The following is a 72,089-nucleotide window of genomic DNA, read 5'->3' on the forward strand; positions in this document are numbered from 1 at the left end:
TGGCGGTTCTGACTGACTCTGTTGGTCAAATAAGAAATCATTCAAAACATTAAAATAGTTTAATATAGACATAATACTGGAGCAGAAAAGACTTCAGACCCCAATTCTTCAGTGGGTAATTGTGACTACTTCTCTAATTTCCTCCAAATCCTCAGAGGCATAGCTATGTTCTATCTGCTAAATCTTAGAAAATATAAAGTGAAACAAATTGACTATATATAGTAGCTGAAATCTAAATTATATTAGTTTTGAATGGGGTGTCCTGTTTATATCTCCACTAAAACTGTAATCATTAGGAATGAGGAATTTCTCATCCCTGGTCAGGGAGTCATGTGTTCTGGGTTCTGTTAATAATAAGCTTTTTTTTTTTTTAAGTTTTTTTTTTTTTTGATGTGGACCATTTTTAAATTCTTTATTGAATTTGTTACAATATTGCTTCTGTTTTATGTTTTGGTTTTAAAACAAGCTTTAAGACGTTGAACATTCTACTTGGGACTTCAAAATCTAATCTGTCAAAAAAGGATTAATTCAGAACCTTAGATCTCTAAGTTTCTTTCTTAATTAAACACTGTTTATTTGCTCCAACAGAACCATTAATTCATTGAATATTTACTGAGCATCTACTATATACCAAGTACTCTTCTAGAGTCTAGGGATACAACAGTGAATAAAAGAGATACTTCTATTTTAAAGAAGCATAAATTATATTTGGGAAAAACTATCCTATTTAGTTTTTATAGTTATCAATGATATTCATTTTAAAAAACACTGCATTAGGCTCCATTTGTGTAAATGAAAGTTGTTTTCCATTTTTATTTGCAAATCATCTACAATTTTTATCATCGTAACTATGATAATAAAAATTTGAGATACAGCAATATGCTGAGGTCTCAAAACCTCAGCATAGTCTGTATCCTCTTCTTCTCCCTGCCCTACATATGAAATTGATACCGCCTTCTAAATTATGTCATCCTAACACTGAAGTGTTTCTTTATCCTGAAATCGGTTACAGCATTTCAGTCTTGTGCCATCACCGTTTATAACTTCAAACCTTCCTTTTCCTTCTTGCTATTTTTGACCTTTACAAATCTAACATCCCAGTTGGTCTCCTTGGCAGTTCATTGCACACACTATAACCTGAAGAACATTCTTAATGCTTAACCCTAATTATGTTGTTTTCTAATGTAGAAAGCATTAAGCTTTCTTAATTTCCTTCAAGATACAGTTCAAAATTCTTAGGTTGGTGAAGAAAATTCATCCTGCCTGGAAGTCACTGTGCTATTAACATTTCACATTATCTCTGCTGGAAGGCTGGAGTTTGGCTTTATGAATAAAAGAAAGAACAAAATTATATATTTATTTGCTGAATCATATGTAGGAATTTGTGTAGAAGTGTTATTTCTTTTGGGGAGTATTCTAGGGACGTGGTTCTAAAATTTTGTCATAATGCCTTTAGATTTTTTAAAAGTTATTGAGAGCTTTGGATTATGTTATTTATATCTAACGGTATTTAAAGTATTAGAAATTAAAACCTAGATATATTGAAAATATTGTTATTAATTCTCTTAAAAATAACAATAAATTCATTACATATTAATGTAAATAACATTTTTTAATGAAATTAACTATATTTTCCCAAACCAGAAAGTAAAAAGAAGAATGAAATTGTTTTACTTTTTTTTTCAGAGCTCTAAAATGTTTGGCTTAATAAGCTAAATTGTCATGTCCGTTTCTGCATTCAATCTGTTGTGATATGTTGTTTTGGTGGAAGATTATTAAGAAAATAATAATCTATTATATATATGATAGATTATATATATAATTGGAAAAGGTAGGAGTATTCTAAGCTTTTTCAGATAATCAAGAATATTCCTTTTTAATACCACATTAAAGCTCAATTATTAGTAGGTTCTTATAGGTTAATGATAATATGGAATCTGAAACCATACCAATAACCTTTTTGTGTAAAAGTGAGAGTTTCACAGACAAAGAATATCAATATTACTATGAAAATAATTTTTACCTGATGAACTGCCTGAAAGAGCCTTGAGAACCACTATATAGGAAATAAGAAATAAACTGATGTATCTGTCAGATTGACTGAGACTATAGTTTTCAATTTCAGAAAAAGTCCTAGTTCCTCCACTTACATGCTACATGACCTAGAGCAGATTATGATGCCTCTCTAGGCAGGACTTTCACCCTCTAAAATAGGAATGATAATAATGATATTAATTTTAAAATATTTTATGATATTTAAATGATGAGGTCATGCATATAAAATATGTGGCAAAGTCGTTGGTCAATTGTAAATTCTCAATCTATTATTGTTTTAAGAAATAAAAAAATCAGTAAACTATTGAAAATTAAACAAGAATGTAGGTTAAACAATCTTATGTATTTGATCTATATTTTGGAAGAAGTTTCAGCCTTCTTGGCTAAGAACTCTGAGCTCCAGGGCATCTTTGGGATAAATAAAGCTTCCAGAGCATCCATATGGCCCAGAGTAGGACTGAATTATCACAATAAAAAAGGCTCAGTGAAACAGAAGTCTTAGGATGCCTGCAAAGATTTTGCCTCAAGTAGTAACAAAACAAAGCAAAATATGTTTATGCAGTTATAAGAGGAACTAACCAAGAGAATGAAAAAAAAATTCAACCAAACCAATCACAATGGAACTGAGTTGGACAGTGTTTGCCTTGTTTGAGAAAAACATTTTTCTATCCTTTCATTACCACATGCAGTGTATAGTCCCATGTGATTAACAAAATCATCTTGAAACACTGGCATGCCTTGGCTACAGATGAAAAATTAAATGGCAAATTTAAATTCCCGCCCCTCATCTCATTTAAGAGAGAATGTTGTTGCACTTGGATTCGGGTCTGTCTAATCAGGCGGCACATTTCCTATCACGTCTAACACCTGGCTGACTCCCGTGTGCCAACTGTGCCCAGTGCAATGATATGTCTGGAAGTAATTACTTCTATCACCCACGTAAGGGCAGGGGATATGAGACTCATCACATGCTTACCTTTTACACAAACTTCATTTTTCATTTTAAATGTCTGTGTGAGTTGGCCCATGTAGACTCAGCTGAGTCCCTAAAAGAGAAATTTTCCCCCAAATTGCAACTGGAATGAGAAGTATCAGATAAGGAAAGTACCCACACCAGTTACTCAGTCTTTCCTACAAAGCACATATACACATATAATTTTGATACTGACATTTTTTTCTAAGTGAACGAAGACTGTCAACAGCTAAATTCATGCTATAATGGTTTGCCATATTCCTATGTTTTGAAATGACATTGTTCTCAGGATAAAATGTCCTGTGAACAAGAAGCCACCCATGACATTGGTTGATGCTTCTTATTAGATTTGATCTAATTTTGTTGTATGTGTGAATTCTCTCTCTTTCTCTAGTATATACATTATAGAAAGATAATATAGATAAATTGATATAGATATGATATTTTTAATCTAATTGTACAAACTTAAATCCTCCACAGTGACATTATAATCTTCAAATACTTTTCCTTCTGCTAAACTTTGTGCTACAGACATCGATTAAATCATCTTCTCTTTCAGGACCCTTGGGTATTTAGATTATGATATCTTTGGAGTCTTGTTCTGGCATTCAATCAATGCATGCAAGAGAATATGTTGTATCATATTTAGCAGACTAAGCTCTCTGAGGAAAGGATTAGCGAATAGTTACTGAGTACATTTTAAAAGCAGATTTTCTCTGTAATATCTATGTCTATTCTTGGAACATATAACCAGATATGTTCAAAATACAGATGCAAAAAGGAGAGATATCCTAAATAAAGTATATTCATCTGATCTGCATATTTTGAAAGACCCAATTCTTCCCTGCTTTCACATTTTATTTTTATATTTTAATTGGAGCTTTGCATAATTTAAAAGTGAGATGGATAATCAATACAAAGATCAATTCAGCATGAAGTCTATGCATGAGATCACTAAGGTTTTCTTGGCTAAATGCTGTAAAAACTTGTTCAGTGTCTCCAATTAACATAATGTATTAAAATATATTGTAATAATAATATGTAAGTATAAATACATGATATAGAAGGAAAATCAGAGGAAGAATACCACAATCTTACGTGAAACTAAAAAGTGATAATTTTACATAGTAATATTCAATTATATGTATACTGATAAATTGGAATTCCAGTAAAGAAAATACCAGTCCCTTGTAGCCTCCTACCACATCCCCTTTCTCATCTGGTGTTCTCTGAATCCTTCAGCTACAGAGCCACTCATCCAAAAGCACTCTCACCTTAATTCATTTTTAAAGAGAGAAAGTGGTCTCCTGTTTGAGGCAGACATATAATAGGGGCATTCTGCTGTTAACCACATAGGGGGAGGCCATTTTGACATTAGCTAACATCTTCTCTGACCATCAGAATTCTTATATTCACTGACAGGAGAAGGAATTCCGTGACAACAAATGGCATCAGCTGACTTTCATCTCAGGACTCATATTTCAGGAGATTTGAGTAGTGTGACTGCATTCCAATTTGAAGTAGATGCCCCTTCTTTCACACAGAAAAAAATATAAATGATGAACTTTCATTTTCTGTTTATAAAATCATGGCATAGAAGGCGAATTTGCTTACCAATATTCTAATATTGTTGAACTTGCATACAAAATACAAGTTCAATGTATCAAAAATATTATAATAATAAAAATTAAAACATAAAGTAATGAAACTGAAAACAGACCAATAGAGAAAATAAACACATGAAAAGTTGGTTCTTTGAAAATATTTACAATAAATTAAAAACCTTAAAATTATAAGCCGTGGGCTTCCCTGGTGGCACAGTGGTTAGGAATCTGCCTGCCAATGCAGGGGACATGGGTTCGAGCCCTGGTCCAGAAGATCCCGCATGCCATGGAGCAACTAAGCCCATGAGCCACCACTACTGAGCCTGTGTTATAGAGCCTGCAAGCCACAAGTACTGAGCCCGTGTGCCACAACTACTGAGCCCACGTGCCTAGAGCCCATGCTCCACAACAAGAGAAGCCACCACAATGAGAAGCCCCTACACTGCAACGAAGAGTAGCCCCTGCTCACTGCCACTAGAGAAAGCCTGCGCACAGCAACAAAGACCCAATGCAGCCAAATATATATATATATATACACACATATATATATATATATGTGTATATATATATATATATATATATATATATATAAGCCATGCTAAGAAAAAACACAAAAAGATACAAATCACCAATATCAGAAATAAATGAGTGGTCATCTCCACTGATTCCATGAATATTAAACGGGTAAAAAGTAATATTATGAACAACTCGACGCCCACAGATTTGATAACCTAAATTAAATGGACCAACTCCTTGAAAGACACAACCAAAACTCACACAAAGATATCTGAACAGTTCTCCACCTTTTAAAGAAATTGAATCAATTATTAACAGTCTTCCAAACCTACCAAAGCACCAGCCCCAAATGGGCTCACTGGTGAATTCTACCAAACATTTAAGGAAGAAATTGTATCAATTCTCTATGGTCTCTTTTGGAAGACAGAATCAGAAGGAAAACTTCCTAACTCATTTTGAGGCCAGCATTACTCTGTTATCAACATGAGAAAGAGACGTTACAAGAAGAAAACACTACAGGCCAATAACTCTCATAAATGTAGATGCAAAAATCCTTAAAAGTGTTAACAAATTAAATCCAGCAATGTCTAAAAGTAATTATACACCACAATCTTGTGGGATTTTTCCCACATATGCAAGTCTTGTTCGACATTTAAAAATAAATTCATGTAATCCACTAAATAAACAGGCAAAAGAAGAAAAAGCACCTGATCCTATCACTAGATGCAGAAAAAGCATTTGACAAAATCCAGCACCCATTCATGAGAAAAACTGTCAGTAACCTAGGAATAGAGGGGAACTTTCTCAACTTGATAAAGAATATCTACAAAATGCTTAAAGCTAGCATCTTAATTAACAGTAAAAACTAAATGCTTTCCTGCTAAGATCAGGAATAAAACAAGTATAATTCCCTACACCATTTCAACAGTGGAAGCCCTAAGATCAGGAATAAAACAAGTATAATCCCCTACACCATTTCAACAGTGGAAGTCCTAGATAATACAATAAGACAAGAAAAGGAAGTAAATGGAACACAGATTGGGAAGTAAGTAATAAAATGGTTTTTATTTACAGATGACATCATTTCTCTGTAGAAGATCCTAAAGAATCAGCATTCAAAAACTTCATGAAACTAACAAGTGATTATAGCAAGTTTTCAGGATACAAGACTAATTTACAAAAGACAATTGCTTTCTTATATACCAGCAATAAACAATTAGAATTTGAAATTAAAATCACAGTACAATTTAAATTAGCAACAAAATATGAAATACTTAGGTATAAATCTAAGAAAATATTTATAAGTTCTATATGAGGAAAACTATGAAATTCTGATAAAAGAAATTTTAAAAGAGCAAAATAAATAGAGAGGTATTCTGTACAGATGGGTAGGAAGACTCAATATTGTCAAGGTATCAGTTCTTCCCAACTTTATCTATAGTTTCAGTGCATTCTTAATAAAAGTTCCAATAAGATTTTTATGGATATCAACAGTTTCTGCAGTTCATATGGAAAGGCAAACAACTCAGAACAGCCAACACGATATTGAAGGGCAAAACAAAGTCAGAAGACTGACATCATCCAACTTCAAGACTTACTATACAGCAACAGTAAACAAGAGTATAGCATTAATGAAAGAATAGACAAATAGATCAATGGAACAGAATAGAAAGCCCAGAAATAAACCCACCCAAATACAGTTAACTGAGCATTAACAAAGGAGCAAAGGCCATTTGATGGAGAAGGGCAATCTTTTCAACAAATGGTACTGAAACAACTGGACTTCCATCTTCCAAAAAAGCAATCTAGACACAGATTTTACACATTTCACAAAAGTTAACTGAAAATGGATCATAGACCTAAATGTGCAACATAAAACTATAAAACTCTTAGAAGACAACATAGAAGAAATCTAGGTGACTTTGAGGTGATTAGCTTTTGGATAAAACACCAAAAGCAAAATTTATGAAAGAAAAAATTGTAAATTGGACTTCATAAATATTGAAAACTTTTACTCTGTGAAACAGAATGAAAGCACAACTTACAGACTGGGAGAAAATCTTTGCCAAATACATATCTGATAAAGGACTGGTATCCAAAATATACAAAGAACTCTTAAACTCAGCAATAAGAACACACACAATCCAATTAATAAATGGACAAAAGACCTGAACATATAACTCACCAAAACATATACAGATGGCAAACAAGTATAAGAAAAGGTGCCTGATATCATATGCCATTGAGCTGCAAATTAAAACACCAAATATATACCACTATACACCTATTAGATTGGCTAAAACACTGACATCAGCAAATGCTGGTAAGGGTTTGGAGCAATAGGAACTTGTGTTCATTGCTAGTGGAAAAAGTCACTTTGGATGGCAGTTTGGCAGTTTCTTACAAAGCTAAACATACTCTTACTATATGATCCAGGAATTATGCTCCTTGGTACTTACCCAAATGAGTTGAAGTGTATGTTCACACAAGAAGCTGCATATTAGTGTCTATACAAGCTTTATTCAGAATTGCCAAAACTTGGAAGTAACCAATATATCCTTCAATACATGACTGGTTAGACAAACAATGGTACATCCATACAATGGAATATTATTCGGCGATAAAAAGAAGAAATGAGGGAGACGCAAGAGGGAAGAGATATGGGAACATATGTATATGTATAACTGATTCACTTTGTTATAAAGCAGAAACTAACACACCATTGTAAAGCAATTATACTCCAATAAAGATGTTAAAAAAAAAAAAGGAAGAAATGAGCTATCAAGCTATGAAAAACATGCAGGAACCTTAAATACATATTTCTAAGTGAAAGAAGCCATTCTGAGAAGGCCATATACCATATATTCCAACTGTATGATATTCTAAAAAATGCAAAACTATGCAGACAGAAAAAAAGTAACTGGTTATTTGTGGTTTGGGTGGAGGGAGGGATGAATAAGTGGAGCAAAGGGGATTTTTAGGACAGTGAAATTACTCTGTCTAAATTACTCTGTCACATTTAGGGTGGTACTGTATGGTGAATACATGTCACTACACATTTGTCAAAACCCACAGAATGTACAACACAAATTGAATCCAAATCTACACTATAGACTTTAGTTAATAATAATGTGTAAATATTGCCTCATCAATGGTAACAAAGTGTACCACACTAATGCAAGATATTAATGATAGGGGAAACTGTGTGTGGGGTGGGAGGGTTTGGAAGTATCTATGAATTCACTGTACTTTCTGATCAATTTTTCTATAAACCTAAAATGGCTCTAAAAAATAGTCTATTTATGAAAGTGTAGTAGCTTAGATGTCACATTACTTAAGAAGTTAAAGGATTATACCTCAACAAATACTTAATTATACATTCCAGAGCTCTTTATAACAGAATATGAGATCCTGAGGAAAACAGTATTTTTTCATATAACATCTTTACATGAAAAGAGTAAGCTTAACTGTAAATCAAACTACTGCCAAAAAAGTAAAGGCTTGATATTTACTATTGTCAATACAGAAGAAAAGGGCACAGTTTTACAAAATACACATCATAATATTTTTAAATTATTACTATTCTTTATGGTGAAACACTTTCTCAGAAGAATATGTTTAGTTTGATAATCTAAAAAATTAGAAAAATGGAATTAAAAACATCACATACAGAGTATAGAAAAGGATTTAAAAACACATTTAGTCTCATAAAGTAAGACAGACATTTATACCTCTAAATCTTTCACGCAAATGCAGGGCTCTATTTTAAAGAAGCATCAGGTAAAATGGTATAGATTCAAGTATAACACATTTTCCCACAAATTACTGAGTTTCTTTTCTACCTATTATCGGCCAAGAGAGGTGCCATTTACTTAGAATTTAATTTATGCATCTCTAATGCTAAGTAATTTAATATGATTTTTTTTATCTCATTAGCACAAAAATGCTGAAATATGAGTTTAGTTGTTTCCTTTAAGGAGATGAAAAAGTTCAATGAATTTGTGCGTCTGAGATTTGAATTTAATTTATTTGACTTCAAGAGGCTGTATTAACCATTATTCCCTGCCTCTTCAGTAATTTACTTATTTAACTAATAATGACTAACCTTAGATGATTTATGTATAAGAAATTACATTTTTTGGAACTTGCCATGGATTAATATTTTTTGTACAAACCTCAGTCGGTGAAGCTACAAATCCAAATCAGGTTAAGAGATTCGAGCAACAACCACTATTTTAAAATAAAGATAACAGGATTTACAAGAAACTTGGTTTTCATATCATTAATCTTATGAAGGATATAAAATTGGGTCTGTAATTTGACCATACACAAAAATCAACTGTAGGTTGATTAAGGAGTTGAATATTGCATTTTTAAATATGTCAACTTTTAGAGGAATATAAAGCAAATATATCTATTTTTTTGTACTTAGGGTAATAGCCTAGTTATCTATTGTTATACAATAAACTAAAATGTAGTGATTTAAAACAGCAATTTATTATTACCTCTCACAGCTGGGTAACTCTCACTTGAGGTCTCTCATGTGGCTATAGTGGATGGAAAGATAGTGAATGGGTTGAAGGTTTCTGAAGGCTTGGTTTGGCTGGATACCTAAGATGGTTCACTGATCTGGACAGCAGCTACTCTGACTTTGGTCCCAGAGCCTAGAGGCTGGGATCTTAAAGGACGTATCCCAAGTGGGAACATTTAAGAGACTCATTCTGTGTCCCAGTCAGAGAAATCCCAGATTGTCAGTTTTGCTTAGAAAGTCACTAAAGTCAGCCTACATTAAAGGGCAGGGGAATTATATTCCACCTCTTGGTATGAAAAGGATGAGATCACATTACAAGACTGTTATGTGGAATGATACTTCTTGGTGTGCTAATCTTTGGAAAATGCAGTATGCCAAAGATAGAGAAGAAGTATTTAGGTAAAATAAATGTACTAACCATAAAATAATACATACAGCCCCATTAAAATGAAAAATTTATGTTCATTATAGTACAATCAGTTTGGAAAATAATTTGTTATTATCTTGAAAATTTGAACTTTCCAACATACCTACCCTACAACTCAGCAATTCTTTTCTCAGGTATATACATTCAAAAGATACTTGCACATTAATAACTAGGAGATGTGTCCAAGAAGGAGCCTTGTTCATAATGGAAAAAACCTTGGGAAAAACTAAATGCCAGCTATTAAAAATGGATAAGTAATTTGTGATATATTCTTTCACACAATAAAATGCTATAGTAGTGGAATGGAAGAATATTCACATTATTATAGTATTGAAAGAAATGAAGTTAGTCCCAGAAGACTACATAGTATAATCTCAATTTTATAAAGTCCAAAAACAAGCAAAACTAAGGAACATATTACTAAAAACTTGAATAGTAATATTTTAACATAAAAATTTTAAAATAAAAATCAGTGTAAAAATGTCAATGATAAATAAAATATCAAAAATTTAAATACAAACAAAAGCAAATTATGCAGTACCATGTCTAGCCATATTGAAGCTTGAGGAAAAGGAAAATCTTTAAATTGGTAAATTAGATAGTAAATTGGTAAATCCCACCACTGCCTTTTCAAACATAATTCAGTCATGTCAAGCAAATTTTAAATTGTGCATTAACTTTTGACACAGCAAACTTGCTCCTAGGAGTCTGTTATAAAGAAATGTTTGCATATGTACACAAAGGTAGATGTACACTGCCAGTCTTTGCAGTAAGTATTCTTCAATATGGAAGAAAATAAATCATGATACATAAAACCAATAAATTATGATATATAAAATAATATCCAAAGATTAAATAATAAAGTCCAAAATATGAATTACATTGTCCTACTTATTTTTATTTATGCTTATACAGAAAAATTAACTAGGAAGATCTACTTCTAACTTTTAACAGTTGTTACCCTTGGAATAAAGATTGACAAAGAGTGGGAGAGAGAGCTATTAGTGACGAATGTTATTAGAAATTTTTACAAGGGGAAAATATTACTTGATAATTAAAAAGAATAACCCTAAATTAGTATTATTAGAAATAATGTAATAGAAATTGCAAAAATGATTGCAGTTAGGGATACTGAATTAGAAATAGTATTTTTCTTTTGCTGATTACTCGAGATCAAATGACATTTCATGAAAACCGTATTATTTACTAAATCCATGTTTTACCAGGTTCAGTTCTATAGGAGAAAAATTGAAGATGGCTTTTGGCTAGTTGAAACTTTTAAAAGTGAACCAAAACTATTCTTGAGTGTTTGGATGTATTTAATAACTTTGACAGAGGTCTAAATTCTGGCCCAGGAGGTGGGTCCCTTCACTCTCCACCAGTATTTGCATGTCAATGCTGTTAATGAGATTAAATATAAGCATGGGAAGCCCCCACTTTTCCTATTTAAAAATATCAAGCTTTTAGCACATTATAATTTTTCCTCCTAAATTATTTCGGCCAAGGAAGTCAGAGTCCTAAATCGGAGGAGGGAAAAATCTCAGTGATTTGAAGTATTTTCATAATATTGTTTGCTTTAGATGAATACATTTATAATTTCAATTATTCCTTAAGGCTAATAATAATAATAACAATCTCATAAATTCATATTCCAGTTAAAATTCTAGGCGTTGAATTGATACACTTTTAGTAAGATAGAGGAAAATATATATAAAGACATAAGCGGGAGAAAATAACATGAGAATCTCATAATAAGACAGAAATCATTTTATTCACTCAAATTTCTTTTAGGAAAGGAGCATATTTAAGCAAGTGTTGTGGAAAAGGAGATCCCAGTCTAAACGTGTGGTAGAAAGTGGGACCCCAGTTGTTTTACATATACGGGGAGAAGGAAACGTTTGTTTCTAAAGCAAGTCAGGGAGAAAAATAGTAGGAAGGGAAACGGAGATTGAATCAGTGCGATGAGAAAGACCATAAGCTATATGATACAATCATATGCAAAGTCACTTTTCTTGGTGCTCAAAGAGCACCAAGAAAGAAAGATATAAGTGATTTCATAGAATTACAGAATTTAAAAGATTGTGTAATGTCAGTTCACATCAAGTTAAACTAGCTCTCCAAAGGCCAGGGGATTCCCAGTCAGTACTTGAGTTATTATGCTATTAAAACTGTTTATCTACTATACATATATATAATTTTCCAACTTCCTAGCACTGGAAAATTCCAAAGTTATATGTCCATATATAATTAAAATAACTACATGATTCCTGACCATCCCCAAATATACTTAGTACACAAATATAGGTGTTAGCTGAAGTCTACAAAGTCACATGGTAAGAAATGAACCCAGATTAAATTGAGGTGATTAGAAAGAGAATGTAGTGAATGTCTATGATACGATTTGCTCTTTCCTGAGGTGTTGGTATCTTCCTCTCTGAACCTTGACTATTTCATCTGGATAATAGAATTCTATTCAAAGGACCAACACCATGCCCTGCAGTCTGGGATAAAACTGAAATGAATGAGTTATCTTCAGGGTTCAGCACAAGTTAGCAAGTTTAGGCAATGTGCTAGAAACATTTAAGTTGTCTCAGATGGTCACAAAGTTTCCTGGAACCAAGTTGATTACTCTTAGCCTCCTCCAAAGCCTCTTACAATGTGTCCAGGTCATATTTTATGCCACATACTAGGCATTCATGTGCTATGCAAAACAGTAATAACAAAAGTTTATACTAGTTTGAATTACTACTTTGCCATGCACCCTCTATGTGACCGTGTACATATTACTTTACTTTTCTAAGTCTCAGTTTCCTCATCTGCAAAACAGAGAAAGATTACCTATCTTACAGGGATGTCGTAATAATTAAATGCAGTAATTTTATAAAACTGTTTTACATAGTGCCTAACACAATAAGCATTAACTATTATGTGTTTGGCCAAGTTATGGCTGGTATATGCAGCCTATGAAGCCATCCTTTCCTATTTCTCTATATCAGAGGCAGTCTAATATTTTAGAAGTATCATACTAAAAATACATTTTATGTCATAAAACTTTATTTATGTGTTCACCTATCATATTTATCTTTCTATTTATCATCATTGTCTTCACCATCATATTTTATAATATTCTCTGTGTTTTTAATTTTCTACTGTTTATCCATCCACCTATTTACCATTTACTTATTTAACTCATATAACTCAAATTTTAACCTGTACATACTCATTCTACCCTTTCCAGATTCCTAAAAGGTGACCCTGGCTGTTCTCAGGCTCATACTTCCATGTCCATACAGCTTCATGCCGACATACGTAGAAATAAGGAAAGGAGGCCAGAGAACAAATAAAAAAGTTTAGTTTGGAAATATTTTCCTTGATCTTATTTACTGTATTTGGAGTGAAGTTTGTGTTGATCACATTTACTTCAACAGCAAAGAATGTTTTGTTTCTTTTTACTCCATTGTTACACTTGAATAGAAAAGGGGAAAGACTGTACCTCTTTATTTTTTCCATACCATAAAGCTTGAATAAAGTCTAAGCACTCATAAGTGTAGATCTGGGGTTGGCCAGCTGTTCCCTGCATGTGGATAGTTGTAATGACTCCCTGGGTTCCCTCAACCTAAAACACACTTAAAAAAAATGCTGTCATATGAACATGGCACCTGCCCTATCACATGTCTCCAGCCATCTGGAATGCCACTTAACCAAGTCCTTGACTCAATATTTTACTTACTCCAGTTTTGCTGCAAGAGCTTAAAAATAAACTCTCAAAAAAAAAAGACTTTCCTTAAGAGTAGTATATATTTTCATTTTTGTAAACTATGGGATGTCATCAAAGATGTCATGACCCATAAAAATGTATAAAATAACATTTATATCTTAATAATACTGAGTATATAAATAATACTTGTGATGTTTTCATAAAGAGAGTACTTTATATTTTTCAAGGTATTCTAGCCTCTGAAATATATTTTCATTATCTCTGCATAACTTTTCTTTAATTTCATGAAACATCCTTAAGGTAAACTTTTTGACTTATCAAGAAAATATCAGGAGAGGGGGAAGACGGCGGAAGAGTAAGATGCAGAGATCACCTTCCTCCCTACAAATACATCAGAAATACATCTACACGTGGAACAACTCCTACAGAACACCTACTGAACGCTGGCAGAAGACCTCAGACCTCCCAAAAGGCAAGAAAGTCCCCACGTACCTGGGTAGCGCAAAAGAAAAAAGAATAAACAGAGACAAAAGAATAGGGACGGGACCTGCACCAGTGGGAGGGAGCTGTGAAGGAGGAGAGGTTTCCACACACTAGGAAGTCACTTCGCAGGAGGAACCTGCGGGTGCCGGAGGGGGAAGCTTCGGAGCCGCGGAGGAGAGCACAGCAACAGGGGTGCAGAGGGCAAAGCGGGGAGATTCCAGCACAGAGGATCGGTGCCGAGCGGCACTCACCAGCCCGAGAGGCTTGTCTGCTCACCCGCCGGGGCGGGTGGGGCTGGAAGCTGAGGCTCAGGCTTCCGTCAGAGCGCAGGGAGAGGACTGGGGTTGGCGGCGTGAACACGGCCTGCAGGGAGTTAGTGCACCACGGCTAGCCGGGAGGGAGTCCAGGGAAAACTCTGGACCTGCCAAAGAGCCTTTTTCTTCCCTCTTTGTTTCCTGGCACGCGAGGAGAGGGGATTAAGAGCGCTGCTTAAAGGAGCTCAAGAAACGGGAGCAAGCCTCGACTAACAGCGCGGACCAGAGAGACGGGCATGAGACGCTAAGGCTGCTGCTGCCGCCACCAAGAAGCCTGTGTGTGAGCACAGGTCACTATCCACACCTCCCTTCCAGGGAGCCTGTGCAGCCCGCCACTGCCAGGGTCCCTGGATCCAGGGACAACTTCCCCGAGAGAACACATGGCGCGCCTCCAGCTGGTGCAACATCGCGCTGGCCTCTGCCGCCACAGGCTCGCCCCGCACTCCTTACCCCTCCCTCCCCCCAGACTGAGTGAGCCAGAGCCCCCGAGTCAGTGGCTCCTTTAACCCCGTCCTGTCTGAGCGAAGAACAGACGCCCTCCGGCAACCTATACGCAGAGGCGGGGCCAAATCCAAAGCTGAACTCCGGGAGCTGTGCGAACGAAGAAGAGAAAGGGAAATCTCTCCCAGCAGCCTCAGGAGCAGCGGATTAAATCTCCACAATCAACTTGATGTACCCTGCATCTGTGGAATACCTGAATAGATAACGAATCATCCCAATTTGAGGAGGTGGACTTTGAGAGCAAGATTTATTATTTTATCCCCTTTCCTCTTTTTGTGAGTGTATGCTTCTGTGTGAGATTTTGTCTGTATAGCTTTGCTTTCACCATTTGTCCTAGGGTTCTATCTGTCGCTTTTTTTTTTTTAACTTTTTAAAATAATTTTTTTCTTAATAATTATTTTTTATTTTAATAAGTTTATTTTATTTTATCTTACTTTATTTTATCCTCTTTCTTTCTACTTTTTCTCCATTTTATTCTGAGCCGTGTGGATGAAAGGCTCTTGGTGCTGCAGCCAGGAGTCAGTGCTGTGCCTCTGTGGTGGGAGAGCAAACTACAGGACACTGGTCCACAAGAGAGCTCCCAGCTCCACGTAATATCAAACGGCAAAAAACTCCCAGAGATCTCCATCTCAACATCAACACCCAGCTTCACTCAACGACCAGCAAGCAACACTGCTGGACACCCTATGCCAAACAACTAGCAAGACAGGAACACAACCCCACCCATTAGCAGAGAGGCTGCCTAAAATCATAGTAAGTCCACAGACACCCCAAAACACACCACCAGACATGGACCTGCCCACCAGAAAGAAAAGATCCAGCCTCATCCACCAGAACACAGGCACTAGTCCCCTCCACCAGGAAGCCAACACAACCCACTGAAGCAACTTTAGCCACTGGGGACAGACACCAAAAACAATGGGAACTACGAACCTGCAGCCTGCAAAAAGGAGACCCCAAACACAGTAAGATAAGCAAAATGAGAAGACAGAAAAACACACAGCAGATGAAGGAGCAAGATAAAAACCCACCAGACCTAACAAATGAAGAGGAAATAGGCAGTCTACCTGAAAAAGAATTCAGAATAATGATAGTAAAGATGATCCAAAATCTTGGAAACAGAAGAGAGAAAATGCAAGAAACATTTAACAAGGAACTAGAAGAACTAAAGAGGAAACAAGCAATGATGAAAAACACAATAAATGAAATTAAAAATACTCTAGAAGGGATCAGTAGCAGAATAACTGAGGCAGAAGAACGGATAAGTGACCTGGAAGATAAAATAGTGGAAATAACTACTGCAGAGCAGAATAAAGAAAAAAGAATGAAAAGAACTGAGGACAATCTCAGAGACCTCTGGGATAACATTAAATGCATCAACATTCGAATTATAGGGGTTCCAGAAGAAGAAGAGAAAAAGAAAGGGACTGAGAAAATATTTGAAGAGATTATAGTTGAAAACTTCCCTAATATGGGAAAGGAAATAGTTAATCAAGTCCAGGAAGCACAGAGAGCCCCATACAGGATAAATCCAAGGAGAAATACGCCAAGACACATATTAATCAAACTGTCAAAAATTAAATACAAAGAAAACATATTAAAAGCAGCAAGGGAAAAACAACAAATAACACACAAGGGAATCCCCATAAGGTTAACAGCTGATCTTTCAGCAGAAACTCTGCAAGCCAGAAGGGACTGGCAGGACATATTTAAAATGATGAAGGAGAAAAACCTACAACCAAGATTACACTACGCAGCAAGGATCTCATTCAGATTTGATGGAGAAATTAAAACCTTTACAGACAAGCAAAAGCTGAGAGAGTTCAGCACCACCAAATCAGCTTTACAACAAATGCTAAAGGATCTTCTCTAGGCAAGAAACACAAGAGAAGGAAAAGACCTACAATAACAAACCCAAAACAATTAAGAAAATGGGAATAGGAACAAACATATCGATAATTACCTTAAATGTAAACGGATTAAATGCTTCCACCAAAAGACACAGACTGGCTGAATGGATACAAAAACAAGACCCATATATATGCTGTCTACAAGAGACCCACTTCAGACCTCGGGACACATACAGACTGAAAGTGAGGGGATGGAAAAAGATATTCCATGCAAATGGAAACCAAAAGAAAGCTGGAGTAGCAATTCTCGTATCAGACAAAATAGACTTTAAAATAAAGACTATTAGAAGAGACAAAGAAGGACACTACATAATGATCAAGGATTGATCCAAGAAGAAGATATAACAATTCTAAATATTTATGCACCCAACATAGGAGCACCTCAATACATAAGGCAAATACTAACAGCCATAAAAGGGGAAATCGACAGTAACACATTCATAGTAGGGGCTTTAACACCCCACTTTCACCAATGGACAGATCATCCAAAATGAAAATAAATAAGGAAACACAAGCTTTAAATGATGCATTAAACAAGATGGACTTAATTGATATTTATAGGACATTCCATCCAAAAACAACAGAATACACATTTTTCTCAAGTGCTCATGGAACATTCTCCAGGATAGATCATATCTTGGGTCACAAATTAAGCCTTGGTAAATTTAAGAAAACTGAAATTGTATCAAGTATCTTTTCCAACCACAACGCTATGAGACTAGATATCAATTACAGGAAAAGATCTGTACAAAATAAAAACACATGGAGGCTAAACAATACACTACTTAATAACGAAGTGATCACTGAAGAAATCAAAGAGCAAATAAAAAAATACCTAGAACAAATGACAATGGAGAAACGAAGACCCAAAACCTATGGGATGCAGCAAAAGCAGTTCTAAGAGGGAAGTTTATAGCAATACAATCCTACCTTAAGAAACAGGAAACATCTCGAATAAAGAACCTAACCTTACACCTAAAGCAATTAGAGGAAGAAGAACAAAAAAAACCCCAAAGTTAGCAGAAGGAAAGAAATCATAAAGATCAGATCAGAAATAAATGAAAAAGAAATAAAGGAAACAATAGCAAAGATCAATAAAACTAAAAGATGGTTCTTTGAGAAGATAAACAAAATTGATAAACCATTAGCCAGACTCATCAAGAAAAAAAGGGAAAAGACTCAAATAAATAGAATTAGATATGAAAAAGGAGAAGTAACAACTGACACTGCAGAAATACAAAAGATCATGAAAGATTACTACAAGCAACTCTATGCCAATAAAATGGACAACCTGGAACAAATGGACAAATTCTTAGAAATGCACAACCTGCCAAGACTGAATCAGGAAGAAATAGAAAATATGAACAGACCAATCACAGGCGCTGAAATTGAAACTATGATTAAAAATCTTCCAACAGGGCTTCCCTGGTGGCGCAGTGGTTGAGAGTCCACCTGCCGATGCAGGGGATGCGGGCTCGTGCCGCAGTCTGGGAAGATCCCACATACCGCGGAGTGGCTGTGCCCTTGGGCAAGGGCTGCTGAGCCTGTGCTCCGCAACGGGAGAGGCCACAACAGTGAGAGGCCCGCGTACAGCAAAAAAAAAAAAAAAAAAAAAAAAAAAAAAAAAAATCTCCCAAAAAAACAAAAGCCAGGACCAGATGGCTTCACAGGCGAATTCTATCAAACATTTAGAGAAGAGCTAACACCTATCTTCAAACTCTTCCAACATATAGCAGAGGGAGGAACACTCCCAAACTCATTCTACAAGGCCACCATCACCCTAATACCAAAACCAGACAAAGATGTCACAAAGAAGGAACACTACAGGCCAATATCACTGATGAACATAGATGCAAAAATCCTGAACGAAATACTAGCAAACAGAATCCAACAGCACACTAAAAGGATCACACACCATAATCAAGTGAGGTTTATTCCAGGAATGCAAGGATTCTTCAATATACGGATATCAATCAATGTGATACACCATATTAACAAGTTGAAGGAGAAAAACCATATGGTCATCTCAATAGATGCAGGGAAAGCTTTTGGCAAAATTCAACACCCATTTATGATAAAAACCCTCCAGAAAGTAGGTATAGAGGGAACTTTCCTCAACATAATAAAGGCCATATATGACAAACCCACAGCGAACATTGTCCTCAATGGTGAAAAACTGAAAGCATTTCCACTAAGATCGGGAACAAGACAAGGTTGCCCACTCTCACCACTCTTATTCAACATAGTTTTGGAAGTTTTAGCCACAGCAATCAGAGAAGAAAAGGAAATAAAAGGAATCCAAATCGGAAAAGAAGAAGTAAAGCTGTCACTGTTTGCAGATGACATGATACTATACATAGAGAATCCTGAAGATGCTACCAGAAAACTACTGGAGCTAATCAATGAATTTGGTAAAGTAGCAGGATACAAAATTAATGCACAGAAATCTCTGGCATTCCTATACACTAATGATGAAACATCTTAAAGTGAAATCAAGAAAACACTCCCATTTACCATTGCAACAAAAAGAATAAAATATCTAAGAATAAACCTACCTAAGGAGACAAAAGACCAGTATGCAGAAAATTATAAGACACTGATGAAAGAAATTAAAGATGATACAAATAGATAGAGAGACATACTATGTTCTTGGATTGGAAGAATCAACATTGTGAAAATGACTCTACTACCCAAAGCAATCTACAGATTCAGTGCAATCCCTATCAAACTACCACTGGCATTTTTCACAGAACTAGAACAAAAAATTTCACAATTTGTATGGAAACACAAAAGACCCCGAATAGCCAAAGCAATCTTGAGAACGAAAAATGGAGCTGGAAGAATCAGGCTCCCTGACTTCAGACTATACTACAAAGCTACAGAGAGTATGGTACTGGCACAAAAACAGAAATATAGATCAATGGAACAGGATCGAAAGCCCAGAGATAAACCCACCCACATACGGTCACCTTATCTTTGATAAAGGATGCAGGAATGTACAGTGGAGAAAGGACAGCCTCTTCAATAAGTGGTGCTGGGAAAACTGAACAGGTACATGTAAAAGTATGAGATTAGATCACTCCCTAACACCATACACAAAAATAAGCTCAAAATGGATTAAAGACCTAAATGTAAGGCCAGAAACTATCAAACTCTTAGAGGAAAACATAGGCAGAACACTCTATGACATAAATCACAGCAAGATCCTTTTTGACCCACCTCCTAGAGAAATGGAAATAATAACAAAAATAAACTAATGGGCCGTAATGAAACTTCAAAGTGTTTGCACAGCAAAGGAAACCATAAACAAGACGAGAAGACAATTCTCAGAATGGGAGAAAACATTTGCAAATGAAACAACTGACAAAGGATTAATCTCCAAAATTTACAAGCAGCTCATGCAGCTCAATAACGAAAAAGCAAACAACCGAATCCAAAAATGGGCAGACCTAAATAGACATTTCTCCAAAGAAGATATACAGACTGCCAACAAACACACGAAAGGATGCTCAACATCACTAATCATTAGAGAAATGCAAATCAAAACTACAATGAGATATCATCTCACACCGGTCCGAATGGCCATCATTAAAAAATCTACAAACAATAAATGCTGGAGAGGGTGTGGAGAAAAGGGAACACTCTTGCACTGCTGGTGGGAATGTGAATTGGTACAGCCACTATGGAGAACAGTATGGAGGTTCCTTAATAAACTACAAATAGAACTACCATATGACCCAGCAATCCCACTACTGGGCATATACCCTGAGAAAACCATAATTCAAAAAGAGTCATGTACCAAAATGTTCATTGCAGCTCTATGTACAATAGCCAGGAGATGGAAACAACCTAAGTGTCCATCATTGGACGAATGGATAAAGAAGATGTGGTACATATATACAATGGAATATTACTCAGCCATAAAAAGAAACAAATTAAGCTATTTGTAATGAGGTGGATGGACCTAGAGTCTGTCATACAGAGTGAAGTAAGTCAGAAAGAGAAAGACAAATACCGTATGCTAACATATATATATATGGAATTTAAGAAAAAAAAATAACATGAAGAACCTAGGGGTAAGATAGGAATAAAGACACAGATCTACTAGAGAATGGACTTGAGGATATGGGGAGGGGGAAGGGTAAGCTGTGACAAAGTGAGAGAGTGGCATGGACATATATACACTACCAAACGTAAAATAGATAGCTAGTGGGAAGCAGCTGCATAGCACAGGGTGATCAGCTCGGTGCTTTGTGACCACCTAGAGGGGTGGGATAGGGAGGGTGGGAGGGAGAGAGACGCAAGAGGGAAGAGATATGGGAACATATGTATATGTATAACTGATTCACTTTGTTATAAAGCAGAAACTAGCACACCATTGTAAAGCAATTATACTCCAATAAAGATGTAAAAAGAAAGAAAGAAAGAAAGAAAGAAAGAAAGAAAGAAAGAAAGAAAGAAAGAAAGAAAAAATATCAGTTTCTACCTATGAATAGTGCAGATATTGATTACTTTAACACTTCAATGAAACATAATTTTTGAGGACAGGGAGTGTTTATAAAGACAGATAGAGATAATATGCCTGAAATTTTACTAGCTCTAGTTTGTGTATTATATTTTTATTAGTCAAGAATTTAATGGGGATATCTCGCATTTATATACAAATTAAGAAATAAAAATTTCTGTTACATTCTTACTATTTTTGTAGCACAAAGCATACTACAGCATTTTGACATGATTTAAGGGAATTACAGTTTTACTGCTTTGAGTTTAAATAAGAAAAATAAATCAGATAGCTAAAAATTACGTTAACTTATTGGTCACATTATTTTTTAAAAAACCCTCAAAATTATCCTAAAATGTCCTGTATTTGTAATGTACAATTTTTCTGTTTCAAAAATAAACTCTCAAAAATGTATTTTTGATTTTGTGTTAATGAAAGTTTTCTTTTGGTTCAAAGGAAACATTGGTAGTAGCATGAACACCTGAAAGTACAGCAGGCATTATAATGATGTGGATGTTGCTGCTACGGTTGTAGTTAAAATGGGTGCTTGTCAGCTTCATACTAACGAATTAGCAATAAATAATATGTATGGTAACTCTAGGAGGGAATATACTATTGTCTAGTACAGATAAATACATGTAATATAAACTGTGTGCCTGAGACAAAAAAAACACTGCAAATCACATGCACTATACAGTTATACACTCTCTGCAGCAATATTGCAACCAGAGAACAATACGTATTTTTAAAAGTTACCTTCAGTGAAACACTCCTACTTCCATCAATTTTATCGCAACCAATCACCATATTCTGTGGATGGCTGTGCTGACATTAGAATCCTTTCTCTTTCTCTAGTCAAAATGTTTTATATGTTTTTTGTCATTTTATTAATTTCCTGCTTTGGGAGTAATTTTACTGTCAATTCATGAGAACTTTGAAATGTCATGAAACTTTTGGAAAGTAGAGTACTAACAATTAAAATTTAACCCAGAAGTACTTCTGACAGTATCATTTGAATGTGCAATCTCTGCATATAACATAAGTGAAGGCAAGGGGAAAAAATCTGTAAAATGAATAGAGTTTTGACAGCAACTATACATAGTATACAGCACATACTTATATATGTCATAGTAGTAGCTTCTGTAACATACCAATGCATTGGAAAATGAAATGCACAGAGACATGAAGCTATGAGGTGGTGCAGACTGTCATTTTTCATGTTAACAGAGTATTTTGTCAGCCTTATCCAGCAAAAACTCTGATGTACAAAACAACATTTCTAACAGATCTGTCACCCTCTGTCCTTCCTTTTTATTTTGCATATGCATCTCACAGTTCTCTAAAGGGTTTGTCTCCCCATTTAGCCCTTCATGAAATCCCTGAGCTGCCTTTTTCATCTGGAGCCTCCATGCACAACTGTGAATACTCCATCTTACATCTCACCTGATAGGTGAGGCTTCCCCAAATCCCAGGTACTGTTAGAGGACTTGAGGCATCCTCTGTAAGAAGGAAATCATGAGAGCAGAAGGAAATATCTGCTCTCAAGAGAAGTCCCTGAAGAAAAAAATCAATCGTGTGAATTAAAAAGCTTTTGATGAATAAATAATACATATGCAATAAATTAATTAACCAATTTTCAAGTCAGGCTTAGTATAGCATTCTAGAGTTAGCTAGCATTGCATCAATCAAAATGTAATCATTTGGTTTTGCTTCATATGATTTTCAAATACAAAATGACTGTGCCAGTTGAAGGCTACCATTTAAGAGACTATAATAGCCAAAACCAGGTAGTTGGGCATTTGCTTTCCAATGTACAAACCAAAGACTAAAACAAGTATTTCTTCATAAACACTATGACCACTGTATTTAATAATGTTGACATTTACATAAATGGATTGTAGTGTAGTTGTCGAACATATATTGGGATGATGCCATAATCCTGTTTTAATTAGATGGATGTTGTGAGCATAGAAAAATCACAAGCTGCACTCCCTGTGGTGATGCCATACTGGCAAGGAATCAATCACCACGGCTTTGGTTGCCATAGAAACTGATAGCTTCTGCACCACCATCTAAGTGGCAAATGATTGGTGGTATACTCATAACACAGGGAGAGCAATGAGTTTTTCTATCCTGTCCAGCAGCTGTGCCAGAGAGTTAATTAAAAGCAGAGAACATGAAACAAATCTAAATCTGTGAAGAAATGAAATGTACAGAACAAATTGAATTCCCGTGTTGAACAGAAATTAATATGCAGCGCAAACCACAGAGCTGCCTGAACAAGCAGCAGCTGGGAATCTTGGGAAATGCTGCCTCTGAGGCAGTTAGAGTTGAAATGTGGAGAGGGCACCTCCTTATCTTATTACCTAAACAAGCACTTTGTTCAGTATTTGTGTTGACTGATGCATGCAAATTGAAGCCTCAAATGTTGAGTTCCCATTTCTAAGCAGGAAGGACAAAGCTTAACTAAGATTTAATTAACAAACGGTTAGCAACTGCAGTTTATCAGCTGTGAACACAATGTAAGTAAATGTTTCTACTTCTGTACTAGAATTCACCAGACAACCTCTGTGAAAGTCAATGTGTTTTTATTGATAAGCCACAAATTCGGAATTCGTATTTCAAACATTGCAAGCTGAGGAGCAAGTATCTGAAATGCTTTCCTAAGAAGTAAGAGAAGCTTGACATAGAAATAAAGTTTATTTTCTTTTTTCCATAGAATGATCTACAACAGATCAGGCATGAAATATTTAACTAGAGAGAATCATGATTTCTTGTTTCAGTCCACACCCATTCTAGGATTTCAGTGGTATCATTTGGAAAAGTTAGTGTTCCAGTAACCTGTTCTCTGCGTGAAGCCAACCACTCCCACTGGGCAAGTAGAACAACCCAGAGAACCACACCATGTATCTCTACAACTGCCAAGTATGTGTGTTTATAAGAATTAGAGGAAAGAATAACATCTTAGATCATGCAATTTACCCTTCTCCCCCAACTAGGACAAAATCAGGAAGTGAGCGTGGCTAATTATGGAAGAGCAAAAAATGGAGAACTTCAGAGTTTATATCATTATGACACATATGCACTTAATGCCCATCTAATGAACTGCTAGAGTTTTTTCTTTTATCAAGATGTATTTTCCTCTAGTTAGTCCTCTATTTCTAATGGCAATTGAATTGCTTATCTAAGAAGTATTTACCCAATTCTTCCAATAACCCATTTTATTTTCCAGGGTGATAAAACAACAAGAAAGCAAACACCAGGCTTCCATATTATACTTGCTTATGATGGATACATCTGTATGAAACAGATTTTCATATATAGTTAAGAACTACTTGGTTTGAAAATATATATATGTCCATGGCATATGGAGCAAAGTTCTGAAGCAGCTTTTTCAAGAGGAGTTTTGTACACTTTGAAGACCATGAATAGGTTTCCAACAACTGGTCGAATCAATGCTATTTTAAGAGAAAGACTTCAATCTGACATAAGATGGGAGAGATGAATGAAAATGTTATTGAAATAAAGGGAGGAGGAGTTTCCAATATTATTCTAACTGTAGCATTTTAAATATAGTCAAGTTAATTATACCATGCCTATTATAATCTCTGAGTAGAATCACTAATAATCATTAGTAGGAAAACCATCTGATGTCTTCATGGAAGTGAGTATCTGAATACATGAAAAGAAGACTTTTTAAAAAGTACATAGTGTCCAAAAATACTGAAATACGGTGTTAAAATGTACAAAATAAAAAGTTTAAGTAGTTAATGTGTAAGGCTAGAAATTTGTATGGTAAATATATGTTTAAGTAGACATTTCAAAATGGAGTTCAAAAAATTTTAATGCTGATTGAAAATATTCCTTTAAATTCACAGATGTAGGAAGTTTCAAGGTAAATGTATATTTTCAAATATTCTATGTGGTTAGAACCCATTATATCTGGTGTTAGGGTCATATAATGGGATTTTATGAATCATGAAATAGCAATCTCTGTGGTTAATAACACTAAGGATAAAATTCTTGAATCCATATCCCTTTTCCGATTGTCATTGTCCTGACTTATGTCTCTATAATCTCTGATTTGAATTTTTATTATTGTCCCCTAACTGATATCCTTGGAGTGCCATTTTCATCTTTACGTGGAGAGGAGGGGATTGATATGTTTCACTTGATAAACCTCTACAGGTGTTTTGAGAATTGTGTTTCATTTTACCCACCATACCCAGATGAGAACAAGGGCTCTAAAGGAGTGTAATCCAACCCGTGCATTTACCAAAATCAACTAGAAAACTTGAAAAAAGGTAAGAGAGAGACAGAGAGCTTGAGTGCTGGCTGGCAGATTCCCAGGATACTGTAAATCCTGATCTAGTGGTTCTGCACAGCACTGAGCATTCAAAATTTTAATAACTTTCACAAGTGAATCTGAAGAGCAAAATCACTTTAGAAAAAGAGACAAAAACTTAGCCCTAACCAATTCTGACATCTCTTGATCTTTCAACCATTTTTACTGATGACCATTTCATCTGGGGAGAATTATGGTGAAGTCCCATAATTCGTATAAGTGATACTAATCTTGTTACCCTCTTAGTCAATTTTTTAAACCATTTTGGTGTGACTGACTTTATGAGAATAACAGTAAGCAAAGGATCTTTTCTTCATAAAAATACACATAAATTTACAAGATTTTACTGACTCCCCAGAACCATCCCTGATAAAATAATCCCTCCTTTATATACTCCAGGTTACATATATGGCCTTCTCAGAATTTCTTCTGACTTGCACTTTGCCTTATGCATGTAGTTAAATTTTAGTTGTTATCATTATCATTGTTATTTATTATATGTAAGATCCTTTACATAAAGACTTTAGTTACAAATATCTTTAGATCTAAGTATCAGGAAATAAAGCTTTGTTTCTCCTGAAAAATAAATCATATGCATTTGTAAAAGAATGTTAATTAAAGTGCAACCATTTTATTCTCGGTGTCAAGTGAAGCCCCAAAGTGATATATGCCATATACTAAATTGAAGTACAAGACCACTGTGAATGACTTGCAAAATAAGTCTGTGGAAAACCTGTCCTGAAACTCTGAGCTTCTTCATCACAAGTTGGGAAGTAGGATGTTAACGGGTGATTCTTTGAAGAAAGTTGGTTTTGTGTGACCCCATCCCATAAGTGGGTTTCTCCTCTCATTTCTATTCAAAATAGAAAAACTTTAAGGAGACCTTTTGGAGAAAGTATAATGTTTCCTCTGAAATGTGGAAGCAAAAGTCAACTGATACCCTAACAAGCCTAGGAAGTCTCAAGGATAAGAGACTGGAAGGCTAATCATTCTCACAATAGAACAACAGAGAGATGGCCATGTCAGGCCAGATGTTGTCAGAGCAAGTTATATATGAAAGCTTCCTGTGGACCAGATGTAGACTACATACCATAGAAAGCTGGTATGGGTCTGTCTTAGAGACTGACCCAAAATATTGCATAGGGGGCAAGGAGCAAGGTAACTTAGATATTTCTTGAATGAAAGAATAAATATACTGACTATAATACATATGTCCCTTCTCCAGCAATGCAAGGGTTCTGAAAACCCACAAAATGTCCCACAAGAAAATGAATCATTTTAAAACACCTGTGAGACTCAGAGAGCTTGACACATAACTACAGCTTTAGTCAAGTAAGAAATTCTTTGTCCTTCTCTCCTTTTGTCCAGCATCCGTACCTCAACAGATCCTGAAACTAGATTTACCTCTAATATTTAAGGGTTCCAAGAAACATCATATGTCTAAAGAATTTTCTATGAATTAAAGGAAAAAGCTCTTAGATAAAATATGTTCTGTTATTTTAACTGACAAATATACATTCTTAAATATATGAGGGACCAGAGTTGAATTTAGAATTCTTAATATCCTTTTAGTCCATTGCTAGAAACTGGCAGAATATAGAAAGCCCACCATTGGTCTCCTGATGTATTGGGAAAGCATATAGCCTGTCTCTCTTCTTATCTGACCCCAGCTCCTTTCAGCACCATGAGGAATCTCACAAATACACATACAAATACCCAAGACCAAACGTCCATCTTTCATCCTCACTGCTACAGACAACTGGACCGCAGCCACCCCCCAATCTAAGGTGTGATCACAGCAGCAGAGCAGCCCTCTTAGGAGGGCTACCCCTAGGGAAGAGCCCTGCACAGACCATGGGATCAGGCTTGGCATCATTTGGGCAAAGAATAACAGGGTCCTGCATACTTCTAGCATAGTGAGGCTAGAGAATGCTGGTTCGTAAACAGTATTCCTCCTTGCTCTGGATAATCTCTCTGTCCCATGTGGCTGGACAAGACTAGGAGATAGCGAATAATGGGACTCTGTAAAGCACAGGATCCAGAGTAAGAGCTCCCATTGCTGGGTCTAAGGGAAAAACTGTCTGGAAGAATCAATGACCATTGTTAGCATGATGAAGAATAGAAACACACACACACACACACACACACACACACACACACACACACACACACACACACACACACACACACACACACACACAGCAGAGAAAGGGAGCAGAAGCTAACCATGCCCTCTTTTCCACAGTGTGGCGCTGACCTACGGTTTGCACAAATTAGTGAGAGGAGTAGCTTTAACTTTGGGAAAATTTGACATGTTGATTCCTTTAGGCATTTCAATTGCTCTATTAGTCCTTTAAATTACTGACTGGGGGACTTTTTATGACCTGGTAGTGATTCAAAATTAATGAGACTTGTCCCAAATTTCATTCAGGGGAAGAGAAAGAAATTGCCCCACAGGAAAAAAAAAAGAAACAAAAGAAAACAACATGTTGCTTACAAGTGAACTTACAAGTCCTGCTTACTCAATATAATTATTACAACTTTGTTCCTATAAACTATGAGAATTTTGTAGTTAATCATATATTTCTTTGTTTTGATTTTTGGGAATCTCAGTCAAGTATGTATACTAGTTATTTACTACATAGGCTCTTATGGACTATGCTTGCATATTACCTTTTTCTCTGGTCTTATGTTTCCATCTATATTATTCTAATTCTAAGGTTGTTAATATTTCTATTTTATTTTGTAGTGCATGTATTTTCATAACTGGCCAAAATACTTTGTTTATATATAAACATATATATATATATACACACACACACAATTTTTTTCTGATTTGGTTACAAAACAAAGCAAGATCAGATCAGAACAGACTGGACCAGGGGAACTTGAGGGCCACAAGCATTGTCTAAAGCACCATGGAAAATTCAGGTATCATTAGGAGGATGATGCTATCTAAAGAGACGCCCTTTCACTAATTGGTTGTGTGTGACAGGTAAAAGATAAATTGTAGTCAGCATTTTAATTTATTCACTTAGCAAATATTTGTTGAGTGCTTATTCTATGTCAGTTATAGCATGCAGACAAAACAAATCTGGCCTCTCCACCACTAAGTGAGAAGGGTAGTGGCAATGCTGCTTTATTTTTTCTATGTACTGCACAAGACTCCACATTTGGTTTAATGTTATCCAGTTGCTGTCATGAAATCCTAACCATTTTTGAACATGGAGAATTTTCAATTTGTACTGGGCCCTGCAATTTATGTAGCTGGTCCTGGACAGTGGCTATATGTTCTAAGTCTTTGCCAATCTACAAATTCCCCCAAACACTCCCATGTCTCATCTGGATCTGGCATTTACACTTTTTATGCCTGTGAATGGATTTGGGCTTCTTAAGACACAACACTGGCCCATTAGTGTGTCCCTATCAGGAATAAAAAAGAACAGTTTGAAACCTTACACAAATCCTCTCCTGTGTCAGCAAGACTCCAGAGTGACTTATTTAAATGATTATTTTGTAATGTGCATATGTTTGAGGAGAACAAGTCTCATGGGAGAAAGAATTGTGTAAATTGAAAAAAACTGTGAAGTAATCCTTAGTAATCTGCAGATATGACACCATGTATTATTCTTATTATCCTTTTGTGACTTCTGCTTGGTAGGGCTCCTTTCTAGCTATATCCTTTAGCACAGAAACTCGAAACCTTAGGGGACATTAATTTCTCCTTCACAGTTCTCTGCTATTCAGGTTTGTTTGTTGTTTATTTATTTATTTGCTATTCAGTTTTTAACACATACTGAGCACCCACAAAACCTTTAGTCTTGTTACCTGTGTATGGATTCTTCCCTTGAATGGCCTAATATTTACCTTTGCATCCTTAGTAAGTACTAGAGGCAGGGCCTGAAACCCAGAATTATTTACTGAGTGATTGAAATAACTTCTTATGTTCAGGACACAGGTGAGCATTTTACATGTGCCATTTTATGGGATACAGAAATTATCCCACTCTGTAAGCTTTTATAAAATTCAGAAAGTTGTATTTGATCCCTGTAATGCACCCTTTGCAATGGGTGTTTTCTTTGTGATGCAATTCTAGTATATCAAGGCCCTTGAGGTAGTTCAGAAACTGCTCCTTCTGCATGGGGGTTCAGACATCTACCTTAGACTGCTGTGTCATGTTAAGATGTTCGTTTAAAACTTAGGTCAGTCACTGTCCCAGGCTGAGTTCTCTGGAAGCACAGCTGATATGGAGTTTCGGGTGCAAGATGTTTATAGGAGATCGAAACTGGTGAAGGGCTTGGGCAGAAGCAGGATTAGTGAGAGAAACAAGTCAAACTGTAATGTGCCTCAGCCAGCCATCCAGCGAGCTTTGGAGGGAGTCTCACTTCTGGTTGAAAAAGCAGAGCCTGTATATCATCTCACTCAGTCACTGGAGGCAGGTGGCCTTGGGGTGGGCTTGCCCTTGAGCAAAGTGGTCTTTGCAGCTGAGGCAGACCCAGAAGTTGCAGAAAGCTGAAGGCTATCTCCTGACTTCTCTCTGTGTAGCTGGGCAGCAAGTTCTTCCTTGAAATGAGATCTGGGTAGTGCATCCCCATGTCTATCACAGATTTTCATCATAATACCTCCTGGTCTAACTTACTAGATTAAACAATCAGAATAATTAAATTCTGAAAAATTAAAATTCTATTGCATAGTGAAGTGAGGTGTTCAAAACACGTGCACCATCATGAAAATTAGAGCAGCAATTATATTCTGTAAAGCACTACAAAAAAGGTTTCACAATATATTTTTTTATTCTAATTATGGGTCTTTTAAACATTATGTTATCTATTTACCAACAGCCTGAGTGAGGAAACTTTGAATAAAATATTATTGTATCACTGACAATGTCATTATTTTCATGATCCTGGGTGACTTCGCAAGACCTTATAGACTCTAGACAATCTTTTTTTGTTTCAAAATAGAACTGTTGCTGGCTTTATTAGTCACAGGAGATGTAATATTTCATCATCAATTTCATTAGTATTTCTATTATTCTATTACTTTTTTCTTATCCTCCAAAGGGTATTATTTATTATGTTCTATAATTAATTTTTTAAATTGCTTGAGTAACTTTTTTATACAAAATCTCCAAACACTTTAACAGAATTAACTTTTTTTTTTTTCCATAGCTATATACCTAGTACATAGAAAAGTTCCCAGTACAATTTGGGAGGTAAATAAATATTTAAGTGACTAAAATAAAAATGAATGAGTTGGCAACACCCCGGGACAGTCTTAAATAAAGATGTGAAACAAGTACATAAATGATGGTACAGTACAACACTGAACATTTAAAATGCCTTAAATTCTCCAGCTCTCTAAACAGAGAAGACACACTCAATAAATGGAGTTCACACAGTGTTAACACATATGAAAAAGGCCAATGTGTGTGTTGGGAGATGTTAACCTTATGCTAAATATGATTTATCAACACACTGTTGTTGTAAGAACTAATGCTGGCACAACCTAAGAGTTTCCTAATGAAAGCACAGCATTCTAAAAAAAAGATAATGGTGGTGCCGTGTTTCTTTTCATTAGTTTGATCATATCTGAGGTCAGTTGCTTTAGGTTTTGACAAATGTGAATCAGTTCCTAGGATAGGAAAGTTATAGGGCAATGAGAGAGATGTAAAAAGATATTTCATCTGGACTACCTTCTTCATCTTCAAAAAAAAAAAATACCCTATATGTTGGCCCTCTAATTCCAGGAGAATCCCAAAGGAAATAAAAGATGCAAAAAAATTTGGATAGATCATTGTACATAAGTTTTCAATCCTAGGAATACACAATTAAAAAACTAAAACAACTTACACAGATGATGATAGGAGAGTGTTCAGTAAGCTAGGATGAGATGCAGTCACTAAAAGTAATATTTAAAAAAGTTTTACAGGCTTTAGCCAAGGTTTATGATACATTCCAATGAAAAGTAATCTGTCTCAAACTATTAACAATATAAGTTCAAAATATGCATCTCTCTCTTTCCATAACCAGAGGGAAATACACTAAAAATTTTAGAAATGGTATTGCTTTTCTTCCTTTTTTATTATGTTTTCCACAGTAATGATTGTTTTTTTTTTTTGGTTTTTATAATCAGGAAAAGAAAGCTTATGTATAAGTCAATTATTTGTATCTTTTGTTCCTTTCCCCTCATTGCAAAACTAAAATTTACAACTTATTTCCTGACAAAGAAAAAGAAAATATGCTTGGGGATTAAACATATGTGCTAATTCAATGTTTTTATTTTCCACTATCTGAATTTCCTAAATAATATTATTGATTTTCAACATGTCTGCTTTCAAAATTTGTTCAATTAAGCTTACTTAAATAAATTCAGGAAGAGTAAGGCCAAAATCATACGATACAGGACAAAAGGAAAAAGCCAAGAAGTAAATAGGGTGAGGAAAATAAAAAGGCTAAAAGAAATCTTATTAGCCAAATTCCAGTGGTTGAACCAAAATGCCAGTATAAGCTTCCTGATAGCTTGCATGAAAAAGGCAACAGCACATTATTCTAATTAATTAATCATTAGGAAAGTACTAACTTATCAGGAGGGACTGGGCATATACTTTGATTTTTTTTCATATTAATTCATTCATGTATTTAACAAAAGTTCATCGACTATATACCACACTGTAAGGAATTAAACTAGAGGGGAAAACAAGTATAGGCAGTACAATTCCAAGTGAAGGTAGGGTTATGGCAGATGAAGGAGAAAAGTCCAGGCCTACAATCCTCATAAACTTTGTCTCTGAGGCACTGGTCTTTGTGTGCATGTTTACAAGATTTGTGTTATGTTATAAGGTCCTTGAAAGCTGTTTGATATATACTCCTTGATATTGGAGCTTATGTTGATGACATACCTAGTTATTATAAGGACTATATGTTTAATGTCTGTCTTCTCCACTTTCCAATGCTTTGCCCTCTCTCCCCACACAACCTAAACTCTACAAAGCCAGCAGTTGCATATTTGCTCAAGCTCTATCTCTAGAGCTTAGAACAGCAACTTGTTCCACAGTAAGACTCAATAAATATTCCTTTAGGTATTGATGAATTGATTTAATGAATGACTACAATCTTCTCTCTAAGGCTCAGATTTCAGCATGATTTTCTTAATTTATAGTTATAACTGTTCTTTCCTTTTAATAACACTGGTTTCCTTAATCGCGGTTGGCTGGATACTAACATGCAGAGGGCTTTTGGGGGTTATTTTCTACTGGCTGCTCAAATTTGAAAATTGTATAGGTCATCTCTATATTGGTTAGTGCAATTTTAAAGGAGTGTTGCATATTTTCATAAGAAATTCTCCCTTATAACATGGCCCATTTTCATTATAATCTACAGATTGAATTCCCCTTGATCCCTATGGTCTCTAGATCTATACAAATAATATAAACGTTTTAAGATGTCAGAATAAAATATAAAAAATATTATACCTCAGTATGCATCATTAGCTTTCAAATATTTTCTGAACATAGGAGTTCTTCCGTCAAAAGAAATCCAATGGAAGACTCTCATATCGAAAACTTCAAGAGCATCTCTCATTGAAAGAGTATAAGGACAAAATATGTGATCTCTTATCCCTTATTCTCTTCTCTTTTTCCTCCCCTTACTCCCCTACACAGTTTGGTAGCCTTTGGTGTGTCTGTTCAGAAACCTATGGCTTCTAAGAGCTAGAAAAACATTGTAGAATGTAAGTTTTGATTGTTAATGTGAAGTATTTCTTCTGATGAGAAGGTTGCACCAACATATCTGGCATCAAAATCATGTTAAAATCTGTCCCACAAAAAGACAGCAGGTTCTAACTCAACTACTGCTGTATTTAGAGATGTGTGGAAATAACTCATTTTAGATGTTAAAGAGAAGCATTTTGGCTCAGAACACTAAGCAATTGGACGACAATTCATGAGCTCAGGTTTTTAAGTTTTCTTTTTGCTGACACGTTTGACACTGGGAGAATCACTGCTTCTCTTTACCTTGGCTTACTCATCAGTAAAGTAGCACGTGATTATGCTGACTCACCTCATTCTCACAGAGTGTTTATTCACTAGCACTGATAATGCACTATTCTGTCTAAGAAACCAATGAAAAATATTCCAAGGAGCAGGTAAAAGTGGTCACATTTGTAGCTAAATAATAATTTGAAGGAAACTTACAAGAGCTTCAGGTATATAAATGAGAACAAAAACTCTGGCTAATTTAGGTAACATTTAACAAAAAATAATTTTCAGCGAAGATGAACAAAGTAGCTTGGATTCGTTTTAATTTTACTGTAAACTGAAGAGACAGCCAGAGTTAGGGCTGGGGCAGGAGGTGTGAGGAGCATTTGGGATGGTATATATGGATGATATAGCACTAATATTATAGCACATTAGTGCTATAATACTAATAAGATAAGTACATATGGCTTTCAAGACCTTGAAAAGAAAGAGGATTTTGTGTGTGTGTGTGGTACGCGGGCCTCTCACTGTTGCGGCCTCTCCCGTTGCGGAGCACAGGCTCCGGACGTGCAGGCTCAGCGGCCATGGCTCACGGGCCCAGCCGCTCCGCGGCATGTGGGATCTCAACCACTGCTCCACCAGGGAAGTCCAAGAAAAAGGATTTTTTTTTTCTCATTTGTAATTTTAATCGAAGCATTGCTATTCATTTTTAAAAGTCTTTCCTTATAAGCACCAAATTTTAATACCTATGTCAATTTGGGGGGAAAAGGAACTCCCGTCAAGAGCTTCCCTCCAGAAGAAAACAATGATGTTCATTCCTCCAAACAATCAAATTCGAAGTCTACCAAAACAGAAACAAAAAAAGCCCACATAGAAAAACAAAAACAAAAATCACATTCTAGAGGTTCAGTGCATTTAGCAGCCTTCACTGTGCTGTCTAATCATCCTTCAAAAAAATAACTCTAGTTCATCAAAATATACATTTTCCATTTGATTTTTAAATTAAAAAATAATTTAAAAAAGGAAACTTGAAGGAATTCACAATTAATTGCCTGACTCCTTTCGACATCATGTACAGCATATGAAGGTCAGGAAGGCTATTTGCAGCACACATGATTAGGGGAAATTGATTTTCAAGGTTTAGCTTTCTTCCAAACAGTGTCCACAATTCCAAGTATGAAGGGACACAGAGGATCTCCTTCAAGAATTCCACAGGACTATACAGGTGCCCCAGCTGTTCTTCATAGAGTGACAGGGCTTCAGTCAAATTGACACAGTTCCCCTGTGTAAAATATTTCCCATCCTGTTTCAATACTTTCATTGAGAGGTCAAGAATCAGTCTGAGAAACTCCCATGTGGAATCTTCTTTCGGAGATGTGGAGATTGGAACAGCTGTCAAATCATTAATCACATAATCAAACTCTCTCCCTTCTTTGGTGTACCTCTTCAGTACTGGAATACAGTCTTCTGATACAGTCTTCTGAGAACCTGATCGCAGTCCCCTTTAAGATTGTCTAGGACATCACCACATGTTTTTCCCATGTATTTCTTACATGCGTCAATCACCATTTGGTCAATCTCTACCATAGTGACCATTTTTGGTTTCAGTTTGACTATTTCACATAATATGCCCCCATCTCCGCCTCCTAGAATCAGTACATCTTTGCCAGTGTAATCTTCTTTGCCGCTGCTCATGATGGCCCGGGTATACGCCAGATCACTTTCCACCAAATTAACATCCCCACTGAGGATGAGAATATTTCCAAATTGTTTTGAGTGTAAAATTTTAATGTTCTGGTAAAGTGAGTCTTCATCATACACCACTTCATCTATGTCGTACTCAACCAGGTGGCCATCTGCAGTGGGCCAGTATCTGTCAATGGCCCCTCCTCGAACTATGGGTGGTAATCGCTTCACCCGCTCAGTACTGTCCTGACTCAATTCTTTCATTCGTTCTTCTACTTTGTTCAAAAGACTGTCAACTTCTTTGCCTTGCGCATCACTGTCGTAACTCTGAAGGTCCAGCAACACCAATCCATGCGGGTAAATTCTCAAATTGGCAAAGCTGCCATTTTTGTTTACGTAGGTCGCTAAATAGCCATGGTCCTGCCAGGTGTGCACCAACCTCATCATCCCCTGCTCCTGGAAAATGGACTGGAGGCCTTTCAGAATGGTCTCACCATCAGCTTTGGTGCCGAGCATGAAGTCAAGGGTGCTGTGCCGTGCTGCTGCCATAGTGAGGCGAGGCCCTGGGTCATGCCTGGGGGAGGGGGCCGGGGAGACTGGGGGGCCGCGCGGTGTGTCAGGCTGCAGCCGGCGGGGAGTGCCAAGAGGATATTTTTGACATGTTGGAAGTTTGAAAGAAAAAGATCTTGCTAGTTCTGTGTACTGGAATGCAAAACTGATAAAAAAAAAAAAGTCTATCATTGTAAATCTGACATTAGAATGTTGCTTTTGACTACTAGTAAATTCAGCCCCTTAATTCTCTGCTTGAGAATGGATAGTTATTACAGCCATAACAGAGAATATGAAAATAATAATAAACTTACTAACTAAAATGACCATTCTTTATCTCATATTTAAGGTAATCACACTGTATGCCCTAAGCAACAGTTTAGCACCTTGTTCTTAGCCATGTGTACAACAATTTTAGATTAATAGCTGAATTTCCTTAGAGAAGAACTTGAACTTCATAAAAGGTCACTCTCTTTAGTTCAGAATGTTTTTCTTACATTTCAATCACTTTGCATTTTTATCAGTTCTCCCACTGAGTGGCTCAAATCATTTCACCAAATGATCTTTTCAGATGAGGTGAGTCAACCATTTTTGGGAAATTCATTAGAATGGAGGCCACTAGAGCACCATTTGCTCAGTTTAAGTACTATTCACACAGGCTCAAGGAGTTAATGTGCTTACTAAGTGCTCGCAAAATAGTTTATTCCCCCAGAAAAGTCTCTACCCAAAATTCATCAATTCCTTTAACATGCTAGCAAAGCAAGGATTCAAAGACTTGAAGCCTAATCCACTGGATAAATTACAGATTGTTCAAGGTGACATTTTTTACTTTAAGAGCAAGGTCTGGGAAGACACAGATTAGAAGGGGAAAATACAAAATCTCGAAAGAAGCAGAGATGGATTAAAGCCTTGACTTTGGTCAACTTCAGTCATTCAGCACATGTTGACTAGTGTGTGCTAGGATGAGGATGCAAAGGTGACCAAGGTAGACTCCTTGCCCTGAAGTAGTCTGCAAGCAAGTGGGAAAGACACTTTAACCTTAGACAGGAGCTCAATTTCCTTCTTCTAAAAAATGGAGAAAATAGTATACATCACAAGTTACTATAGTACAATAATGAAGAATGCGGGTGATAGCTAGAGTCAGATAGTCCTGAACTTGAACCCAGATTCTACCTATATCTTGACTCAAAATGACCATGGGCAAGTTACTTAACTCACCTAATCATGAGATTCCCTGTCTTTAAAATTTGTTATAGCACTACTTAGCTGAAATGGTTGTTGTGTAAATTTGATTTGCTAATACACAAAGTACTTAACACAGTGCCAGGCACACAGGAAGGTACTTGTGTGCTTCCTGTGTGATTGTACACACAGACAATCACAATTAGATACTCACTGATTTTATATATATTTAAATCTTTAAGTCATGATAAAATATTATTGTCCCTCTTACACTTAACATATAGACAAACTATCACTGTTAATCACATGAGCACACTTATAAAAAACACTTTGAAAGATAAAAGTTTTATACAAAATGAAATATTCATAATACAGACAAAAAAACCTATGATATTTAAAGGACACCAGTTACTTCGGTTATACAATTCAGTTACTTCTAAAGCCATATGAACAGGAGGTGAAAGCAATGATCACCTGCTATTTCCCTACCATTGCTCACACACAAGCTTCAATCTTGTATAATTACAATTATTTTCCCCTATAAAACAACAGAGTAGTTTGTTAATAGGTCAATAATGAGCACTCATCTGACATACGTATGGAATAGAAATACTTCTTATGGCAGATAAACCCTAAGATTCCCCCCAAAAGCCCCAATTTCCCAGCTCATGATATCCACACCTTTGTCTAATCCCATCCCCTTGAGTGTAGACAGGAACTGTGACTTGTTTCTATCCAAGAGAATACAGCAAATGTGAAGGAATTTTGCAGATGTGGTTAAGGTCCTACATCAGTTGATTTTGAATTAATCAAAGGAACATTACCTCGGGTGGGCATGACTTTTTGCTGTTGTTGATAGTTGCAAGTTCTCAAAAATGGGACTGGGAATTCCTGAGGTCAGAGACTCTTGCTCTGTTGCTGGGCTTGAAGAAGTAAGCTACCATGTTGTGAGAGGGCCTAGAAAGAGGGTCTTGTGACAAGGAACTGCAGGTAGCTTTTAGGAGCTGAAAGCAGCCTGGTCAACAGCCAGAAAAAAAAGTGTGTTCGGGAAACTCTTAGTCCTACAGCCACAAGGGGATGAATCCTGTCAAGAACTGAGGAGCAATTGGAAACATATCTTTCCCCAGTTGAGCTTCTGATGAGACTGCAACGCCAATAACACCTAGACTGCAGCCCGATAAGACACTGAAGCAGAGAACCAAGCTAAGCTGTACTCTTCTGAGCTACAGAAACTGTGAGATAATACATATGTGTTGTTTTTAAGTTACTAAGTTTGTGGTCTCTTTTATACAGCACGGAAAACTAATATGCTCCTGTGGACAGAAAGGTTTTGAATTCAGGGCTCAGAAAGACAAGACAATCCAATAATAAGTGATGGCATTCTTTTATGTACTGAGATCATTTACTCCCTGTTGAAAGGGAGAGTCTTTCTACTTAGAACAGGAGATAAACTGAGATGGGATTCACCTCTCTGTAATTTCCTGGGTAAAGAAATGATCCACTTGAGATAAGGGTCACTGGAGTAGTCGAGAGTTTTATTTGTATTGCATCCACTAACGATACCATCAGGAAAAATTGCCATTAATTTTAGAGGGAGTGTCCTATACTGACTACTTTGGTAGTGAAGGAGGAGAAATTCTTATTAATTCCTCCCTCAGAAAAAAAGGGAGCAGAGAGAGAATTCCTAGATATCATCCAAAAAAAATATTAGGCATGTGACTATATCAGGGATGTGACTATAAAAGAAAACAAGATGTCTGTGTGTAGGTGCTTTGGTGTAGAAAGTGCTCTGGAGGCATCATAGTCCTTTGCAATCTGAGAGAAATGGAGTGGGGGTTGTTTGTGTGAAGAGAAAGGAAGCAAAACAATTTCATGTAGGTCTGTGGGAAGGGCCATAGGGGCATAATTGGGGTTTCAGATGAATCTAGGGGCCTAACTGGCTGGATACCACATTGGGCCACTTTTGAATCTATAAAACACAGGGAAGCACAACTGCTCCTCTTGCAGTCCATATGTGGAAAATTTAACCATTTACAGAAAATACAGACTCATGATAGATTAGAGATGAAAAGGCACTTAAGGGTCCTTGAGTCTATTTCTTTCTTTTGCTGGTGAGAAAACTAAGAACAAGAGGTGGTAAATGACTGCTCTATTGTCATTCAGCAAGTTATTATTAGAGCTGGAAATGGAACAAATATATATCTATATCTATTCAATAGGTATATATTTAATAGATATATATACACACAATGTATGGACTACATGAATTAAATATATATTTATATATATTTTGAATTAAATATATACTATTTTAATTTAATTATATATTAATTTAAATAACTTATACAAATATATTATTATTATATAACTGTAGGTTAAATATATATATTTAGCCCAAAAGGTACTTTACACATAATTTAGTCCAATAGTCCCATGCTCTGGTTTTATAGATTGGGAAAACTGAGAGCCTGAAGAGTTACATGACAAAGCTGCTGTCTCCAGACATATAACACAAATAATTTTGCAAAATGAATCAGAAGCAATTCATTTAGGCTGCTGTTTCATTTCTCCATTCTACTTCATTCTACTACCTATGAGCACACAAATATTCACAGGAATTTACACATATTGAGACTCCTCTGTGGTATCCTGATTTCTCCTGTTCCATCTACAAAACTCCTGTGGTACTAGATCATCTTTTAACTCATCAATCTTCTTTCTGTCCCCTCATAAATCAAAACTCTCCTGCCCCCATCCCCGTCCTTCTGAACATTTTGTCAAGTCGTTGTTTTCTAATCTGTGAGGAAGTCATTCTAAAGTGTTAAAGGATTACTATTATCTCTCCCAGAAATATATGCATTTTCAAAGCAATGATGAACGTGCCATGCCTCAATTTCCTGAAATAACACCCAATATTAGAAATTTTACATTGTTGGAAAAGTGTTTCTGGAGAATATATTTGAAGCTTTTGGACAACACCATAAAATGACTTAGAAATTTTGATAGAGCTAGTTGCTAGGAAGTCACTACAAAAGATAAACTGGAAGTAAACTGGGTACCTGGCAATAACATCTTTAAAAAAAATCAATGCTTTATAAGTCATAGGCACAGATACTTTCTGCACCTTTCTATTTTCAGTGTAGAACCTGAACTGAATCTAAAGTGCTTAGCCTGGCTATGGAAAATCCCAGGGTATGTGTTGTTTAAACCATTTTGATGGTCCCCCGCTATTTTTAATGACATTTTTTCCTTACCTGAACAACCCAGAGGCTGAGCAGACGCAACCCAAGTCCTATGGTTCTTTTTAAACTCAGCTCCATTCACACCTCTCTCGCTCTGCTTCTTCCCACCCCCTACTCAGTTGCCATGTTCAACAGCACTTCAAAGGTGTGGCTGGCTTCATTTCTGGGCTTAGATTCTGTTTAAAGAAGAAGCTAAATTGGAATCAGTTTATCACCTTTGGCTAGGATTTTTAACAGAATTTAAAACCGGAGAGGAACCCCAGCCACATCTAAAATGATACCAAGTGTATCAGCTGGGTGCTTGATCTTCAAAGGAAGCTATAGCCCTGGATAAAGCTCACTTGTCACTCCTAGCACTGCAGCTTGAGCCCTCAGATGCAGTTTCATGGACACCCAGGGTATTTTCAGTATTTTTATTTTTTTAAAAGGGGAGAAATTAGGCTTATTTTTACATATTTTTCTTTATATGCTGATGCTTTTACTAAAATTAAAGCAAATGGAGAGAAATGAGTACTGGAAGATACACAAGCACAAAAGTTCCCAAAATTAATCTTCTCTCATTTACTTGGAATCAGGTCAGCAGTGGTAGTACTGAAAGCATAAACCCTAACCATCAAATAATCTTAGAGGGTAGAGAAAGCACAAACCACCACAGAGCTCCTTCACCTAATGGGCTGTGGTATGAGGGATGTAGTCAGTTGAAAGCAGAACCATTGTTTTGAAAACAGCGTAAGTTTTATTCTATATCTTCCTTCTGGTTTCAAGCTTTGCTTAACATATATCTTACATTTAACAAAGCTGCTATATGCCCTAGAATCAGCGGCTTGAATACAGTATTTTATCCTCTGGAAGTGTCATGATACAGGTGTTCTCCATAGGGTAGGACTGGAAAACTCCAAGCAAAGACAGTAGCATAAACAAAAGTACAGTGAGATGAAATAATGGGGTATATTTGTGGAACTGCATGCATTTCAGAAATGATGATGGAGGTAGAGGTGACCTGCTAGGAAGTGAGGCTAAGCAGCAGGGAGAAGAATCTTATTACTCCGTTTAGATTGGCTGACTGAGTATGAGGAATGACTACAAGGTAGGGGCAGCATATAGAAAAGAGAGACTCAGGGATCATGAGAGCAGTTTGAGAGTGTAGTAGGCCAGAAGAAAATGCAGCTAAGAGGATAGTGGACATTAAATTCAGGAGAGACTTGAAGGTAAACCAAGTTCAAGGGATGACTGAAGAATACAATTATACAATGGACAGTGGTGTCAGTATTCAGGGATATGAGAAAGTGAGACAAAGAGAGAAGTACTGAATAGGTGAAGTCTATTATTTTAGGAAATTAAAGCTGAAAACATGGAGACTATACCAGGGTGATCCATTTATTTAGAGTTTAACACATGGAAGACAGGAAAGCTCCTCAAATGTGCATTTGTTAGACTGCATGGTTCAGGGGAAAGCCCATGGCTTTTAAAGCTTGAAGAACCATGTTGCTTTTCCATCTGTACCTCTATATCTGTGAGATGTTGGAATGTTGAGCATTGGTTTTCACATGTATAAAATAAATAATAATACCACTTACCCTATAGAATACTGTGAATATTAAGTACATTTATGTAAAACACCTGGCACAGTTTTTGGCACATACTGGGTGTGCAATAAATGTTAATTTTCCTTACTGTAGAAAATCTACTTGAGGTATGTTTGCAACCTGCAGAGCTTAAAAAAGGATTTTGTAGTAAAACAAGATTAAACATCATGGGCAGTAATGTATAAATACCAGAAGAGGAAAAAGAGCCAGGGACCACATTAAGGGTAAAGCCAATTGTGGCTGAGCAGGATAGAATTTAGCAATATTAAGCCTTAGTACCATCTTGAGAGAGACATGAACAGGGCTGTCTCCTTGATAATTAGGGCCTATGGTCCTTCTAGGTTGATATAAAAAATTTTTTATGAGCTTACCCTTCTATCTTTGTAATATGGTGCTATTTGAAAAAAGTATTTCCTGCTTAACCCAGTTAGAAGCAATTCAAGTAATGATTTCAGCCATCAAAATTCTGCACCAAAATGCCTTGTAATGCATTTTGCAAGCTTAATCTGTGAAAGTAATTAGTAAAACAGCTTTATTTTAATGTCATTCAATTAAATCTAGATCTCATTATTTGTGTTCCTACTAGGTACTAAACACCATGTGGGGTGCTGTGGGTAAAAGATGCATGAGATATATCCCATTTCTGCAAAGACCTCATGTTTTAGCAGACTATTTCTACTCTGTGGATTTTTCTCAGTATTGACCCATGGGATATAGTAACTTTACATACATACATACATACATACAAGTTCATGTGTCATACTAGGGCAAAGGTAGAGTTTATAAAACTAGACAAAATGTCCTAGTCTACATTATTTTTCAAAACCATCCAATGTCCTTTCTTACTGGAAGTTTATCTTGTCTTAACCTCTATCTGAATGTCAAAAATAAGATAGAATGAAACTTCTAGAATCAACACTTATTGTCAGTGAGAGAAATTATTTTACTAGGCTCCAAACATTCTGGTATCAAGAAAACACTGTTTCAGCAATATAGTCTTCAAAGGCAGGTATTATTTCTTGCTCAACTTTCTCAACAGCAGGGCTTTACTTTTGAAGGTATCTCACCAAACTTTGCTCAGTAATCCTTCTCCAAAGCTGGTAGGTAGAGTGATAAAATTCTCTCTCTTACCTTTAAATGTGCACTTTCCCTCCTGGCAATTATCCTTGAATTCTTATTTTTAATCTCTCATTTCTCACACCCAAATTGATGTCTAATGATGCTAATTTCTAAATATTTCTTGAATCTATATTTTTTCCATCTCTACTCTCTCTAACTATGCCAGGCCCTTATTTATCATCCAAATCAATGTAACAGCCTCCTAAACCAACTTTTCCTCTCCTGTTTTGCTCTACTGGCAAAGTAATCATTCAAATAAGAAACTCTGACTATGGATTCAACTTACTAAATAGCTTCTGTGGGAGCCTTATTGTCTACAAGATAAAATCCAAGTCTCTTTCTTTAGAATAAAAAATCTGCCATAAACTGACCATAAACTGACCATAAACTGACCCCTGCCTACATGTTTGGCATTTCTTCATGGTACTCCCTACTTTACTTTAGCTGTAACACTGAAAACCTTCATGCCCTGTGACATTTCACTGCTCTCTATCTGTGCTCACTGTCAAAACTCAGCTTGAAATACCCTCTCCTTTTTTTTTTTTACATCTTTATTGGAGTATAATTGCTTTACAATGGTGTGTTAGTTTCTGCTTTATAACAAAGTGAATCAGTTATACATATACATATGTTCCCATATCTCTTCCCTCTTGTGTCTCCCTCCCTCCCACCCCTCTAGGTGGTCACAAAGCACCGAGCTGATCTCCCTGTGCTATGCGGCTGCTTCCCACTATCTATTTTACGTTTGGTAGTGTATATATATCCATGCCACTCTCTCACTTTGTCCCAGTTTACCCTTCCCCCTCCCCATATCCTCAAGTCCATTCTCTAGTAGGTCTGTGTCTTTATACCTGTCTTACCCCTAGGTTCTTCATGACATTTTTTTTTCTTAGATTCCATATATATGTGTTAGCATATGGTATTTTGTCTTTCTCTTTCTGACTTACTTCACTCTGAAAATACCTTCTCCTTATCTCCTACTTGTTCACTTGACCACCTTCTACTCATATTTCAAGAATAAGTTCATGTGTCATTTCTTCCAGGAAGCATTCTCTGATAACCTTACATCAGGTAGGGTCAAATCCACTTCCTCTGAACTTGAATAGCTCTCTGTGTATCCTTTTATCATAGTACTTATTATTGAAGTTACCTGTATGGACTCTGAGCCTCTTCATGTCAAAAGCCGTATGTCATTAGTCTTTGTGTCATCTTCCATTGTGCCTGAAACATGATCATCACTCAATAAATATTTCATGAAGCATACCAATTCTCCCTGCTTTTCTAAAATATGTACAACATATTCATCATGGTTGCCATTTTCCTATGAACATGTCTCTCCACCCAATCCTACTTAATAAATTTGACAACTCTAACCCTGATACACATGATATTTTGAGTGTTGGTGTTAGCTTTCCCATCTGCTCAGATTTGGTTGTTTATAACTATTTGGTGTTTTCTAGTCCTTAATTACTTTTATAATTTATTAGTGAATTTTATTCCAGGGTCATCCGGTTTCTTTGGTAGCCTGTGGAGAGAGATTCAACAAAAGCCACTTAAAATCTAAGTTAATTACAGTCTCTGTCTTAATTACAGACATGCTATGCATTTTATTAACTCCTTCAAAGAATCTTAAGTATATGAAAAAAGGCAAACTTACTTTTGTAATAATTATGCTAATGTTATCTTGATAAATTTATCTATACTACCCAGGCCCCTAATGGCTAAAATCTTTGTTGCAAAATAATCAGTGACCAGATGCTAGGTGTTTTGCTATTGGTTTACCTTTCTTGAAATCATTGCTGAACATGAACTTAAGCACAAACACATGAATTAATTCACAGTATACAACTTTCTTAATTTCACCTATATATCAGCTCTCTAATTTAGCCTATACTGATTCTTTCCTACTGCTAACAAATCTTTTGTGGTGTACAGAAAGACAGATAGTACCAATAGATACTGGCTAATAGTTTTTAGTTTATGTCTACATATACTTTGATCATCTAAGTGTAACGCAAACTTCTTTTGAAATGCCATACTGCATCTTCTACAAAAACTAATCAAAAATATACTAAGGTAACCAATACTCGTGGTTAGATCTCATGGGAGATTTCTTGAATTGGACACCTAAGTAAATGTACCTTAATTTAAGAGTGAGTGTAAGAGAGGGACATCTGGAAGAACTATCCCCATACTGCTTTCTAACACATGAAATGAAAGCATGCTTAAAACTATTCTTGCTTGATAGACAAAAGCATAAACATACTACAATATGATTCCGGTAATTAGGGATTTGGACTTTTATATTTACTACCTCCATTTCAAGTGGAATTGCCTTTTCATTTAAGATGGTCACAGACATCAGAAATAGTATTCATGCATCAATTTTTCTGGTAAAAGTAAGTTATTTCATGTAAAGCTGACCTATTTGACCTAAGCTTTCAATTCAATCTTTCCTGTGGGATAAAAAATGTTAGGAATATACTATGAAGCAACTTAGTATTTTGCAAGTATTCTCACTCTCAAAAAAATCTGACCAAAGAGGGTGCTTCTGAGTTAGTCAGTTTGAATAATAATATTTAAAACTACTGCAAGGCATGCAAAATAGAGCTGAAAATGTAATAGGTAATTATATTCACAAGGATACAATGATTTTACTCCCAACCTCATGGTCTTCATCTATAGATCTAATTCTAATTCACGGAGGAAAAGTAATTCCCTTGCCTATCACAGTGCACATTCCAATAGTGACCTCAGTGAAGAGAGGAAGACAACAGGTAATACAAGCAAAAGTTTCTAAGGGAAGAAACTTTGGGGGAAATTCTAGCCAGCTGTGCATTGGAATAATACCCACCCTAGAAACCAAATAGTTTATACAGAATTCTGACAGATGGAAAAATAGAATAAATAACCCCAACACTAAGATTATGACAATGACAGTTATTAGATGGCTTGCTTAGTTGAAGCTCTGTGATTTGGGATTTGGCACGCCATGTTCCACTGCTGCATAGTTATGGGACATTAATGTTTCTTTGGGTGACATTGACAGCATGATGGGAAAACTTAGAAGATGATAGCGGCCCCTACTGTATTATTTATTATTACTTACCACACATTTCAATTAAGTAGGCTTATGCATTTGGACACAAGAAAAGAACCTGAAATCTCTAATGGACACCTAAAACCAAATGGATAAACGCAAGTTGGAATGTGTATTAGGCTTGCTTTTATACGGATTGACACATATGAATCAACAAAAATTCAGACTAACCAACATTTCTCATGTCCATGGATTTAAGAGGTACACTTTATGCTTTTGATAATCTGTGCTAAAATACAAACTTACTACAGAAAATTTGGTTTTTATATAAATAATCAGAAAATAATAATCTTTTATAATCCACTACTCAGCAATAACTGCTACTAATTTTTTTTAAGTTTTTGAAATGTAACATACATGTGAAAAAATATTGTGAAACAATTTCTCACAAGTTCTCAACCAATAACTGATGCTACATGTAGACTGCACAGCTCCCTCATTCTTTGGTAAGGGGGCAGGAATTACTCTAAGGAATGTGTATATACTGGTTCCTAAAGTGTTTCCAGTAGAATTAATTATAACCCGAAGATTCATAACAGATACTTTTTGGCAATTTTCCTTTCACTTTCCTACCCACAATGGTGGTTACTTCATCTTCTAAATAAACTACTGGCATTTGAAACCTTGTATCAAAGTCTGAGTGATCCAAAACTAAGACAAATGTAATATAGAAAACTGAAAATAGATACATTGGCTCTATGAGAAGATGAATAAAACTGATGCATAACTTGAAAGACTGACAAAAAAGGATACAAGATATAAATACCAGTATCATGAATTTAAAAGAGGATATTTCTATAAATATTACAGATATTATAAAGATAACTGTGCAATAATATGAGACACTTTATGACAGCAAATTTTTCAATTTAGATGAAATGGATAATTTCCGAGAAAAATAAGCTTAATAAAATTAGCACAAGAATAAATAATCTAAATAGTCTTGTGTCTAAGGTGATTGAATACATAAATAAAAACATTTTCCCCCCAAAAGAACTTTAGGTATGTATAGCTTCTCCAATAAAATTTACATATTTATATTTTAAAAATTATGTTTCAGAAAATACAGAAGTAATACCTTTCCAATAATAATATAAAAATCTGACTAGGATATTTCCATAAAGAAAAATTACAGATGAATAACTCGAATGAATACAGTGCAAAATATCTCATGCAAAATCCAGGAATACTTAAAAAATATATCAGGATTAAATTGGATTTTCTCCAGGAATGCAAGGTTAGCTTAATATTTAAAAACCAACCAGTGAAAGAGTCTAAGGGGAAAATCAGTTATCTTAATATAGGCAGAAAAGCAATGGTTTGGTTCCAGGACATGGCGTATTCACATGTGTCCTGTATAAGTCAGGGTACAAGACATATGGACCCATGTTCCAAGGATTTCTACCTCAGGAAAAAAAAAAAAACCCTGCAACATGGGTTACATAATTTTATGCTGTGTATCCAACATTTGTAAGCTGAACAAGTTACTTCATCATTTTTTTTCTTTGTTCTCAACACTGTAACATTGCAATCCACAAAATTTGCCACTACCTGAACTCACATCATTTTAAGGATCCAAATTTCATAAAAGATATGTTAAGACATTTAATATATATACTTATATATACTTTTTATGCTGTAATCTAATTTCTATTAAAGTCTTGATTATGATTCATAGAGATTAACGATGTGGTATACAAAATATTGTATCAGATAGTGCAATATTATATGGAGAAGAGTTATAGCTGGAAATATAATGGTTCATTTCTTGAGTTCTATGAGTGTGCAAGGGTTTCAACCAGAATTTTAAATTCAGCAAATAAGTACCATCTTTATTAGTGTCTTAAATTTCTTCCTTTGCCAACTGGAAGCAAGCTAGAGGAAGCCGGCTGAAAATGAATCAGTGTAAATGCCATGCATTTTACAAAGTCTGATTTTGTTCTCCTTTATGTTTGACATAATAAATCCTAGGAAAATTGCAGTGTTTTAAAAAACTTATATGTAACCCGAACAATTAGACTTCCTGTAGGTATAGTTAGTCTCTTGAGAGGAAAGAATTTCAAGATTTCCTCTTTTGTTTTAAGACGTGTATAAAATAAAACTTATAAATGTAATTAACAAATCTGCAAGTATTGTTTGCAAGTCTTCTAAGTTCATAGCAATGTAGATGAGATAAGGAAGTAAGCACAATACTCTCCACCAGACACTTATTTATCTCCTTGGTTTTCACAGTGTTCTAGTCACCTGTCTATAATAGCACACATGCTCTATGCTTTATTCATTTACCTACATGCCATCTCCCCTTTTAACCTAGGAATACTTCATAGATACAGTGAATTAATGTTCTTGCTCTTAACTGCTCTTGACTACCAACACAGTGCAGAATAAATACCAACATATTTATTTTGAAAAACAAGTAAAGCAGGATTTTCTATTTTTTTAAAATATTAAACCAAGATGTTCTCTTTTTTTCCAATGCAATGGAGCCAGTATTATGATCTGATTAGAATCAGGTCTTCAAATAATTATTAACTAAACTATGTTTAGTTAAAAATTACTGTGTCCTCTTTTAACAGGAAGAGCAGCAGAAGCAAAAACATGAACTCTGGAAAAACTTTGTTTTCTTTTGTTTTTGGACTGTGTACCATCAGGAAAATTTCAAGAAATTAAAAATATCAATAAACCATGTTTAAGTAAACAATCTTGCAACTTATTTAAATAATTCAAGTAATGGAATAATAAGTGTGTGAATTTGAGCTGAGTTGTTAATATTTGTTGCAAATATAAATTGAGTCTAAAAGGTAGGTGAGAACATAGACAAAACATATAGTTGGGAAAGACAATGAACATTTTGGAGATATTGAGTAGACAAATTAAAAGGAGTAGACTGAACATGTAGGAAATAGTTAAGTAATAAACTTGGAATGGTGGGTTGGGTCATTTTTGGAAGGCAGCTATGCTCACCATTATACCACCAATGCACACTAAAGGAAGTCCATACTCATTTTTGAATGCTGTGTTAGGAAGTGACAAAACCATTAAAACATTTTGAGCAGAATAGTGATACACATAAAGCTGAACTTAGTAACTTTAATCCAGAGAATGTGTACAATTTGTAAAGCACAGAGAGATTGAGAGCAGAAAAAAATCATTTTATTTAAATCATAAGGTGGTAGTGAACTGATTTAAAATTATGCATATTACAACAGTAATGAAGAAATACTAAATACAAGACCAAGAAAAATTGACTAGGCATAGTCAATGGGATAAAAAGAAAAGACATGTATTATCTACTTAACTATATTAAAACAGTGGAGTAAAGCATTAAAATATACTCCTTTTATGATTTAATACATAATTAAAACAAGCTGTGTATTTTGGTGATTTAGTACCTTATTCATTACTGTATATAATATGTCACAGGATTCAGTCATTTGTTTTCACTTCAGAGCTTTTCAATAAAAATGTATCTTTCAATATTTTATTATTAAGTATATAGATACGTAGTGGACTTTGTATAAAGCACTGTTTGTTGTGGTGATCCATCACAATCTTTTCATTACTTTGTTGCTATAAAGAAGAAAACTTTGGGGAAAAAGGAAAGCCTTGACAGTCTCTGGCCTTTAGAATTACTCAAACTAGGAAATTATTCCCAATGTCCCCCTATTTTGTAGCCTACTTTTGAAGTAATTCCCTAAAGATTTCTTTCCTTTTTGAGCTCTGCATATCATTTCATTTCCTGTCTTCCTATGTAATGGGAAAACATCCTTCACTTTAAAAAAGAGCTATTTAAAACTACAGTTCATCCAAAGATGATGTGTGAATCTGTAGTGTACTGCACACATAAATGGGGGAAAAATAGCCTGGAAAATCCTTGTATAACAGGATCTGTTCTTCTAGTCTGCCTAACTTGTGCACTGGAACCTTATCATAAATTTCAGTTGGATCCACCATATCAGCAATTCATCCTCTCCCATTCTTATTCCTCACTATCCCATTAAAAAAAAGAAAAGAAACAGATTTTACTGCTGAACACATAATACCCAATGAGACCTGGTTATTGGAAGCCAGCCTCATGGAGGGAAGGGTGATTGCTAAGGCAGCATGAGTTCTCCCCTTGCCCACACTGATTTTCCTTGCCTGAGTACATTTTAATGCTAACAAAAATGCTTTAGTGATTATAACTGAACCCTTGGTACAAATTTTGTAAATATGATGTATGCATTAAGAAAATGTATGTAAAACAAACTTCCAATATTGCTGAATTAATATGTTGGTGAGACCTCAGCCAGATGAAAAGCCTATTCTGACCCCATTGAGACCTTCTGTCTTGTGTCATTCACCTATTTCTGTGTTGTTGCTTTAGTTTTTATGGCCCATCTTAAGGCACAACATAACCTAATCTGTACTACAGAACAACCATCTATGGGTATCACAGCACTTGTAAATATTTTTGTGACTTCTCACTTTCTGGATGTAATTTAGCAATGCTTGCACTATATATACAGTTTTCAACAAATGCATCTCTAGAAATTTAGCTATTTTTGTTGCAATTTTCCTATTGGGGAGATCTTTATAATGCTTATGGATTTCTTCAATGGCTTATCTTCCTTGGGTGGCTGTTTTTTTATTGTGCCACTTGACTTGCAATTCAAAATTTTTTTTCTGACCTTCACAGTCTTTTACACTCTTTTTTTTTTTTTTTGCAATAGTAGTGAATTTTTAGCAACATATCTGATTTTCTCATGGTAAAATAACACTACTTAGATGACCAGTACTTTAAACATTTCTTTCAGAGGGCAGAAATAATTCACTCTGATTACTCCAATGTCCTACTTTCTTTTCTAGATTATGAACTCTTTGAGAACAGGGTATTTATATTTATATATTTATATCCATGGCATTAATGCAGTGCCTAGCAAGTAACAGGTATTCAGTAAAGATTTGTTGAGTTGATGAATGAATTCATCACCAGTTAATATCCTGTCCATGTTGTGGGTTTCACAATCACCCAGTTGGAGAAGGAAGGTTGGATCAGATAACCTTCTTGGATTTCTTTTTCTCCTTGTCTGATTCCATGATACTGTTCATATCTTAATCATCAATATGCATATAAATATTCTGTTCGGCTTGATGCAAAACAGTTCTGTCTTTCTGAATCATAAAGGTTGGTATTTTTACTTCAGAATGACCTTTTTAACAGCTATACACAGTTTTGGATACGGTCTTAATGCCTCCTACTGGCAAATCATAAGGTATTTTTTCCAAAAATCATAATCCTACTGTTTGCAGAATCATAAATATATTACATTTATAGTTAGCGTATGACATTTTTAATGTGAATGGACTCTAAAATAGCCACAGGTGACCAGTTCGATATTTACAGTCTGTGGCATTTCCAGAGAGACAAATCTTTGTTTACGGACTGTCTGACAGTATGACTTCTTCAGATGAGGTAAACATCATTTGTGGTTCAGCAGGAAGCGCACACCATACACAGGTCCATCTAACTGCTATTAGATGATCATTGATTATGCTTTTACTATTTTCAAGGTCAAGGAAAAGTCTGTCTAGGCTTATACAGAAGATAGCAAACTACATCCTCAGTAGAAAGGTCTTTGAAAGCCTTTTCTAGCTTTGGCAGTGATGTACTATATGCTGCAGGCTTACCATGTCCCTTTAGCAGGTCATATATTGTTTTTTATGCTCAGCTGAGTAGAGCTAAGATCAATTTTTAAATCACATTGCCATATTATCCATCTCCACAATTTGAGATTAGGTGGATAAATTGTTTGCTATTTTTATAAAAGCCTTTCAGTTATACAACTTGGGAAGGAAAAGAGGTAACCCTCTTCTTTAAAACCCTGAAATGTTGGGTTATAAATTAAAATTAAATAAAATAACGTGCGTAAAAACTCTACACTCTAGAGAAAAAGACCTATTTTATATTTGTAGGGGTATGTAAAAGGAAAAAGATAAATGGAGTAACAATAAGGAATGCGTATTGAAAAATTAACTCTAGAAGAACAAGCAGTTTTTCTGTTTTAATCCAAATACTAATGTGGTATAAAACCATTTAAGATACATATGAAATGTGGAAAATATATTAAAAGAATAGCATTTGCTTTCATTATTATTATTATTATTACATTTCCTAGTTAAATATTATATTTTTTGTGTAAAATGTAACCAGTAAAGTGAGTGAAGGGTACATGGGATTTCTCTGTACTCTTTGAACTTTCAGTGAATCTATAATTTTTTCAAACTAAGAAATTCCAAAAAGGAAAACAAGAGTCACATTTGTGGTATCAAAAGGCAAAAATATAACACTGATTATATTATGAATTTTGCTCATGAAAATTCTGAGAAATTTCTTAGTTTGCACTTTTTACATAGGGTAAAACTAAACTTTTTTTGGGAATTCACTGAACAACGATTAGGTATTTAACATAAATTGGTAATGATGGTGATTAAACAAGTTAAAAGCCATGTTTTTTTTCTTCTTAGCAACAGTGGAATAGACTGCTTAGTGGTCTACATTGAATAAAATTGTGAAAGAAAGGTTTTTCACAATTCCTAAAAATAAATGAGAAAAATAGTGTACAAATTGACTCTTTTGACTATTGGAAGGAATTAATGGGGAGGAGTTCTAAAAATCAGAAACTAGTGCATTCACTGGATGTTGGACCCAGAATTTGCTTGACAGATGGTTCAGATAAGCATGTTTAGAAAAACTATCCTTTAGATATCTTCAAATTTATTTTATAGGTTTAATGTTTAAATTATTAAACAAGAAAAATTATTAAACAAGAAAAATTATTATATATTAAATTCAAAGAGGTAGAAAAATATGACAATGTAAACTAAGGGAAACAAAAGAAATGAATTTATAAAGAGAAGGAAAATTAAATTCACAAATTTCAATGTAGAAACAGAGTATAATTCATAATTACAACCAATAGCTTGTTCTTAAAGTAAACATGCAGTTAAAATGGCTAACTTACTAAAAAACATGAACTATTTTTTAAGTAGACATGGTAATTGTAAAGATCATTTGGAAAAATAACATGTGGAAATAGGTAGAAAAACTCTAAAAAAGAACCTTGGTCATATATTAACAAATAATAGAATTCTGTAGTAGTTCAAAAACTTGGTCTTCTTGTGTTAAGAAAAATTAATTGAACTAAATAGAAAATCCAGTGACATAGTTTGTTAAAAAGTATTTAATATATAATAAAGTTGGCTTTTCTATTAGTGGTGAAAAGCTGGTTCACTAAAAAGAAAAAAATATATATGTATGTATCTATATATGTTTATATCCTTGGGACAATTGGTTAGCCATGTGTGAAAACAAACACATCTTTATCACACTCTGTATGCCAAAACATATACCAGGTGTTGCAGAAATTTAAATATAAAGTAGTGGAACTTTGAAAGTAGTAAAAGAAAAAAAAGGGCCATTTAATATTCTCAGAATGAAATCCCTTAAGCCATAAACAATAAAATAAGACTGACTAGGTAAAAACTGAATACGTATGTATAACAAAATTGTTTAAAAACAAAGGCAAACCAGGAAAATAATTTGTAATGTATTTTGCAGATAAAAGGCTCATATTTTAAAAAGAAATGTCTTTCAATATCTGATCCATAGCTTCCTTGCCAACATCAATTTCTAACACACTTGCCATTGCCACTCCTTTTCAGTCTCTCTACTCTTTATTTTCCTTAAACATTCCAAAACACCCTCCTATCTCAAGGCATTTGAACTACAGTCATGTAATGACTTGGTATCTTATATCTCCAGGGAAATGGTCTCAGGACCCACCCCCTTGGATACCAAAATCCATAGTGATGCTCAAGTCCCTTATATAAAATGGCATAGTACAAAGAATACAGTTGGCCCTCCCTATCTGCAGATGCCCAACCCGTGCATAAGGGGCCAACTGTAGTGCTGCCTTCAAATAGAATGTGCTCCTTTCAGATATCCAGATAGCATGTGCCCTCATATCTTTGTTTCTGTTTGCATATCCTCTCCTCAGATACTTTCCTGATTATAGCCACATTAGCATCCTTGTCACTCTTAATTTCCCTGTTATTTCTTTTCACAGCACCAGTACTTGACATTATTTTATTTATGTCTGTATGTATGTTTGTTTGTATGTATATGTATACGTATTGTCAATCTTCCTATTCTCAAATTTCTTGCAAATAGGAACACCATGCTTTTATTTATCATACTGGCAAAAATTAAAATTCTGGTGGCACACAGAGTTTTAGAAGATATGAGATAACACAACATTTCTTAGGGAATGATGTAGAACACTATCAAGTTGCATTCTTTTACATTTCACTGAGAAATTATAGATCTAAGAATTCATATGACTAATAGAATCACATATATATATATAAATATATGTTGAATTTAGTATTATTAGTAATAGTAAAAATAGAAACAATCAAAATGTCCATTTGGGGCCAAGTGAACAAATGACTAAGCATCGAAAATGTTATGTCACATAGCGTTTTAAAGAATGAAGTAGATTCACAATTCTGTTACAAAAAAGAACAGGTGAAGCAAGGAAAGCAATGTAAAATCCAATGTGTATAATTTGGTTAAGTTTATGTAAGAAACAAAAAAATTAAGTTGATAATTACCACACTGCAGGGAGTGGAACAAGGTGTCTGAGGTAGGAGTAAAAGACCATTTTGCACTATTTATTTTATCATTTTATGCATCATTGAAACAACATCAACAACCACTATGAGAGATACAGAAAGATGAGGGTAGAGTACAGGCTAAGTTTGTTCAGTGATCAGGCTGGTGAAGGGGCAGATGTTTGACAATAAAGAACCTTAGAGGTCATTATAAGATGTCTGTCTATGTGGAGGAATGGGAAACCATTGAAGGGATTGAATTTGACACAAACCTCCTAGCCAAATTTGGCAAAGCCAGGGTTTGAAACCACTTTTGTCTAACTCTTCTCTACTTCCAAAATAAGATTACTTAAAGGGGTTGAAAAATATGATTTGAAAACTCTGTAAATAAACTTAACTTACCTAACTTTACATGGGCATGCTATATTGGGTTTACCTGGTGGTATCATATGTACATTGGAGAGGAGATTTTCTGAGAAGTAAAACAAATCCTTTAAATTTAAATGTATAAAACACAGCTTATGCGTCTAAATTAAAGATACCTTTAAAAGTTAAGTACATTTATATAAACCTTCTTCTCTCAGATGGGGAATTATATTTGTAACCTCTCCAACTTGGTATATATTTATACAATATATTCATATCTATTTTTAGTTTGATATGTTTGGAATTTTGTTTAAAGTGAGTTGTAATGGGGACTGCTGGTACTAACTTGCAGGCTTTAATTTTTCTCTGTACTCTGAAAATATATAAATACAAATGGAAAAATGTATGTTATCAGAGTAAATTTTTAAAGATGAATGAATGAATAAATAAATAGTTCTGTGACAGCTGCTATGGGCAATTCTAATATTTTGCTTTGGGAAACTCTAATTGTTTTCTTTATTAAAATTAAGAAAGTAGTAGGTAAGGCTTCAAAGAAAACCATTAGCTATTTTGTTTTTGAAGTAATTTTATTCTATTACTACATTTCATTATGGTACGCCTTTACTGACTATTGAATAAAGGTGATGCTAGAAGATATTTTTTTTCAAAATTATTTCTCCATCAAAGATAGTTTGAAATTCCTTTGATGTTCATCCTTTCCATTTCTATTTGTCATCTTCCTAAAGTTACACTTAGATTATTAAAACAGTTTCTAATGGGTAGCCTTGCTTCTAGACCATTCAACTCATCCAAGCCTGCTAAAGCTCTATTTTATTTCTGTGCTAAAGCATATGAAATGATGCTTTACCGTTCAAATGGTAGAGTCTCAAATCCTTCATCTGGCAGAGAAAACCTTTAAGATTGTGAGTATTAATATAACTGGATTACCCTACATACAGATAATTAGAGGAAAATGGTCCCAATTTGTGGGGTCAGAGTCCTGGAAGTAGATCTTGCCATTGGGAGTGGGGCAAAAGCTGAAGGAATTGAATTGGAAGCAATGGAAGAAATTTAGACAAGAAGCCCAAACTTGTTATTCCTTCTCCTCCTAAAAACTCAACAGACACCACGCCAGGTGTCAAAGTGGAAGCATGGAGGGAAAGGACTAGGAGTAGTTAATTAATATAAATTGTTTGTTCTGAAATGATGGTAGGGATGGAGGCAACTTTCAATACATTAATGAGATTGTTCCAGTAGGTTAGTGGAGAGTTCCAGTGGGAAATCCAGAAATCTTAGCAGATGGTCAGAAACAAAATCATTTTAGAAATAAATACTATTTTTGAGTAGCACTTCAAGATTTGTATTTTATTTGTCCTTCTCTATTTATATGTAATAAAATAGTAGCTAATATTTATGTAAAATATTTATGTAAGGTTAGTAACAATACAATAGGTGCTTTGCATGCTTTATTTCACCTCCATCCTCAAAATAATCAACCCTATGAGGTAAGAACTATTACTATCACCAGTTCATGGATTACAGAACAGAAAAAGTAAACGACATATTGAAGATAACACTGTAAGTAAGTGACACTGTTGGGATTGGAAGCCAAGCTTTGCTGACACCAGAGTATATGCTTTGGGCTCCTACACTGCTTCTCCCACCAGTAACTGTTGCATATTCCCAGTGCTATATAGCTACAAATATATTGATAGAAGAAGAGAAACCTGAAAGCCAGTGTCTGTATTGATTATCTAGAGAGTTGCAGTTGCCTTTCTGAATGGGAACTGAGACTAGATCTGCATTCTTTAGAAAATGACCCACACTCTTTAAGGAACGGTTTGTTTTGTGAACTCTCCTTTACCCTCAGTCCAGCTGGTGCCCTAGGTTAGACAATTTCCTCCAGGGTATGCTATTTGACTGGCTAGATCATACCCACCTAGTTCATTTCTTTGTGACTGGTCTACTTAACACTTGCTAATGTTTTAACAAATGATTTATTTCTGTCACTTGAGACATTTTAGCTATCTTTCAGAGCAATCTATTTTAGGTAATGAACAATAAAGATGCTTACAAAGTAACTTTTCCTCTGGCTCTTAACCAAAGGAATCTGAGACAATTTTTCTTTCAGCCTGTGATGGCAGAACACTTAAAATAGAAAAAAGAAAGGCAGTTTAGTAATACTCATTTAATTTGCTCCTATTTAGTATTCTAATAAGAAAGGAAATATTCTTCTACCTATAGTGTTTAGGTCTCTGTATTTTAATATTGTTTTCAGTGCTTACCTTATATATGGGGGAATATTTTAGCTATAATTTATACTCCCTACAATTATAATCTATTAAGACCCAACCTAATCATTTCATTACACTGGATTATTTGGTTTTAGTCTGCTGAGCATTAATGCAGCTTTTAATGTCATTGGTTTTGATACCCTTATAATGAGCTCATTTGTTTTACTACACAAAATTATCTTCTTATTGATGTGCTGAGGTAGATACCTACAATAGAAGATCATCAAAACAAAATGAGATTTTGTGATTCAACTCTCATGTTTTGATTTCTTCAGTGATTTTGTTATCTCAGTCTGGCTGCAGGTGTTTTTGTAGATAAACAATTGGATTAATTCAAAACCCCTAGAGCTCCTCACCCATTACACATTCACAAGTCAATAGTGTCAACAAGGTAAGAATAAACTAAATTAACCAAGAGATTCTGTTTCACAGATCAAAAAGACAATCAAATGAGAAAAGGTATGTGAGTGGGGAAATATATTAGGGACTAAGAGCTGTGTAGAATTAAACCCTCAAATGAAAAGTTTGAAATCGGTCTAATATGCCTTGAGATGCTTTGGAGAAGAAACGGAGATTTTTGAGAGGATAAACGAGATGACTTGAGTGACAGCACACTATTTTACATATTACCAAAACCCTCTCCCAAGGACAAAAACAAAAGTGGACTGTTAACATAAATGCTGATGCACTCCCTCTATTATATTACCATATTCAGCCAAATTCTGGAGGCCAGCCAGAACCACTGTCATTCCCATTCTCCAAAACAAAAATACTTGTTCCTAATCAGTTTACCACAGAGACTTTTTGTGTCCTTTTTCTACCTCCGTTTGGGACAGAAGACCCTGAGATTTAGAGCACATGAAGGGAAATTAGTAAAAAGATGAGTTTATAGTTGTAAGGCCAGCAGGTCCGGGGAAGGGCCCAGGGAGTCAGACGGAACCCCTGCCAAGGAGGCTGATGCAACCGACCGGTCTTCCCGCTCCCCGAGGGGCGGAACCAACAGCTCCGAGGCTGATGCAACCGACACCCAACACTGCCACAACATCCAAAAGATTACCAAAAAAGGGCTGCTTCACACAGCAAGCGCCTCCCCTGCGTCCACCCCTATAAATTTTGTTCGCGCCCGCACCCGGGCGCGACTTCTCTGTAAGGCCAACTGGCCCGAGGCAGGGGAATGCAATCAGACTCACAGGTTGCATCAGACCGAAACTTTCCGGACCACCCAGTTCCAGGAACTGACCTGGGGACTTTCCACCCGGCCCAGCCTTCCCGCCTTTCGAGGGGCGGGACTAACGGTCCCAAGACTGATGCAACCGGCACCGGATATTGCCACGATACCCGAAGAGACCGCCAAATAAGGAATAACCTGTGCCCTCCCGGATTCACCACACCCCTTTCCCTTCTTCCCCTATAAATTCTGCCCAAACCCTCGCCCCGGCGCGACTTCTCTGGCCCCTTTCTCTCGGACCAGTGAACCTCGCCAGGGAGCGTTCCCAAATAAAGCTTGTTTAAGCCCTCCCCCGTTTCTTGGTGCCGTTCCTTACATTCTCTGGCCCCTTTCTCTCGGCTCGCCCGGGAGCGTTCCCAAATAAAGCTTGTTTAAACTCTCCTCCGTTTTTGGTGCCGTTCCTTACAATAGTTTGTAGGAGGAAAGAAGCAATATGGATTATGTGTGTAGGTGGTGGTAAAGATTTAGAAGAGTGGCAAAAATTTGGGAAAGCATCTAAGCCAAGGTGATTAGAGGAGGATGCAATCAGGGTAAGGTAAACAGATTTCCTGACCGAACTCAGGGCTCTATGAAATCTGTAATTATATCTGATGACACTAAAATCTAGGTTTTAGTGGTTTTCCACAGCAGTGATCTGGAATGGGGAGGCAGAAAAGGTAGATAAAGAAATATGAGAATTAATATTATTGGATAGAATCTGGCTGAAATGATGAAACATAATTTTAGGATGAAAATGAGATACAGAGAGAGTAAAATGGGGAGTGGAGGTGAGGAGAAGAAAGACAATGAAATACTGGGAGAAAATACTGAGAGAAAATTTGAGAAAATCTCAAAATGAGATGTCAAAACATCCTCTACTCCATAAAAGCAACAAGAAAACTGGCCCCCCAAAAAGCCAGAACAAACTGTTACAGAACTCTAGAAATTAACCAAAGGCATGTAGTAACCAGGAGAATATTTGTTCAAGAAAAATTGCTCCATCTCAGTAAGAACTGCCAGCTTTGTGGCATTTTAGCTTCCTCTACTCTCATCACCTGCTCTCTCAACATCTGCTGTGGAAAATCAACAGGGCAGCCACTGGAGGGAGCAAAAGAGGGCTAGATCTATTTCAAAGACTCATTCTCAAAGAACTGTCATTATTTGGTTTGTCTGACGGTTCCCCAGAAGATCCCACTTGCAAAACTATTTATACTGATATGACTTGGAGCTTATCCAGTACTGAACAACTGTTTCTCTGGGGGGATGGTGTGGGAGGGTATTTGTCATAAAAAATTGCAGGTAACTGTTTAACTTCGTGGTCCCTTGGGGTAGTTGGGGCAAACAACAGTATAAACAAAAAGCTTAAAAGGAGAAGCTGGAAATGAGATGTCCATAGGGCTTTGAAAAGCTCTGAAACATTACTGGGAATCTAGAAGACCACATACATGGGTAGAGCACATGCCCCAGGCAGTGCCTTTCCTTCTTAGGAGAGTCATATGAAGGCCCTGAGTGCTCATCCCTGGCTGAGCTTTTGCAAGCAGGAAGTGAAGGCAAAGATAGAGTCGATAAATACCTGGCTGAGTGCTGAAGGTATGCCACTTGGCAAATATTCAGTGCATTTTGCCAAAAATGAGTTGTTCACATACAGTGGAGATCTACTTCTGGACTCTGTTACATTCCATTGACCTATGAACGAAGAACAAAAAGCATTGTTCACCACCCAGTCCTACAAAGGTTTAGTCTTAACCTACTATGGTCGCTGACCAGCAGTGCATTCTGAGGGGAAATTAAGAGAGTAACCGAATGAGGCATTCTGTGCTTTGGACAAGCAGACCCCTTAGACAGATGTATAATTCAGGAAGAACTTTTAATGAACCCAGATTCTTGCATCTTCTCATACAAAGAAAAGCACTAAAATCGTTAACTTCAGATAACTGTTCTTTGTGATTAGCAGCAATCTTTTACCAAGATGTATGCTTGCCTGTACTTATTCCTTAGCAAAAAAATATCTTATATAAACTGGCTTCTACCTTATCCCTTTGGACCATTTTTCTCAGAGCTAGCTAGGTGACTGGCTCCTGGACTACAGCCATCAGCAAGACCCTGAATAAAACTTAAACTCCCAACTCTTATGTTGTGTGCTTTTCTTTAAGTCAACAGATCTGTATATCTATCTTTACATTGACACGACACTGTTCTGATTACTATAGATTTATAAATTTTTCTTCCTTCTCAAAGGTTGTTTTGCTGCTATTATTGTTAGGTGGGTATTTTTCATTTCCATATGAATTTAGAATCAGCTTTATTCTATAAAACAATATTTTTAAAAGGAATTGCATGGAAAATATAGTTTTATCTGTAGAAAATTGATATCTTAATAGTGTTGAGCCTTCCTACCAATGAACAAGGGATATATCTTCATTTATTTAGGTTTTAAAACTTTTCTCAGGGCGTCCCTGGTGGCGCAGTGGTTGAGAGTCTGCCTGCCGATGCAGGGGACACGGGTTCGTGCCCTGGTCTGGGAAGATCCCACATGCCGTGGAGCAGCTGGGCCCGTAAGCCATGGCTGCTGAGCCTGCGTGTCCGGAGCCTGTGCTCTGCAACGGGAGAGGCCACAGCAGTTAGAGGCCCGCGTACCGCAAAAAAAAAAAAAAAAAAAAAAAAAAAAAAAAAAACTTTTCTCAGAAATGTTTTGCATTTTTCGGTGTCTAAATCATTCACACATTTTACCAGATTTATCCTTAATATTTTAAGTTTTATGCTAATTTAAATGGTATGTTAAAAATTTCAATCTCATATTGTGTATAAATACGATTTGTGCAAAGTGGTCTTTCTGTTTTGCACCCTGAAAATCTTGTTAAATTCACGTATTGGTTCTAGTAGCTTTTTTGTACATTCCATTGGATTTTCTATATAGATGATCATGCCATCAGTGAATGAAACCAGTTTTAATTCTTCCTTTCCAGTCTGGATGTCTTTTATTTCTTTATTTTCCTTCCCTGTTTGCAAGGCTAGAACATCCAGTACAATGTTTAATAGCAGTGGTAAGGCTGAATATCATTGGCTTTTACTGTCTTATGGAAAAAACTTTCAATCTTCCACCAATAAGTATAATGTTAGCTTTTAAAAAAATTTAAAAATTTTAAAATGTCAAATGTGTAAGGCAGGTCCATGGAAAATTATACAGTATAAAATATAAAAAGTAGAGTATAGTATAAGAAGAGGTTCTGAAAATCAATAGTCACTGAAATGAGTATCATTTCTGTTAGGTATAAAAATTCTCATTTACTTATGTGAGAAGACATTAGCGTTATTATTGATATTGAGGATATGGTTTTGGTAACGGAGGGACAATGAATAGTACTGATAGAAAATTTGCTGGCTGGGAAACCCTAGGCCAGTTATGTAGCCTCTGTACCCAAATTTCACCACTTGCAAAACATGAGGATTAGATGAATTAAAACTAATAATTTGCTAAGAACAGTGCCTGACACAGTGTTATGTAAATCAATCAATATATATTAGTTCTTAAGGCTTAGCATTTTCACAATTTATGTATAGCCTAGAAACCAAGGATTAAGTATTTATTTTAAACAACTTATAAAATCATAAGCCAACAGGGTAATAATGTTTATCTATATTCCTCTCTCCAAGAGATAGTTTTGATGAAGATTTCCCCAAACATGAAAGATAATTTTGCAGACCAGCATGGGCCAATTGATTTGGTCAGAATAGGCTATGTATGCTATAATACCAAACAACCTTCAAATATTGGTGCTGAAAACCTCAAAGGCTGATTTCTGAATTACATTTCATCTCTAGGTTACCAAGGGGAATGTGCTCATCATAATCACTTAGGGACCTTGTCTAAAGAAGCAGGTATCATCTTAAATATTGCTGGTTGCTGTGCTAGAGGTAAAGAAAGCTCTGGAAGGTTTTACCCTGTCACATCATTCAGATCAACTCATTGGCTAAAATTAGGGTATCTGGGAGTTCAGTCATCTATGTTCCCCAAGTGAATGAGAACCAAATAGCTGTGAAGAGCATTAATAAATATCACAGATGCCTGGTGTGTGGACTGTTGGGTAGGGATGAGAACAAAGGAAGGAAGCAGCCAATACGATTAAGTGGAATGAGTGCTTTAGTTCTGGATTTGTACAGCCTTCCTTTTCCCACTCCTATACTACCACCAGCACACACACTCACATATACTTGATGCAAGGCAAGCATTCTCATTCAATTATCTATGTTTTTTAGAGAGACAGAAAAAAAGAAAGGCACCAATTTTAATCTGGCATTTATTTGTGCCCCTAGATCAGCCAAAGTTTGTAGCTCTGTGGACTGGAATAATTGTCACAGCAGTTTACCGTATGGTATCATCAGTTACTCCTTGATTTACCTAACAAAATCTATAGAGCCTTTCTTTGTCTAATGGGCCAATGTGTGACTACTGGAGTATCAAACTGCCTTTGCATTAAAAATATCTAACACAGAAGTAGAAAGGAAGTAGTTTCATTGAACTGAGTTTAAAAAAAAAAGGAAGGTTCTATGCATCTATCAGACTCATCTCCCATTATGTGTCCTAGCATGAGACCCCGTACCTCCTCAGGACCCCTAATCTCCCTGATCAGGATGCATATGGCCCTCTCTTGAAGTTGCACCTATTTTAGACAACGCTTACGTATTTCGCTTTGTTTCAGTTGTGTAAAAGCTTTAGAGAAGAGAGAAGGAATTTCTCACCTGTCTAGGATCCTGAATCCACATAGGGCCAGGACCAAATTACTAACACACTTTGGGGACATATAACAATGGATTGGTCACTATCGCATAAGCACAGATGTGCTGCTTTATCTCAAACGTTGCCCTTAGTTACAAAGACATTTTTTTCTCAAGCATCGTTCATGAAAACAACTACTGGAGGCAGAATTGGTCCTATTTAATTAACTTCTTACTTCCAACCCTCAGGCACAGAAGAAAATAATGAAAAATCACCGTGAAACAGTTGGTGACCACCTAATCAATTTTTGCAATATTTCTAAATGTTTCATTTCTATGTAAGCACTTTTTCCCGCAGCATTTTGGTTATCAGAGAAATTTAATTCTATTAAAATAAAGGAAAAAAGTAGAAAAAATGTTATATTGTTTACTTTTTCATTGAATTGTTTACTTAGTTTATTTTTATGCTTCCCATTCACGATAACTCTATTTGATTCAGTTGCTATATTTCCTATTTTTTATAATACTCTGAATTCTGTCTGCTCTACCCCACTTAATTTTCATGCAGTTATCTTTCCTCTCCAAATAGCCATACTGTATCATTAACAAAAGGCAGCAGAGTGAAGAAAATTGATGTTTTTACCTCTCCTCTTAATATCAGAAGGCAACTTGTATTCAGTTTACTTATATTTGTTCCTTTTTCATATTTATCCAATGGAATTTGAGCAGAAGACTAATATATAATGAGCTGAAAACTGATTCTGAATATGCTTACATTGGAATAATACATAGTGCTCAGGTTGCATGACAACATTGGTATGGCAATGTATAATACATTATTACTGTTTTTATTTGTTTGTTAATTACACTGATACATTGATAAATTGCACAATGGCCCTAAGTCCATCTTTTCATCTTCCCTTTCTCTCTTTGCTATAGAAATTGTGATGAATAACAAGAGATGTGGATCAACACTTTAAATAAATGAAAGCTTTGGTGCTAGTTATTATTTTGAATTTATAGTTCTTGTAAAATGGAAACATTTCACAGTATTTCACAGAAACCTCAAATACTTAATTTTTTTCCTACAAATCCTTCTAACTGTTGGTACTTCAAGTTGGTATCTAAAAACCAAAAACAAACTATACCTCCATGTGTTATGTAAACTCTAAAGAAAAGAGTGATATCAAAATAAACCAACCTTTCAAAGCAAGAGAGTTGTCATGTATGTACTATATATGGGGACAAACTTCCACAATTTTCCATAGATGGGAACTAAATTACCATTTCCTTGTGTCTGCAAAACTTGGAGTAAGAAGCAGATCATTTAAGATAATTGTGCACAAAGTTCCCCATGCTAGTAATATAAATTGAGGGAAGACTGAGGGAGGGGTAATGGTAATAAAATTAAGGTGGCCACACAGAAACTTATCAAAAGATTCAGTTAAGGTTAATATGGTTAATTTCAGAATGTGAATATGATTCTGGGAATTAAAGTACCAGGAGGCAGTGTCAATAGTTTTGAGAAAAATTCTGCATATGAAAATAATATTGCCAAATGTAGATACTGAATACAATTGTAAGCATGATATTAAAAAGAATATGTTTTTATTACATCAACTGAAATTGATCGTGCTGTTTCATGAATCCATGGCTTTTTATAATCTATCCCTATGGCTAGATTCTCTCCCCTGATTTATCCACAAAAGGACCTTATGGGACTCCCTGGTGGAGCAGTGGTTTAGAATCCGCCTGCCAATGCAGGACACATGGGTTCGAGCCCTGGTCCGGGAAGACCCCACATGCTGTGGAGCAACTAAGCCCGTGCGCCACAACTACTGAGCCTGCACTCTAGAGCCAATGAGCCACAACTACTGAAGCCCGTGTGCCTAGAACCTGTGCTCCACAACAAGAGAAGCCACCGCAATGAGAAGCCTGTGCACCGCAACGAAGAGTAGCCCTCGCTCGCCGCTGCTAGAGAAAGCCCGTGAGCAGCAACGAAGACCCAACACAGCCAAAACCAAATAAATTAAAAAAAAAAAAAAGAACTTACGTTCAACAGGAAATTACATTCACCTTACAAATCACTGAAATATCAATCTTTCTTTGGCACTTCCCTGAACCCAGGTTAGAACTGGTTTCTTCCTAAGTTATGCTGTCACTGAATTGCACTTACTTGTTTACATTTCTTGCTTGTCAAACAGTGAATTCCTACTTGAGAGCAAGGACTTTTTCCATTTTCTTTGTATATATATTGCTGGTCCTGGTAGATATTAGGTATGATGTATATGTGTGCTAAATGAATGATTTACATGATTTTAGTCATTATAATTCATGATAACCTCTTTCTAGTAGGAAGTAACAATCAAGACCAATTGTCTCCTTTTAAGTCTTCTGAGTTTAAGATGCCAGAAGCAATGTTTTGCATATTGTGTTGGCAGGAGGACACATATCCGGGTCATTTAAGACACTTTGACAAGACAATGGAATAAGAGGATTGGTGGTGGAGAATAGATCACGTGAAATTAATGAAAGAAGGCAATGCAGAGGAAAAAAATAGCACAAACCTCCACCCACTTGTAGATGTTTAGTTCTACATGGAAGAAGACACTTAGGAGAGTAAGTAAAGGAAACAGCAGGCTTGGTTCAAGTTTTGCACAACAAACAGAAATCTACTGTTCTTGAAAGACCAGAGAGGAATATTATTTGGACTTCTACTCAATCTGCTTCCTACTCTAAGTGCGATTTCTGACAAAATTGGGAAAGTCTCTCTCAGTGACTTTTTCTTAGTAAGCGTTTTAGACACTTTTCTACCAACTAACCCACTATCATCACTGCTCTATAATTATTTCTTCCAGTAAGTAGTCTATGAGTTACTTGAAGACAGCACCCTGACTTTAGCTTTATTTTTCCTTGCCAAAGAATCATAATTTATTTGGATACATACACAGAGTTTTGATTATTTTTTAGATAAATATTCTTTTTGTATCAGCTAAATGGGGCCTGGTCCTATTTACATGAAAATCTACGTAGAGCATTATAATGCTAAAAAATTCTGTTGGTTTCATGTTAAGAGTATCCAGTGGTAATGCAATAACAAGAAAAACAGAAGACCTACTTATTAGGCATGACTGGGAAAGTTCTGGAAATATTTATAAAAATTGTTGCAAACTTCTAAGAACTCACCTTAGGGAAATAAGTCAAAATAAGAAATAAGGAAAAAAGCTATATTCTCAAAGATGTTCACTGAAAAATTAATAGTGAAGGTTATAAACTAAATTTCAACAAAAGAAGAAATTGATCAATTATTCCGCATTAATGCAATGAGATATTTATATAGTCATTAAAATGATACTTATAAAGATTTCACAGACACATAGGAAAGAGTTATTATAAAATTTAAAAGGAAAAAAGTGAACTGATAATTGCAAATGCTATATGATTGCAATTAGGGTATATATGCACTAAATGGAAAAATGAGTGAAATGAAATATTATTATAGTAATGTCTTTAGGGTAGTAGGATTATGACTGTTTTTAATTTTTTAAAATTATCTTTAATGTTATAGTATTTAAAATAAAGTCAAGAGAGAAAATTTGAGGGTTTTTTTTTTCCTCTTGGGCACTTATGTTGACTTAAGATGACTTTAAAGGACAAAAAGCAGTTCTTATAACAACTCACAATATAACTCATTTATTCAACATTTCTTAAATATTTGCTAGAAACTTCTGTGTCCCTTGAGCATTCCTATTTTTTTTTGTACCAGTGATGTCTAAATATAACACAAATCTAACAGTTTTGTAGGTCAGAAGTTCAATACCTCAATATCTCAATACCTCAGCTCAGCATCATCAAGGGCTTCAGAAAATCAATGATATATGAATATTGTCAATGGCCAATTGAAATATGTTGTGGTGGCAGTGACCATAACAGGCAGCTGCTGTCATCATCACTGACATTTTTTACAGAGGTGCCAAGGATTGAAACAGCTTGGAAGATTTAAGTGCTTTGGTCTCTGAAAAGAGTGCTTCACAATGAAGGCTTATGGCAAGGTCGGGGTTAAGCAGCAAGTGCTTGGCAGTTACAAATAGTGAATACTGAGGCAGTACCTAATGGACTGGATTGTAACATTAAAAAGCCCATAAAAATGGCAATTTGGGAATTTGGTAGAGCAGAGACCCTGGCAAATGCAGTTAAAGGACACTCACTCATCTAAAAGCAGCCCTCTGGTGCCAAAGACTTGCTTCACCTTCAAGGTCATTCCCCTGAAAAATATCTTCTATAAATATTGAGAAATCTGCCATTTTCTGTAAGCCAGTCAAAACTCCAAGTAAAAACCAAACTATTTTTCATCTTTAAACGATTTTCAAAATCATGCAAAAAGTAAATGTTTGGAAAATTCTTTTACAAGGCAAGATGAAAAAATAATTAAATGTAAACGATTAGGTTACAGTATTTGAACTCCACCTCTAAATTGGACTCCGAGGTATAGGGAATGAGTAATTTATTAGTCTCTATTTTACAAATTTCCTCTAATTAGACAGAAACAAGGCACACGGGTTGTTTGGCGGTGGTGGTGGTGATATGTGGGTGTCTATGTGTGTGCTTGAGAGTGCACATATGTGTCTGTTTATACCTGCAGGCCTCAGCTTTAATAGGCAGGACCTATCTATACAAGAGGGGGCCAGTATTACTATTCTTACTTTTAAAAGTTCCAGATTCTTCTTCCTAGCTGCCAGGATCACATTTCTTTACATTTACAACAAATATTCAACACTTCCGCCCCTTGTCAAACCAACCCCTCCCTTTGCTCTTCATGTCACCTGCTGTAGTAATTGCTGGCACTGCCATGCTTTTATGTACTAGGAAGAAACCTGGGGTTGTGCCCATGGAGAGGAAATTTTAAGAAACGTGATAAAAAGAGAAAGATTAGAATCCTCTAAGCATCCTGGAAAGTAAGGCATTTGGAGAAACACTGTACCCAAATCATTGTGGGCATCAACCTAATTATAAAGACATTAAGGACCTGGGGCAGCAGTGAGCTGCTTTCTCAAGAGCGGCAGGAGCCTTCTGCTGGGAACAGCCCTATGTGGTCTCACAGTTCAAAAAGGAGGATGAAAAAAAACCACACCTGGGAATCTGTGGAAAGAGTGAGCTTTAGTACTTTGTCTTTGATCACTTAGAGTAAGGACAAGGGCTCACATGGCAACCAAATGTATTTTCTCTGCTTAACTACCTCTTTTCAGCCTGATAGGTGCCTACTGTCTTAATTAGGCACCTCATGCCACACAGAAAAGAAGGCACAGCAGTGCTGCTTCATGTTATATATTCTGCTCAGTCCCCTTTGGGTAGTAAGAGCTGTTTTTGATACTAAAACTGATTTGTATCTTTTTCTTTTTCTTAACCTTGGCTCTACAGTCTGCTAGATGTCTGCAGTGGTACTTGCCTCAGCAGAAGGACCATACCTCACTAGCCTGACAACTCTTTACATATGCCATACCAGGTATAAAAACGATTGGGATTTTGGGATTTAGCTCTCTCACCATAACCCTATAAAACCTGACAGCCAGATGGTCAAGTACATTCAAATGACTGCAGCTAAACACAAAGGGGAAAAAAAAGAAAAAGAAAAAAAAATATATATATATAGAGAGAGAGAGAGCCAGGGGAGGGAGAGGGAGAGAGAGAGAGTGTTTGTGTGTATGTATGTGAGGGAGACTGTTTCATTCAAATTTTAAAATGCAGCTGGAAAACCCCCTCAAAACCTGTGAAAACACTGCATGGCAAAATCTTCCCCACTTGTAATAAGCTCAGCATTCACAGACAGTTCTTAGGTGAGAAAAAGAAAGGAAATGAACTTGTTTTTGATACACATTTGTTCTGATCTGAAATATCTTGACATACACTTAACAGCTCTATCTTTGGCTTTGGGTCACACTCTTATCCTAATCCCTCATGTTATTCAGTGTTTTGCAAGGGAAAGCATCCATAATTTCAGATTGCATTAGAGAACACCAGGCCTCTAATGTGTGTACAATGCAACATTTCCCCTTGACTTTTGCAGATTGCATCACCTTTTAGAGTTGACAGTAATTTGCAGGAAGCAGGAGAGAGATTGGGCTTAATGCTCATAAAGAATGAATTGTGCCTATTTAGTTATCCAAACACTTTCAAAGTGAGACACTCTCCTTCCTCACAGGTGTTAGACATGTTATCATGAGAAAGCTAGAAGGGCTGTAAGCAGCAGTTAAGCCTCAACTAATCATTTTTATAAGAGCTAAATTGTAATGACAGAAAACAAGAGGGCCAAATATAATGGCAGACAATATTATGTTGTATCTCTATGTGTTTCAGAATTTTTTTCATCCAAAGTAGTTCAGGGGTTCCCAAGCTTTTAGTACAATCCACTTTAGGCATTGATAGACAAGGATAAAGCCATTTTTCACAGACATTTTAAATTAATGCTTTAAAAATGACTTGAATGTTTTAAAGTACTACCTAGTGATTACATGTGGTGTTTATGTGTTTTGAGGACTATATTTATATATTCATATCTGGTACTAGGAGCTAGGAGCAAAATTAAATTGGCACAGGTGGGAAAGGAGTAAATAAGATGAAAATTAATAGTCAGTTCTAGTAAGAGAGAGGAAATCAAATAGCAAATTGGTCCAATGGGAGTACCCATGAATGAGTTGGTTGGTTATAGTAGAACTTCCTATCACCCTTGGTAAGGGCTATCTTAGAATCCCTGTTTTCTCTTTGAACCAATTTGAAGAAAGCATTCTTTTCATTTGGGTGCTAATTTACAATGTACCTGGACAAATTTCTAAGAAACCAGGAGAATGCAAATGCTTCTCCGGTTATGATGGTGGTGACTCACTTACTGACTGTTAAGCCACCCCACAGCTGCATGGATCTGCCATGGTGTCATAATGGTCAACATTTTATATACACCTGTGTCCCTACCTTGGTTCATATAAGTTGACTTCATGAATGCTGACTGTTAAGGTCAGTAGAGTGTAGAGACCGAGTATAAATTTGGAGTCAGACTTTTTTGGTTCTATTTCTAATCCTGCTAATTACTAGTTGTGTGACCTTGGGACAATTACTTAACCTTCCTTTGTCTCAGGTTTCTTGTCTTAAAAGAACTATGTTAATTGTACCTACTTTAGGATTGCTGTGAGGATCCTGCAATCATTGGAAGTTCCACAAACGCAGACACTAAGTTTGCTAAAGACAATCTTTTTCCACGCGCAAGTCCTTAGGACTCTGGTGAGACTAGAAATAGTTTTTATTGAGAATTATACAGCAGGAAGTGGACTTTTTTAACCATTGAAAATATATTTGAAAAAGTGGGAGGAAATCTCAAGGTGGTTTTTTGATTTATAAACAGGGATGTTGAACTTCAAGTGTTTAAAATAATATTCAATTCTGCCAAGTGTCTCCTAAGTCATTTAAAATTTTTGTTTTAGATCTTTGCACTGCAATTCTCTTCACCTCAGGCCTTCCAAAGGCTGCTTTATTCATTTCATTCAAGTTTCAAATTGAAATCATCTCCTCCCACAATCTTTTCTTATCTTATAACCTAAGGGTGTATACCCCATCCACTCCAAACTCAAAAATAGAGAAATCCTGATTTGCCTTTGACTTTCCTTGTTAATATGGCCTCTTAAATAATGGAACTAAAAATTTTAAAACAAATTAAAAATTAGACTGAACAAGGTCACCTGATTGTCTGTTATTTCACCATATATTTAAAAAGTGGGCCTGTTTTCTTATCTGGTCTAAGTATTTCAGAAAGGCAAAGATAAAAGAAAATGAAAGAATAATATATGTATATTTAAAATTAATTAATTAATTTTTGGCTGCATTGAGTCTTTGTTGCTGCGCGTGGGCTTTCTCTAGTTGTGGCGAGTGTTGGCTACTCTTCACCGCGGCGTGTGGGCTTCTCATTGCAGTGGCTTCTCTTGTTGGGGAGCAAGTGCTCTGGGCGTGCAGGCTTCAGTAGTTGTGGCACACGGGCTCAGTAGTTGTGGCTTGTGGGCTCTAGAGCACAGGCTCAGTAATTGTGGCGCACGGGCTTAGTTGCTCCGCGGCATGTTGGATCTTCTCGGACCAGGAATTCAACCCGTGTCCCCTGCACTGGCAGGTGGATTCTTAACCACTGCACCACCAGGGAAGTCCCATGAAAGAATAATATTAATTTCACATTATTCCTAGTTTAAAATGAGAAATGTTCCAGAGGGTTTAACCCCATAATATCCTGAAAAGCTGCCCCTTCCCAGTGTCACATCAAATGAATGTAAAACTGAAAGCAGAAACAATCTGTAACTTCATTTTGGGTTGATAGCTGAAACTTATTTTTCATTGCAGAGTAACATATGAGAAAAAAAATCACGATATTTTTTATATATATATATATATATATATATATATATATATATATATATTCTATTCATTCTATATAAGCAACTCTGCTTCAGTTGTAAATAGCCTGTTATGTGATTCGAAGATATCAGAGATAATGG

The 72,089-nt window shown here is 35.8% G+C and overlaps 1 pseudogene; it reads right to left on the minus strand.

The window, feature by feature from the left end:
* Window positions 1-34,992: 34,992 nt before the first annotated feature.
* LOC101324335 (spermine synthase pseudogene) lies at window positions 34,993-36,180 on the minus strand (annotated as a pseudogene).
* Between the last annotated feature and the right edge of the window lie 35,909 nt (window positions 36,181-72,089).

This window comes from Tursiops truncatus, chromosome 6 (assembly GCF_011762595.2).
Source record: "Tursiops truncatus isolate mTurTru1 chromosome 6, mTurTru1.mat.Y, whole genome shotgun sequence".
Classification (NCBI taxonomy): domain Eukaryota; kingdom Metazoa; phylum Chordata; class Mammalia; order Artiodactyla; family Delphinidae; genus Tursiops; species Tursiops truncatus.